Source organism: Helianthus annuus, chromosome 4, assembly GCF_002127325.2.
Source record: "Helianthus annuus cultivar XRQ/B chromosome 4, HanXRQr2.0-SUNRISE, whole genome shotgun sequence".
In the NCBI taxonomy this organism is placed as follows: domain Eukaryota; kingdom Viridiplantae; phylum Streptophyta; class Magnoliopsida; order Asterales; family Asteraceae; genus Helianthus; species Helianthus annuus.
Window position 1 is genome coordinate 34,881,351 of NC_035436.2, and position 72,089 is coordinate 34,953,439.

At 39.1% G+C, this 72,089-nt stretch overlaps 3 protein-coding genes across 4 annotated transcripts; 2 read left to right on the forward strand and 1 right to left on the reverse strand.

Moving 5' to 3' along the window:
- The first annotated feature begins 7,744 nt into the window (after positions 1–7,744).
- On the forward strand, positions 7,745–10,949 carry LOC110936125 (probable inactive receptor kinase At5g67200). Its single transcript, XM_022178457.2, has 2 exons — positions 7,745–9,290; positions 10,133–10,949. Exons 1-2 carry the CDS (start codon positions 7,910–7,912, stop codon positions 10,687–10,689), a joined length of 1,938 nt encoding a protein of 645 aa, XP_022034149.1. The 5' UTR covers positions 7,745–7,909; the 3' UTR covers positions 10,690–10,949.
- Positions 10,950–33,231: 22,282 nt separating this feature from the next.
- Positions 33,232–35,127, forward strand: LOC110936128. Its single transcript, XM_022178460.2, has 2 exons — positions 33,232–33,513; positions 34,469–35,127. Exons 1-2 carry the CDS (start codon positions 33,352–33,354, stop codon positions 34,844–34,846), a joined length of 540 nt encoding a protein of 179 aa, XP_022034152.1. The 5' UTR covers positions 33,232–33,351; the 3' UTR covers positions 34,847–35,127.
- Positions 35,128–35,187: 60 nt separating this feature from the next.
- LOC110936127 (kinesin-like protein KIN-4A) lies at positions 35,188–44,126 on the reverse strand. Of its 2 annotated transcripts, none has more exons than XM_022178459.2 (25): positions 43,563–44,126; positions 42,735–42,881; positions 42,488–42,637; positions 42,156–42,397; positions 41,900–42,063; positions 41,535–41,659; positions 41,414–41,450; positions 41,182–41,273; positions 40,725–40,832; positions 40,509–40,625; positions 40,328–40,415; positions 39,502–39,596; positions 39,301–39,399; positions 39,100–39,213; positions 38,873–38,989; positions 38,678–38,758; positions 38,522–38,593; positions 38,319–38,409; positions 38,172–38,203; positions 37,995–38,092; positions 37,710–37,808; positions 36,743–36,964; positions 36,490–36,643; positions 35,797–35,952; positions 35,188–35,690 (listed from the first exon to the last, which is right to left on the reverse strand). In XM_022178459.2, the coding sequence occupies exons 1-25, from the start codon at positions 43,722–43,724 to the stop codon at positions 35,457–35,459; spliced, it is 3,096 nt and encodes a 1,031-aa protein (XP_022034151.1). In that variant the 5' UTR covers positions 43,725–44,126; the 3' UTR covers positions 35,188–35,456. The 2 variants fall into 2 exon arrangements, with proteins under 2 accessions (XP_022034151.1, XP_022034150.1); XM_022178458.2 differs by having other exon boundaries at positions 35,207–35,690; positions 39,502–39,614.
- Positions 44,127–72,089: the final 27,963 nt, after the last annotated feature.

Below are 72,089 nucleotides of genomic sequence, written 5' to 3' on the forward strand. Positions count from 1 at the left end.
TTTCAGCCGGAGCTACAGAAGGCCGACCACTCCGACGCCGTTCATACACTATCGAACAACCGCCTCTCCAGCCAACCGGAAAGCGTTGGGCCAAAACAGTCGCCAATAATCGGGTAACCCCTTCATCATTATCACCTCTAATATGAAGAGAGGAAAAATTTTCCCTTATAGATGAATAGGGAGCAGTGTCAAGATATCCCCACCTATCAGCAGTCCTCTCCGGTGGAAAGCTGGCAACAAGAAGCAAACCTTCAGCAGCATCAAAGGTCCTCAGAATTTCAGAAATCCTCCAAGAACGGAATTTTCGCCTGGTTCTCATACTTGCCAGATCAGGTAAAATTTCAATAATCCCCATTTGAATATATAACTAAAACAAGTTGACGTCAGCATCGTTAAGAGGAATGCCAGAAGTTATGATGATTAATGTCACATCAACACCTTATGAAACGGCGGCGTCGCAGTAATCATCTATTCTATTAAATGATCTCTGACAAGCACCTACACGCATTCCCAGAAGCTACAGTTCAATAAGAAGCTGCTAAGTCAAAACACCTGTTCACTTTCCTGATCTGTGGCACATAAAAGCCACGTCACTTCAGACAGTTCATTATTAATAAACAATTCATTTTAATAAGATGAACAATATCAATCAAGACAATCTTCTCCGAGAAGATTCCCAACATTTTTCGCGCCAAGCACTCCACAGCAAAAATCACCCATCTCTTATAGTCCAGTGCTCCACTTATTTGCATAAGAGCAACACTAGACTGGTGGGACTTGAAGGGTTAAGGTCCCAAAAACCTTGCACAGGTGCTTGAGACCATACCATAACCTCATGAATAAGCTCTCTTTAGAACGAACCTTGCGCGGCCGCGCACTGGTTCTAAAAGAGAACTTAGAAATAAAAAACAGTATTCAACATCCACGCGCCAAAAAGAACCAATAAATCCTTGCATACAACAGATAAGATAAAATCCTAACAACATCTCCGCGCAGAAGTCACCCAGACTTGGATACCTTTCTGTCATAACAGAATTACCATGAGGGAGAGCCACATAGGATTATAGCTGTAATCCTTCTAGAAGGCATTATCATGCATCACCATTCGGTTATAACCGAATAGCCACGTGGCATCATCCTAGACATTCCCCAAAGTCACGGTGATGGCACCAAAATGGAAGGAAGATCCACACTTGCCCACTTTCCACGTGACATTTTCCCAGCCGTCGAACATAATCGCGATCCGTGTGTATACACATCCGTTAGTGATTAACGGTGGAAGAAATAACCGCTTACGGAAATTACTTTCCGTCATCTTTTCGATCAACAAATTTTCCCGCCCAAACTTCGGCTATAAATAAAGGATAATTCAGGTATAATCTCTCAGGTTACTCTCACTTCACTTTACTTTCACTTCTTCTTCTTCATCAAACCTATACTTATTCTCACGCCGGAGGGTGGTCACGGAGAGAACCTCCATTCTCCTCGTGGCGAGTCTAACGGCTGTTGGTTTTGCAGTTGTTATTCGAGGAAGAAGATCATTCACCCCTGAATCAAACAAGAAGACCTAACCCTTTTATGCATATTCAAACCCCGTGGTTCAATTGATTCCGGTCGATTAAACAAGTGTTTCTTCAAACATACTCTATCCCTGTTAAACATGAAAACATGATACTTATGAATCTTATTTGTTACGTGAACGTTGAATCTTAGGTTTAGCCACCTTGACAATTATAGCGTTATAGGGTTAACGCACCGCTCTTGAGACTTGGGGTATTGTTAAGTTTGATTCTTTTACCTCCTCTTCATGGCAACGATGTAGGAAAGGCACAGTTAACGCGTTGGAAACTTAGGTTAACATATTGATCATGTGAGCTTAGCATGTTGAAACTTGTAATATGTTATTCATGTTGGATATGAGAAAGTTACATTTTAAACTATATGTATGCTATGTATTAAACTTGTATACTCGCCAACATTTTTGTTGATTTTATTTTAATACATGTTGCAGGTTGATAGTCGCAGTGAATCATCAATCAAGCTAGGGTGACTTTAGATACACACCTTGGAAAAACAATATTTTGGTTATGTTTGAACCTTTGGAATGTTTTTGATACAATTTCGATCGTGTTTGGTTTGTATGACAAATTAGTTATCATTATGAAATTTTGATTAATCTATATTGAAACAAGTAGCGTTATGATGCTTTGACCAATTTGTTCGTCCCACCCCGATGTTTCCGCCATCGGTTGGGGTGTGACAGTGGTGTTGATGGTGTGTGTGTGTGTGTGTGAGAGAGAGAGAGAGAGAGAGAGAGAGAGGGTGGTGAATGGTGGTTGCAGGGGATGGTGGTTGGGGCGATGGTGTTGAAGGTGGTAGAGAGAGAGAGAGTTGGAGAGAGAGAGAGGTAGAGAAAGAGATATAATACTAATATATTTTTAAAATATTTGGTTTTATTTTTTAAATGAGGATAAAAAAAGGAACAGAGGTTAAAAACTTATTTTAAGTCATTCCTGCCTAATTTCATATTTGTACGTCATTAGGGTGTAAGGAGTGCTTCCCTCGTGGGAAGTGGTAAACTTTTCATCTCAGCCTATCATATTTGTCCATGTCAACTCATCTCTCCAACTCCCCTCTTGTACTCAAATATCCCTCTTGTACTCAAACATAAGGGCAAACAATTTTCTTAAAAAAATAAATGTATGATTGGTTGGTTGGAAGAGATTGGGGATAACCTTTAACCCCATCTCTCTCCTCTTCCTTGCACGGTGACTACTCACCAAAATCACAAGATCACCGCTCACCGATGGTTGATGGCGGTGTTTGCCACTGCACCCCTTCCCCGCTTCCACCCCGCACATCCTTATTATTGTTTTGATATGAGAGTTTTGAAGTTTAGCTTGTGATTATTTCTATAAGTTAACGTAATTTTTTAGTTAAAACAATGTGTGAGTATTGTTGATATGTTGTTTGAAGAGTTATACAGGTCATGTGAGTATGTTTTAAAAGTTTGCATGATTTTATCACAGTGATTATTGATTTATACACATCAACAGAAATTAGGCAAAGTTACTATTATCATCAGTCATCACATGGAACATCATGTGCCATCATTCCAAAAGTCACACAACATTATCAGGTAACATAAAAAAGAACATGTATAATTGTTAGAGCATTAATTACACAACATTATTATAAATAATAAGCATGATATATTTGGATTAACACAATCAAGATATAAAATCACGGAATATATAGCTTCCACAGTTTTTACCTGATTTTAACTTGGATCATAAACGAACTTAAAATCACTCCATGGCTTTCTTTCCTACGCATAGTAGGAAAAACGCACATTAGCCAAAAACGTCTATAATACCTGTCCGTCCCATTAAAGAAAAAAGACACGTTAATACTCTAGCTAATCAACAGAGTCGGTTAAAACACAACTTACATTAGGCAAAAGACCTTCAGCAAGATAAAAAAAAAACAATAGAAGTTAAATTCAGCAATATAAAAATAACAAAAAAAAAACAATAGAAGCTAAATTCAGCAATATAAAAATAACAAAAAACAATAGAAGCTAAATTAGCACTTTAGCGTGTATTAAAGGTGCATAATAATAAGTAATCGGCATCAGGGATGGGATTGGTACAGTACTCATATCGAAAATAACGGTACTGAATTTGAACAAAACTGGGTTATCAAATACCGTACCGAATATATTGGTTTGGTACCAGTTTTGATACCACTTGTTTTTATTTTAGTTTTTTGAGCACTCTGATACCAAATAGGTAAAATCAACACGAGTACCAATATAGTACAAGTACGAAATAGGTAAAAACCGGTACGAGCAGTGGCGGATCTAGGATTCACGCCAAGCCGTAACGTTTTATAAATAAGCCGTAACGAAATCGGAAAAACATCAAATTTTTCCAAAATTTACACTAAAAACGTCAAATTTTTCCGAGCCAAGCCGTAGCGGAGGTTACCCCCCGGTTAAGGCTAGGTCCGCCCCTGGGTACGAGTATCAATACAATACGGGTACCAAATAGGTAAAATCAATACGAGTACCAGAAATACCATAATATGAAATAATACGTATTATAAAAAAAATAAGGACCATAAAAAAATTAGTACCAGTACCCATTTTTACATGTACCCGTACCGATACCGAATACTGAAATTAATAAAATGGGTACTGATCACATCGGTATGAATACGGTATGGATATTTGGGGAAAATCCCTAATCGGCATGGTTGAGTACATGCTCACAATGATGCTACCTGGTGTTATGCTACTAGAGTACTACACTACTACCCATATGTAGCAGCCCACTAGCTCAAATTTACTCGAACAGGTTTATAAAACTATCAGCCCAATAAAATTAGCCCAACTAGTCAGCTCAATTAATCTAGCAAAGCCCAACGGAACCAAACGAATTAAACTCGCCCAACTAATAGGGTTTAGTATATTCGGTGTGGAGGGATGGGAGCCTCAACCACGCCGGGCACACCACTCCGTATAGGGACGTGGGAGTGCTGTGGGGTGGGGGGCGTGGAATTCTTCAATGGCGTGAGGGCTCTTTTGGGAGGTGATGTGGCGCGTAATGAATTGTGGGTTATGTTTGGAGGTTGTTTTTTGGTGGATTGTTTATTTTCTATATTTTTTAAATAAAAGAAAAGGTGGGGCCCTTCCACGCCCCCTCCCATCCCACACTTTTTGGGGCTTGAAGTGGAAATCTCTCTCTGCGATGTGGTTGTCAAGTGTCGCTACCACGTCCTCCCTTCAAGCCCCACCATACCTTATGGTCTTATGAACCTCTGATTTCTTGAGTATTTTTTTCTTCATTCATAATTATAACCAAACCAAAATCCGACGACCAAACACATAATTTGAAGAATCAAGTCAAACTCAGAAGAACTAAATCTGAAAACCAAACTAAACCGGAAAATTTTATAAGTGAGTCGTGAGTTTACATAATTAGAATTCTTGAGTACGCCATTGATAATATATGATCATTCTCTTTTGTTTCTTGACCTAAACAAAAAAATCATGAAGTTCATGATTCTCTTATGATTTTTTTTTCTGTTATATGACCAGTGTAACCAAACAGTTGAACATTAATGAAAGGGTTCATTTATTTTTGAAATAAATACATGTGTGAGATGTGTGTGTAGTTATGGTGGAACCACCTTTGAAACCGAAGTACGTCTTTACTCGATCTATCCACACATGAATATGGATTCATGCTAGGATCCAAATTTAACTAGAAGAAGGTTATGAGTCACAAATAAAATAAAGATTAAATTGTATTTTACGTCCTGTATGTTTAAACGTTCTTTTAGGTAGTGTTCTTTAACTGTTAAAGTTACACTGGTTGTCCTTTAAGTTAACACATATCACCATAGATGGGAAGTCTATATAAAGGATGATAATCACTAGTAAATCAGACAAGGATAAATCCTATCATGATCCCACATTGTTAAAAATACTTAAGATTTAAATGAAAAAAAGAAACTTTTACATTTATAGGAAAAACATATTATTTGCTTCAAGTCTTGATTTACAAGCCATTCAAAAATGCTTTTAATAGTTGGTAGAGTTATAGCCCACCTTCAAAAGAGGCTTAAATATTAGTACTTTAATTAGCAAAGATGTTTGAGTGTGATTCTATAAAATATACAATGAATTGAGCAAGAATGATCAAAGATGAACCACGGATCAACTATGAGCCCACTTTCTAATGTTTCCTTACATTATTTAGAATAACCCTTACACCTACTTGAAGCAACCTCTTCCAAGTTGATCTTTAAACCTTACAAAACTATTAATACTAACTATATTATATGTGTGATCATATATCAATAAATGAGAATATCTTGTGAGCTAAACCGTAATATTCATTCGAACACTTGTTTGTATTTATAAGTGGTAATCCTGCCTAGATCAGGAATAAGATATTTCTAGGCATTTTATTGGTTCATATAGAAAGCTCGAAACAATAAGATCTTTTCAACTTATTGATAGTCATTGACAAGGTGATGATGAGATTAAGGCAAACATCAGTGGCGGATCTAGCCAAAAAGTTCTGGGGTATCCCAGTTCTTCTTTTTTTTTTTTGGAAGGGAGAGGGGATCAGGGGGATCATTTGTATAAAACCGAAAAAATAAAAATTTAACATTACATAGACAGTGTTGAGGGGTATTTTACACTATGGAGACGAAGTTGAGGGTCGCCCATGCTAACCCTACTTCTACACTGCCTCCGCCCCTGGGCATACACATATTGATGTGAGGGTACAACATCGATCACATATATGCGGGCGAAGAATAAGATGAAGAAACAAACTCTTAAGTGATCTTCATGGTGTACTTTTTCGTTCAAACACTTCCCTATGTAGATATGTATTTTCATACTCAGATGTTTCTTAGCTGCTTGCTTGAATCCTCATTCTTAAGGCTGATCGGGGCGCATGCGGTGACCAAGAGCGGGGACCTCCTCCACCGAAGAGTGGAGGTGCCGCCAATCAAGCGGTGAGGTAGAGAGAGGGAGGAAAGCGGTGGGAAGCTACCGAAGAGAGGGGGAGGAGAGAGGGATGAGTGGACCAATCAAAAGTTTTCTTTTCTTTTTTTTTTTTTTAATAAAAACCAAGTCACCTAAGAGGGGAGTGCCGCCATCAATTTAGGGTGTTAGGGGAGTTTAAGAGGGGAGTTGACGTGGCACACGAGGATTGGTTATGCGTAAGAGAGGGGACTCCCCTCTTAGAGAGTGCCCCTTACACCCTAATAAACTTTGTTGGCCCTTGAAAAAGGTTTCTTAACTAGGTTTGATATTTGTATACCACTTCAACCTCCGTTTGACACAATTAGATAAACATGTTATACGAGTCTTATTTACGTTATATGATTTTAAGTGATCCTATAACTGTCTACTCACCATTTTAATAGCTCAACCTCGTTTGATACAACTAGATATGTAGGATATACATATTGTATTTCAATTATACCATTTTAAGACTAAGTATCCCAACTAGGATTGATGTTTGTTCACCGTTCCAACTAATGTTTTAAGAACCGGTTTTTAAGTCATATCGGGTTGGACTCTAAAATGGTTCAACCGGTTGAATCGGGTTACTACTTAATCCTATATATTTCATAAAATACAAATTTATCTAAAAATCAATCCAATCTCAACTACGATTTATATAACTTATCATAGTTTTATCTAAGAACAACTATTTTTATTGTAAACCATTAAACACTTTAAGAATATTTTTATTAGTTATAAACAATATTGCATTGTACGAATGGAGTAACAATTTCAACAACAATGAAATATTAGAATAGAAGTCACTAGGTTAATTACCAGAAATATGGAAAATCAATATTACCTTAATATTGTATTTTATTAAAATTAAGAAATCAAATCTTATGATAATGCAAACGGGTATAACGGTTTGGACCGGTAAAACCGGATTTACCGCTGGTACATAAGATATACCGTATTCGGGTTTTAACGGCTTTTATCGTACAAGACTCGTGTCCGATATCCGGTATAACCAGCCGATTCATACCGGTATTTAAAACATTGGTTCCAACTCAAAACTTATGGACTCGACACGATAAACATTCTCTCCTACTTTACAACTACCAAAAAATTATATTATTCAATAAAAACAAAAAAATAAAAATTATTAAAGTTATATAGTTTTTGGAGCCAAAAAAGGGTTGGGGTTTCCACCCCCACCTCTTCTCCTTTTGAAAACCTTCCACGTGATATTCTGACTATATCTCTTTTGCAGTCTAGTAACCATTACGACACCACACACACTCACACATATCCCCTCCCCATTTTATCATCCTTAATTCTACATCTCAATTTCTTTTCATCGAATACATTGATTTCGCCATGAAATCAACCTCACTCAACAACTTCATCCTCATCATCCTCACCTTCTACACTCCAAACACATCATCATCACCTCTCAATTCCACTTCCACACCTCAAAACGACGCCGTATCATTATTATCCTTCAAATCCACAGCAGATCTCAACAACAACCTCCCCTACTCCATCAACAAAACCTCCAACGTCTGCAACTGGACCGGAGTACAATGCGGGAGCAACCGCAAGGTGAGTCGACTCGTTCTCGAAAACTTAAACCTCTCCGGTACGTTCGCTTCAAACACATTGACTCAGTTGGATCAGTTACGAGTCCTGAGTTTACGAAACAACTCGCTCACAGGTCCGATTCCAAATCTAGCTGGTCTCGTTAACTTAAAAGTATTATATCTGGATCATAACTATTTCACTGGTCAGATTCCGGTATCTATATCCTACATTCACCGGCTCCGGACGCTAGATCTTTCGTATAACAAGTTAACCGGTGAAATTCCGGTTCAGTTGAGTGATCTAGACCGGTTAAACTACCTTCGACTCGATTCGAACCGTTTCAACGGCTCTATTCCGCCTTTTAATCAATCATCACTCGAAGTTTTCAACGTTTCGGTTAATTTTCTAACCGGAAGTGTCCCGACAACACCTACTCTGTTGAAATTTGGTCCGGATTTGTTTTCGATTAACCCTCACCTTTGTGGTGAGGTTGTCCGTACGAAATGTAGTACGCAGAAGGCGTATTTTAGCGGAAACACTACGAAGCAACAACAGTCTTCTTCGTCGTCTCCTGAGAGTTTTGCAGCATCCAAATCTAGTAAACACAAACGCATTGCATTGATAATTGGCGTATCGGCCAGTTTTCTAGTATTTATTACAACTATTTTATGCGTAACGTTGTTGATCAAGACGTCGGAAGAGAGGAGACGAAAGGAGGTTGTGACGGCGCGTGAGATGATGGAGCTGGCTGAAGCGGCGGATGCTGCGGCGGAAGTGATGAGGATGCAGGAGGCGAATGAGTTAGAAAAGAAGGTGAAGAAGTTGCATCAAGGAATGGAGATGAGAAAGAGTGGGAATCTGGTGTTTTACGCTGGTGAATCGGAGGTTTATACGGTGGAGCAGTTGATGAGGGCATCGGCGGAGTTGTTGGGTGGTGGAACGGTGGGGACGACGTATAAAGCGCTGGTGGATAACCGTGTGGTGGTTTGTGTGAAGAGGCTTGACAGCTCGAGGTTAAGCGGAATGACGAGTGAGGTGTTTGCGCGACGTATGGAGGTTTTGGGCGGCGTTCGCCACCCGAATGTGGTGGTGCTCCGAGCTTATTTTCAGACGGAAGAGGAGAAGCTGCTTGTTTACGATTACCAGCCGAACGGCAGTTTGTTCTCCCTAGTTCACGGTATTCTGTATTATTGATCAACTACGGGTTTACTACTCACGAATCTAATCTAGCATACCTTATATAATATATATATTACCTACTTTATTATTAATAGCTCGAGCTCAATTTAACTTACATGAGCTCGAGCTCAGCTCGGTTGAAGTTGTAATTCCAAAGCTTGAGCCCGACTAAGTTGGATCTTTATTTCTAAAGCTCTAGTCAATACTCGAGTTTGACTAGGTTAGAACTCTATTTCTAAAGTTGGGCTCGCTCTCTAGTAGTATTTATTTATATATCATATAATAAATAACTTGTATTAATACATTGATAATTATATTTTAAATGTATTTTAATTAAACAGGGTTAATTTATCGTACAAATGAGTTTTAACATACAAATTGACTTAACGTGAGAAGTGAACAAGTGATTTTTTATATTTATTTTTTTCCAGTCTTATTAATTGCTTATTTTAGTCCCAGAATCTAAAAGAAATATGCGATTTCACACTGGTAGAGTCATTGTGATTACTCTACAAAAATTGCCTAATTATTCTACTAGTGTAAAGTTACGATTTTTTTTTACATTTTGCAATTAAACATCATACTCGATTATACTTTTAGTAAAGTTACGATTTTTTTTTACATTTTGCAATTAAACATCATACTCGATTATACTTCTAGTAAAGTTACGATTTTTTTTACATTGTGATTACCATCTACTAGTGTAAAGTTAAGTAGATGGTAAAAAAAAAATCAAAAAAAAGCTTCCTTCCCTCGATTTATACTTTTAGTAAACTGATCTCGAGTAGCTTACTAGTGGCTTCACTTGTTGACCCCTAACTTTATATAATCTATATGCAGGTTCCAAATCGACGACGGCGAAGCCACTACACTGGACATCATGCCTAAAAATCGCCGAAGACGTAGCGCAGGGACTCTGGTACCTCCACGAAACGTGCAACCTCGTTCACGGCAACCTTAAATCATCCAACATCCTCCTAGGGTCCGATTTTGAAGCACGCCTCTCCGACTACTGCCTCTCCGCCTTATTCCACCACGTCCCAGACTCCAACAACCACGGCTCCACCGCTTATAACCCACCAGAAACTGAAAAACTCGACGAACCAACCGCAAAGTCTGATGTTTACTCATTTGGGATTGTAATGCTTGAACTGCTAACCGGGAAGAGTGCATCGGAGCATCCGGAATTGACTGCAGGCGACGTGGTGAGGTGGGTGAAGTCGAGTAGAGGCGAAGGGGTGAAAATGGAGGAGAAGCGGCTGGAAATGATGGCGGAGGTGGCTGTGGCGTGTCGGGTGAGGTCGCCGGAGATGAGACCCACCATGTGGCAGGTGATCAAGATGTTGCAAGAGATCAAGGAAGCTGCTGTAATGGAGGATTGTGGGTTGGAGTTGTGAGTTAAATTGGGACCTCTCAGAAGAGTGATGAGTGGCAATGTGGCATGAATCTCTTGGGTTTTCTGTGTTGGTTTTGTAAACTTGTTGTAACTTGAATTATAGTTGCATTTGTTAATTACTTGGGTCGTATAATACATAGTAACATAATTAAAAAAATGTTGATTTTGTTGTAAGCTAGGTTTGTAAACTTTTTATTTCTCATAAAAGTTACATAAGGGAATCATTTGTAATGGCCAAATATTCGAAGGTCGTTTTGTTAAGAACCATAAAAGATAACTCCGTGACATATTACTAATTTAATTTTGAGTTAAATGTCATTTTAGTCCTGAAGGGGTATGGTCCCAGATCTCGCGTCAGCATCGACCGCGAGTGACCATTACCCTTATCAAAACCCCCACTAGCTAACAACCTACTTGTGTCCGTGCGGGAACGCATCGACACAATGGTTGAATCCAATCTGTCCAATGATGGAGGAGAACTTACCTAGAATATGAGAACGGTATAGCGATGCGGCTGGCACCGCATCTGGTGTATGAAAACGGGAGTATTCACAGCGATGCGGCCTCGCACCGCATCCAGTGAACACTTCTATCAATACAGAGAAGCTGGATAACAGCAACAGTCACCACAGACGACGATGCGGCCTGGCACCGCATCTCGCGTATTTCTTGATCAAAGAGTGAGACGCGGGAACATCTACAGTTACCGCAAACAGCGATGCGGCTTGCACCGCACCCTGTCTACTCATCAAGTGGGACTGACACCACAGAGCAAGTAGCACTAATGGCAGCTGCCTGTCAGGACTACGTAAACAACAGACTGACGTGGTGTCGCCTCCCCGACCAACATGTCTGACACACCTGCAAAGGTGAAGCATGCCGTCAGTCTATCCATCCACCTCCTCCTTCACTCCTCGGCTATAAATACCAACCCCAAACCAGGTTTGAGGTATCTCTTCACAACTCTCTCACTACTACTACTATCATACTTTGCTTCCCCAAGCAGACTACTGATTCTCACGCCGGAGAGTGGTAACAAGGAGCACCCCCCACCCCATCCTCCTTGTTACGAGTCACGGTTTGTTTCCTTGTGAAGGAGATCAACCCACCAGTGATCCAGCCAGCGATCCTCGAGAGGAAGGGATTAACCCTTCTTGGCGAGACCAGTGAGTTAACCTTGCCCGGTTAACCATTGTTTCATCATTGGCGCCCACCGCTACTCTTAGCACTTTTTCAACCATCCTTCTCCCTCTCAAAAGATCATGACTGATCACCAAAACAACACTGGGAATAATCTACTCCCCACCAACCCAGGGAATGCGGGGACAGCCCCCACAGACCTAAATCCGGGCCACATTGGCACATCAACGCAAAGGGGTCCATCCCTAACGTTCGGACACGACCTATCATAGTACGCATCTGTGATTCCTCCGGACATGGACCCTCACACCTGGTACGACCAGCAGGCCGCCCTGCTGGCTGCAACATATAACCGAGCTTGCGCTGAAGCGTAAATACAAGTCGGGCCTACTCCGGCACCACACACACCTGCGGGTCGTATTTTACAATATGACGGCAGGGCACCCTCACGTCCAGCCTCCAGAAGCAGGCGTGAGGATCGCGGATCCTCTTACTGTGAGGACCGCACAATAAATGAGGACGATTCCTCATATGGGTCCCGCACCAGAGGCCCAATACAAAGCCGCCTAGGCCCCCAAGGCGATAACAGGTGGCAATCCACAGTCCACCGCAGTTCCGGCATCCAAAGCCGGCTGGGACCGCTGCCCTAGTATGAAGGTTATGGCCGTACCGACTCGGACGACCATACATATTGCGGGGATTCGCATGACACCAGCAGCAGACCGGGAGGACGCAACTATATTCCTCCCACTCATCCCCGCAACACATACCTCATGGCTGCAAAGCGCCCTGAGAACCAACCCCACAGGCCGAAAGCTGCGGCCGAAAACTCCAAATTCGCCCCGCGAATTGCCCACGCCCATGTCACCACAACAAAATTCCCATTTAATGTTGGGAAATACAACGGTTCGTCCGACCCGGACGACCACATGAACGTTTTTATGGGTGCGGGATGCAACGGCCAGTGGGATGAACAAACTTGGTGCAATTTTTCCCACAGACCCTCACAGGTCTGGCCAGGGCTTGGTTCGATTCTTTGCCAGTGGCATCACTGGCCTCATTCGAGAACTTGCATACAAAGTTCCTCGCTCATTTCAGCCAGCAACGACGTCACGAACGTGATTCGTTGGACGTCATGAATATCTGGCGCAGGGACGACGAATCTCTAGAAGCATTCGTCGTCCGATACAATAAAGAGTGCCTGGAGATAGGTGACATGGCAGGCCAAATGGCATGGAACCATTTCATCAAGGCCGTCAGGGACAAGCAGATGGTTATGACCATCTCTGGCAAGAAGGGCTTGCCTAAAAAATGGGAAGATGACATGGCCGCAGTCAAGACATACGCCCAGACGCAACGGTCCCTTGAACCGCATATGGCAAAGGCACAGCCCCAAGCCGAAACCTCCCACCAGGGGTCCAAGCGTAACAATAAACACAACCGGGACGTTCGAAATCGCGACAGCATTTCCAAACCATACTTCCCGCGGACCAACCCGTTTGACCCAAGGAACCACAATCCCCAACGGGACAACCGGGCGTCAAAGAAAGATTCTCGTGACCGCAACTGGACCGAGATCACTGTGTCGCCAAGCAAAGTCCTTCTTACGGACGCACAGCTCTTGCGACCGGCCCAACCAATGAAGTCCAAGAAAAATCAAGATCTCACTCTCTATTGTGAATATCACAAGGACTCGGGCCACACCACAAACAACTGCATCAGTCTCCGGCTGGAGATTGAGCGAGCCTTAAAAGAGGGAAAACTGCAACATCTTTTGCCAGGTGGGCAGAAACCCACCAAGCGCATCACCTCTCATGGCGAAGGCACCTCCTCAGGGAAGTGGACCATGTATGTGGCCTCAACCCACATGATCAACGGAGGTAAAGGTAGGTCGCGCAAGGCGGCGAGAAGACCGGACAATGACTGGAAAGACGAGCAAGTCATCTTTCCAAAAGTCCGAGGAGGCCCGCGCGACAGACGCGCCGTCGTTATTACAGGCCAACTGGCTCATTACTGCACCGAGCGTCTATTCATCGACCCGGGCAGTACTTCCGATATCATCTATGAGCAATGCTTCAACCAGTTCGATCAGGAGGACAAAGATCGGTTGCAAGCAGTGGACTACCCGTTGGCCGGGTTCGCGGGGGAAATTGTCTTTCCCCTAGGCCAAATTACGTTTCCTGTGCGCCTTACCAGCGGAAGGCACACACGAACAGAAGAGGTAAACTTCATGGTTTTACCTCATACTTCCAAATATGACGTACTCCTTGGGAGAGAATCCCAAGGGGATTTCAACATGATTACATCCGTACCCTACTCCGCTGTCGGTTTCCCAACCGAAACAGAGGTCGCGATAATCTACGCACGCAGAGACGTCATGATGTCGGACGAAATACGTCCGACCAAGATAGCAAGGCCTACCCCCAACAACCAACCAGAAAAATGGGTTCTCAACGCGAGATACCCAGAACAAAAGGTTACGTTGGGCCACGCCTTGTCCCCTAACACCAAAGCGCACCTGAAGCAGCTTCTCTTCAGGAACCAAGACATTTTCGCGTGGACACCCGCAGACATGAATGGGGTCACGCGCGAAATCGCGCAACATTGCTTAAATACCATGCCAGGTATTAAGCCGGTCATCCAAGGACAACGCCACCTTGGATCCGCTAAAAACCAGGCGATGCGTGAGCAGGTGGAAGAACTGCTCTCCGCAGGCATCCTGCGGGAAGTTAAATACCAGACTTGGTTATCCAACTCAGTCATGGTAGAGAAACCATCCGGGGGCTGGCGCATGTGCGTCGATTACAAAGACCTCAACAAAGCCTGTCCCAAGGATTGTTACGCACTTCCGGAAATTGACGAAAAAGTCGATAACCTCGCACCTTTCAGATGGAAGTGTTTCCTCGATTGTTATAAAGGCTACCACCAAGTACAGATGGCAATCGAGGATGAAGACAAAACGGCATTCCGCACTCCCACCGGGAATTACTGTTATACAAAAATGCCGTTTGAGTTGTTTAACGCGGGCGCAACCTATCAAAAACTGATGAACGACACTTTCCGCGGGCAAATAAGCAAAAGTGTCGAAATCTACATGGACGATCTAGTCGTCATGAGCATGGAGGAAGATACCATGCTCACTGATATAGAACGAACATTCCAAACTCTGCGAAGCGTTAACATAAAGCTCAATCCAGGGAAATGCTCGTTTGGAATGGAAGAAGGCAAATTCCTTGGATTCATCGTAACCAAAGATGGATTCAAGGTAAACCCGGAAAAGGTTCAGGTGATCGAGCGCATACCATCGCCTTCAACGATGAAAGAAATGCAACGGCTGGCCGGCAGGGCAATCGAAGGTTGCCCTCGGTGAAAAATGGAGATGATAGTATTCTAACACCTCAGCAACGAACACCGTCACCGGCAATCGAAGGTTGCCCTCGGTGAAAAAATCAACCCACAGGGTGATATAGCCGGCCGGAGCATCGGCACCAGTATCACCCTCTTGTGGGTAGGTGGCATCCCAATCATCCGCCATCTGAATAGTGGTCATCAGGGTTTTAAAACCACCTTTCGACCACTTCAATACCGGTAGGCCACCACCGACGGCACCACCATCATCATCTTTGTCACACCCCGAAATATCAGAGCTGGCGTGACTGGACCGGTATCTTCATTGCACAGCGGAAGCAAATAAGCTAAGACTTCTAGATAATGAACGCCGCTAAGTACTCGAATTCCCATGGGTTCTCCTATTCCAACCGTTCCATAGCTTTGAAAATGCAACCTGAGAAAGAACATGCGAAAAAAAAATCAACATAAAGTTGAGCGAGTTCATAGTTTGTTTTGAAAAGATTCAAAAGAAATCTTTTTGATAACCGGTTTTAAAGTTTTTGAGAAAATATAGTAAAAGCATTTTCTTGGCATGATATATGAGAACTGTGAGTCTAGCCCACGAGAGTGTTTGTGCATTGCACGGGAGAGAATGGGCCAAGCCCAAACGAACCTTTGTAAGCAGGATCAGCGCGTCCTCTTACTTAGGCATAATTTGAAAAACGTTACCAAAGTTTATAAATCCATGTATTTCTGAGTTTCCATCAAATGAATCTTATGAACATATGAAAGTTTTAGTGTTGTAAATGGGTATGTAAAGCGTCAATGAACAGGTTGATCGTTAATGTTTCAAGAGGACATTAACGTATGTAGCGACATAGGAAGTACTCAACCCGTGTAGACGGTTTTTTAGTGTCGATTCACCTCGACTGTGTCGAATCACCTCGACTGTGTGAATCACCTCGACTGTGTCGAATCACCTCGACTGTGTGAATCACATCGACTGTGTCGAATAACCTCGACTGTGTCGAATAACCTCGACTGTGTCGAATCCCCTCGACTATGTCGAATCACCTCGACTGTGTCAAATCACCTTGACTGTGTCGCCCGTACCCATTAGAAAATCATGCACGTTCGTAAATATGCGCGCGTTTTGTAAAACCGGTATGTTTGATCGAAATCATTCGTAAACCATTTAAGTTCCTTGAAATTCATTCGCAACACGGTTTAGAAATATGAGTTTTCGTTATCGAAAAGTTGTTTATTTTTGCAAAACTTGCATGTCTTTCCACCCCCGAAAACATTTGTAAAAATGTAAAACTAGAAAAGGTGGGGGTTATGAACTCACCTTGACATTCCTGTGCAAAGCTAGCCTAGCGTGATTCCGTAGTGCCGTTCCAAGCATCGTGAATTAGCTAGCGTGCAACTACAGCATTCCTAGTAGGGAATAACTTATCAGTTTCTAATTAAACAACGTAGTTAAACTACGTGTCCGAGCTCTACCGAGTCATTAAATAAACGACCCTAAGGTAGTGTTATGATCTTGACTTAGAATAACCAATCTATGGTTATTTGATCCCGTTTGCAAGCGGGATAAAACTAAGTCTCGAAAATGACTTAGTTTCCGAGTAATTTAGGATATATATTTATATATTTAAATATAAATATACTTACGAAGTCGTGTTAGTGGCGTGATTAGAATACGTAGGTGGATAGCGGTTCGTGTCGTCGTTATCGAATCGAGTCGGTTAATAGCATCGTTTGTTAAAATCCTACGACAATGGGTCGTACTTTGGGTAAACGTTCAAAATAAATATAAATAATTATATTTATTTTATAAAAGTATACGGACACGACGTTTGAAAGAAATATAGTCATTATATTTATTTGTAAATGTGTTCGAAAGTATCGATGTTTAAAAGACACATAACCATTTACGTTTATGTTATTAAAATATTCGGATTCTATCGTTTTGAAATTAATATAATTCAATGCGAGTGTTTGATGTAAATGTAAATATTATTTATTTAGTAAGGTTTGTCGCCAAAATAAATATACATACATATTTATTTTATAAGGAACTTCAACTTCAACAAGTGTCGTTTTTAGAATATAATCGCGTGTCGTGTTTCGGATTTTTATGAAAATCGGACAGAGTTTCCCCTGTTTTTAGGATACCCCGACAATCAAAGTCGTCGTTATTTGTAAAAAAAAAAATCCAACAATAATCCAATCACAGTTATGTATATCTTCCGCAAAATATAACGAACACTAAAATAATTAAACTAGAAAAAGGTGGGTCAAGCTCGGTTCGCGTAGAAAAAAATATCTAAACTAACGTAAGTTAATTTGCTACGCTTATAACTTTACCGGAGGGAAACTGAAACCGAACCGCTAGACTATTGACCGCGATTGACCTGATGTTGATGTTGTTTTGACTTGTTGAACCAAACTCAAGACCAATCTGAACCGAGAGTGATGGTTGTCCGGCATTGACCCGCACCCAGAGCCCAAACCTTTGTCGCTGGAGTCGGCCACCATCGCCTTCATCGTTTGTTGTGGCCGATGTGGCTCCGGCCATTGTCAATATTATCATCATCGGAAAGAAAAACAAACATAAAACGTGGATTTTTAGTGCACAAGATCTAACGGACCTGAGTAAGAAACAAAAATAACATACTCGATTCACTAACCGGAGCTCGTCGGAGACACTCCACCACCGTCGGTTCTCCACTGCCGCCGCCGTGAGCGGCTTCATCGCCCGTTCTCTCTCTCTCTCTCCCTCTCTCTATCTGGATCTCGTTTTCGGCTGTGGGGGTGTGTGTAGCCAGAGAACGGCAGTCGCCGTTCACAAGTCACGGTGACCTTTTTCTTGTCGGAATCGCGTAGATCGAAGGGGGGCTGCGAGTGTGGTTGTCGGTTGCTGGAAACAACCTCCGCTGCACCGCCGGTGGTCCTACGAGACCGGCTGCCGGCCTCCATCGCACAGAGAGGAGGGTCGTGTGAGTGGGGGTGGGATGAAGAGGGTTCTACAGGTGTATATGAGGTTTGTTTGGAGATGATGAAGTTCATCTCTTTGTGAATGTATAGAAGTGCAGACAAAAAAAAGAAAGAAATGAGAGGGATAAGGGTGAGCGGCTGTAACAAATGAGGGGAGACTAGGGTTTCAACTCTTATATAACTAGGTTAGACTTGTTGTAAGTGGGCTTGGGCCCAAGGCCCGTTAGCGTGTTTTGAGCGGCCCGATAATTCTCCGAAGCCCGTTTTCGCATCTCGAACTTTGTAAAACTTCGTAAAATAAAGTTTTTGGAACCGAAGCGCTAAAAATTGTGTAGTATATCGTATTTAGACGCGTATGATAGTCGTCGCGTTAAAACGCGTAAAATGTTCTATCTGTCGTTTCTAACTCGTTTTTCGATCCGTATTCAACTACGGGTAATAAAATTTAAAAACGAAGCTAAATATATCATAATATATTAATATCAAGACGGAAATTCGAGTCTGGTGCTTCCGTTTCGTCGTTGATTGTCGGCGCGTTACTGTTTCCGCATTTTTCGTTCACGTTTGCGCTTTGTGTCGTTCGAAAGGATAATATTTTGCAAAACCACATTCATAATCATAAGTTATACGTATAAACTTCGTATTTGTCGGCGTTGTCAGTAGTTTGTACGGTGTCAGTTCGTTATCGCTTAATATTCAGTAGATTTCACGAAAATCCTCATACGCGCACTGTAACGTTCGATCAGCGTTCCTAGGCATTCCAATAGCCTAATTAAGTTAATTCGTTTTTTTTAAACACTATTTGTTATCGCCTTAAATGTTTGTTAATCGCGTAATTAGAAGCCGTTAAGTACCGGTTGTCACATTCTCCCCCTGTTGCAGAAATTTCGTCCTCGAAATTTAGTCTATGTTATCCCCTTAGAGTTGTGTTGTTCGCAGGTAAGTCCGAATAATACCAAAGTGAATGACCGCTTAATTGAATCAAGACTTATTCAGATTACGTGAGTGTAAGGACATTTTGCATCAATAAGAGCCCAACGGTTCAACTAAGTTTGTTCCAGAAATCGATGTCGAGCGAACGAAATGTTATGATACTATCGCCAATGTGACTAGGTTTACGAGGTTCAACAAAAGAGGAAATTCAACCAATGGAATTCCAAATGAACGTTCACAAACTGCAAATCAATTTTTTTTTTTTGAAACAATAGAATTTACTACCAACGGAAACTTGGGTTGGTTGTTGTATGATTGAAACTTGAATCAACAAGCTCAAATGGATAGTATCATGAAATGATTTGTCAACTATTGAACCAATAAATGAATAAGATGAAATCAACGGGTTGACATTGTTGAGTTGCAAGGATACACCGAAATGAAATACAACCGAACCTGGTGTATCATCGTCTTAATACATAGTTGCATTAAGACTACTTAAATGATATGTCAAACGAAGCATATATGGTTTCGCATGAGACGGCTGATCGTGATTAACACAAGCTACAAGTTTATGCCGACACCACAAGGTGTCGTAGTGATCGAAATAATTCATTAATAGTGGTGACTGAACAAACATCACCTTGTTTTGAAATCAAGTGAGAGATTCAACGAAGTAAATCTGAATGTCTGTTTCAAACAATTCTCATAGGATTTTCAATTGAAAACGAAACAAATAAATAATGTTTTTCGATCGAAAATGAAAGAGCAATAAATATCACAAAATGTTCGCTCGATGGTGAAAGAACCGTTAAGAGGTACACCGGAATATAATATGAATTTGTGTACCATTGTCTTAACACACGATTGTGTTAAGATTGCTTTAAAATGATAAATCAACTAAGCGGATTTAATATCAATAAACAAATAAATAAATAATTAAATCCGTACATGATGTGAGCAACGAGATTAGCGCAAGCTTCAGACTTGTGAAAAAAACGCCACCACAAGGTGATCGTTATCAAAGAAACAATTTAACGAAGTTGAAAACTAGACAAGCATGTTATGGTTCAAAACAAATGAAGTGCTTGTTGGGATTATTTCGAATATGATGGCCTCAATCCATCATATGGGGTCTTGAATCGAATATATATTAAGAGCAAGTTCAAGCAATTGAACTTGGTTTAAACACAATCCAACAATGAGTTCCTGTATCAATAAGGAAGTTCCAACACGGTCACAACGAAAACCATGTATGCCACTCAAAAGAAAAAGAGTTTTCCAATAAATCTGTTGACTCGATACCAAGGAGTCAACATTTTGCAATAATACGGGTCGTATAGAATACAATGCAAAGATTTAGTATAGCGAAATAATATATGAGATGTTGACAAAACAACCATTCGAAGTGAAACCACATGCGTAGAAAACAATGCATGTGTAGCGTACGAATTTGTCAAGAAATAAGCAAATGAGTGTTCGCTATCATGAAATAAAATCTTCGTGATGCAATGACCATTAGGGGGAAGTAGAAATATATTAAAAAAAACAAATACACTCACTAGATGCAAAAGTCAGAATTTCAACAAAAGAAATTTAAGGACTTTACCTGGAATTTCGCGTGATAACCGTTTGTTCGTTGACATTACCATGGAATGTCAAACATAGCGTAATCGCCATAAATGAAATACGGGGAATGCGAAGACGTGTGACTTCTTTTGCAGCGCCAACAATTGTGAGTCTCTTCAGACTAAGTATCGACTATTGTGAAATCTTGTGAAATCTTCTCCCGCTGACGAGATTAGCATCGTTGTTGTCATGTCTATTTGTGTTTTCCCCGAGGCCTTGCCTCGAAAGGTGTGTGTGATATACTTCGACGTCCGCTGACGTATAATTTAGGTTTCATGTATACTTGCGCACTAGCGTTTCGTTCCGCGTAGAATGTGATGTGCTCCGACATCCGTTGACGTATAATATGAGTTTCATGTATTCTTGTGCACTAATGTTTCGGTCCGCGTAGGTTACCTGCTCGGGTAAGTAACATAGCATAGACGACATAATATAATGGCTTTTGCCCGACTTAATAGTCGTGGTTACTACGTGAGGACCTTTAATGAATTTCGACATAAGTTTTCCAAAGGTCCTAAATAAATGTTATCAAAAGTCTCAAAATTTAGCATTCTGTGTGTAATTGTTTCGTGTACCGTGTATCGAACATAACACTAACGTATGTTTAGACCAAAATATTTTCTCATTGTTTTCGGCAACGGATGGAACCCATATTCGAGTCTTAGGCGTTCTGTGTGTATTCGAATCTTAATAATCTAAGTCCCCATAGGAAAGTGAGGTTAGAGCCTAGGCATCTCTACAGAAACCTAATTCGCTGAAACCTATAGCTCTGATACCAATCTGTCACACCCCGAAATATCAGAGCTGGCGTGACTGGACCGGTATCTTCATTGCACAGCGGAAGCAAATAAGCTAAGACTTCTAGATAATGAACGCCGCTAAGTACTCGAATTCCCATGGGTTCTCCTATTCCAACCGTTCCATAGCTTTGAAAATGCAACCTGAGAAAGAACATGCGAAAAAAAAATCAACATAAAGTTGAGCGAGTTCATAGTTTGTTTTGAAAAGATTCAAAAGAAATCTTTTTGATAACCGGTTTTAAAGTTTTTGAGAAAATATAGTAAAAGCATTTTCTTGGCATGATATATGAGAACTGTGAGTCTAGCCCACGAGAGTGTTTGTGCATTGCACGGGAGAGAATGGGCCAAGCCCAAACGAACCTTTGTAAGCAGGATCAGCGCGTCCTCTTACTTAGGCATAATTTGAAAAACGTTACCAAAGTTTATAAATCCATGTATTTCTGAGTTTCCATCAAATGAATCTTATGAACATATGAAAGTTTTAGTGTTGTAAATGGGTATGTAAAGCGTCAATGAACAGGTTGATCGTTAATGTTTCAAGAGGACATTAACGTATGTAGCGACATAGGAAGTACTCAACCTGTGTAGACGGTTTTTTAGTGTCGATTCACCTCGACTGTGTCGAATCACCTCGACTGTGTGAATCACCTTGACTGTGTCGAATCACCTCGACTGTGTGAATCACATCGACTGTGTCGAATAACCTCGACTGTGTCGAATAACCTCGACTATGTCGAATCACCTCGACTGTGTCAAATCACCTTGACTGTGTCGCCCGTACCCATTAGAAAATCATGCACGTTTCGTAAATATGCGCGCGTTTTGTAAAACCGGTATGTTTGATCGAAATCATTCGTAAACCATTTAAGTTCCTTGAAATTCATTCGCAACACGGTTTAGAAATATGAGTTTTCGTTCATCGAAAAGTTGTTTATTTTTGCAAAACTTGCATGTCTTTCCACCCCCGAAAACATTTGTAAAAATGTAAAACTAGAAAAGGTGGGGGTTATGAACTCACCTTGACATTCCTGTGCAAAGCTAGCCTAGCGTGATTCCGTAGTGCCGTTCCAAGCATCGTGAATTAGCTAGCGTGCAACTACAGCATTCCTAGTAGGGAATAACTTATCAGTTTCTAATTAAACAACGTAGTTAAACTACGTGTCCGAGCTCTACCGAGTCATTAAATAAACGACCCTAAGGTAGTGTTATGATCTTGACTTAGAATAACCAATCTATGGTTATTTGATCCCGTTTGCAAGCGGGATAAAACTAAGTCTCGAAAATGACTTAGTTTCCGAGTAATTTAGGATATATATTTATATATTTAAATATAAATATACTTACGAAGTCGTGTTAGTGGCGTGATTAGAATACGTAGGTGGATAGCGGTTCGTGTCGTCGTTATCGAATCGAGTCGGTTAATAGCATCGTTTGTTAAAATCCTACGACAATGGGTCGTACTTTGGGTAAACGTTCAAAATAAATATAAATAATTATATTTATTTTATAAAAGTATACGGACACGACGTTTGAAAGAAATATAGTCATTATATTTATTTGTAAATGTGTTCGAAAGTATCGATGTTTAAAAGACACATAACCATTTACGTTTATGTTATTAAAATATTCGGATTCTATCGTTTTGAAATTAATATAATTCAGTACGAGTGTTTGATGTAAATGTAAATATTATTTATTTAGTAAGGTTTGTCGCCAAAATAAATATACATATATATTTATTTTATAAGGAACTTCAACTTCAACAAGTGTCGTTTTTAGAATATAATCGCGTGTCGTGTTTCGGATTTTTATGAAAATCGGACAGAGTTTCCCCTGTTTTTAGGATACCCCGACAATCAAAGTCGTCGTTATTTGTAAAAAAAAAAAAAAAATCCAACAATAATCCAATCACAGTTATGTATATCTTCCGCAAAATATAACGAACACTAAAATAATTAAACTAGAAAAAGGTGGGTCAAGCTCGGTTCGCGTAGAAAAAAATATCTAAACTAACGTAAGTTAATTTGCTACGCTTATAACTTTACCAGGTCCTTTGTGTTGACCGGGCGTTGATTGCTGTTGACCCGAGTTGACTCGGGTTTGACCGAGTCAACTGGGTTAGACTGAGTTGACCGAGAGTACTAAGGCTGACCCGAGCCGTCCTGTTGACTGCCTTTGACCACGTTTGACTGGCTTTGACTGACAAAACGAAACCCAAATCTGACCGGAGGGAAACTGAAACCGAACCGCTAGACTATTGACCGCGATTGACCTGATGTTGATGTTGTTTTGACTTGTTGAACCAAACTCAAGACCAATCTGAACCGAGAGTGATGGTTGTCCGGCATTGACCCGCACCCAGAGCCCGAACCTTTGTCGCTGGAGTCGGCCACCATCGCCTTCATCGTTTGCTGTGGCCGATGTGGCTCCGGCCATTGTCAATATTATCATCATCGGAAAGAAAAACAAACATAAAACGTGGATTTTAAGTGCACAAGATCTAACGGATCTGAGTAAGAAACAAAAATAACATACTCGATTCACTAACCGGAGCTCGTCGGAGACACTCCACCACCGTCGGTTCTCCACTGCCGCCGCCGTGAGCGGCTTCATCGCCCGTTCTCTCTCTCTCTCTCCCTCTCTCTCTCTGGATCTCGTTTTCGGCTGTGGGGGTGTGTGTAGCCAGAGAACGGCAGTCGTCGTTCACAAGTCACGGTGACCTTTTTCTTGTCGGAATCGCGTAGATCGAAGGGGGGCTGCGAGTGTGGTTGTCGGTTGCTGGAAACAACCTCCGCTGCACCGCCGGTGGTCCTACGAGACCGGCTGCCGGCCTCCATCTCACAGAGAGGAGGGTCGTGTGAGTGGGGGTGGGATGAAGAGGGTTCTACAGGTGTATATGAGGTTTGTTTGGAGATGATGAAGTTCATCTCTTTGTGAATGTATAGAAGTGCAGACAAAAAAAAGAAAGAAATGAGAGGGATAAGGGTGAGCGGCTGTAACAAATGAGGGGAGACTAGGGTTTCAACTCTTATATAACTAGGTTAGACTTGTTGTAAGTGGGCTTGGGCCCAAGGCCCGTTAGCGTGTTTTGAGCGGCCCGATAATTCTCCGAAGCCCGTTTTCGCATCTCGAACTTTGTAAAACTTCGTAAAATAAAGTTTTTGGAACCGAAGCGCTAAAAATTGTGTAGTATATCGTATTTAGACGCGTATGATAGTCGTCGCGTTAAAACGCGTAAAATGTTCTATCTGTCGTTTCTAACTCGTTTTTCGATCCGTATTCAACTACGGGTAATAAAATTTAAAAACGAAGCTAAATATATCATAATATATTAATATCAAGACGGAAATTCGAGTCTGGTGCTTCCGTTTCGTAGTTGATTGTCGGCGCGTTACTGTTTCCGCATTTTTCGTTCACGTTTGCGCTTTGTGTCGTTCGAAAGGATAATATTTTGCAAAACCACATTCATAATCATAAGTTATACGTATAAACTTCGTATTTGTCGGCGCTGTCAGTAGTTTGTACGGTGTCAGTTCGTTATCGCTTAATATTCAGTAGATTTCATGAAAATCCTCATACGCGCACTGTAACGTTCGATCAGCGTTCCTAGGCATTCCAATAGCCTAATTAAGTTAATTCGTTTTTTTTAAACACTATTTGTTATCGCCTTAAATGTTTGTTAATCGCGTAATTAGAAGCCGTTAAGTACCGGTTGTCACAATCTTCATCTTCTTCAGCCCCTGCCAGTGGCTGCGCGGGGTTTTCACCCACCAAATTGTGTACATTTGATGGTTCAGCCATCAGAAATATGGACGAAGGGAAGAACGTGAGTGGAAAAACTCAAAATAACCTCATCGGAAGTTCAGAAAATCTTTTCGGAGAAGACAAAGGAATTGTTTCTCTCAACGGAAAAATTTTGAAATTTCGAACAAAAAGGGGAAACCACGAACGGTTTCCCCTTATATACTCATCGCAATAAATGCAGCATGGAAACTGAATCATCACGTCCAAAAAGAGCGAATTATGCGGCACCACGTGTCAAGCGACGTTTCCGCTGACGGTTATCACGCGCGCGTGGCCGCCCACGCGCCTGACAAAAGAGACGTTTACACTCCTGCTACAGTGCATTTAATGACCTCGGGCAGTGCAAATGTCCTTTCATTTCAGCATATGCCAGAAAATCTCACCAACTTCCACCAACTCACACGTGCGCTCAGCCACATATACAACAAAAAGCGACAACATTATCCAAACACAAGTGGCATGCGGTTTCTCTGGTATACCGCACCATAACCCATACCGCATGTCGTTTTTTTTACATACCCCATAAAATAGCCAAAAAATTATATCTTTCCATGGTTAAGGGGGTATAAACATGTCCGCACATACCCACGAGCACACGTGGAATATGCGGAGATGACACACACACGAGCCCGTACAGGTGTGTCAGATGCTCAGAACCAGCGTTGTTCTTTGGACTGAACCGCATCTCAGAAACAGGTAAACCACATTGCATTCATTCTCTTCAAGCTTCAAATCCCTCATGTCCGGTTCACAACCACAGAGGGTGCATAAACAACTTCTTCAACAAGAAGAAGGAAGCGAATGTACGCGCACGCACATCAGCAACCCTGACTCCTGATCCTTCAAGAGCCACATCAGAGCAACACACCCGTTTCAAGCGAGTAGGGGGTGACAAAACCGCAGACACTCATGAGTCGCTGCGGACACACCCATAGCTCCGCAAATGGTTGCTACGGAAGAGCCACAACTAAGTCATCACATAGATGAACGAAGCTACTTCAAGGAAAACTCCTCGGTATTGGAGCGTGAAGGAAAGTGGCTAAGGTAGAGATGCGGACGAGATCCCCAATGCTCATAAGAGATCTCGTCGAACAACAAGCGGCAAAACAGCGGTAACAAGTCTGCTTATGACTTTGTTACCCTACTTGTAATACGGATATAATAAACAACGGTGGGCATTACCATGCCTATGACCATGTTTATTTGACCATTATCCAGATTCACATTGTTCGACCAAACATGGCCAATAATGACGCAAGTATCCAACATTGTTCACCCAACCGTGGCCAACAATGTCAAGCAACGAGGTAACCGCAAAGGACGTGCGGTTACTAGAGAGCTAATTGGAAGAACATGAACACCCCACAAAAGGGATCATCATTAGATGTCCAATTATTGCAGAAGAACACCCTCTTCTTCATTCACCACCTCAAAGGTTGGTTCGAAGTTTGTGCACATCTTCAACCACCATCTCAGAGATTGGTTCGAAGTTTGTGCACACCCCCAGCAAGGTCTCAAGGTTGGTTCGACACACCAACAGGTGGCACCCAACCCGAGGCTGAGAATTTCGCATCAGACGAAACATTCTCACCGGTACGGAAGAGGCATCAAATGACCCTTCTAGATCTCCAGCTTGATTTACAAAGAGCAAAGACCATCTACATGGCCTAGGATCTTCTCCAGACTCCAAACTACCTTCTAAAACACCATAGTCCAGTACTCCTCCCACATGCAGCTTGCATATGGCAGCAATACTAGACTGGGGGGACTTGAAGGGGTATGGTCCCAGATCTCGCGTTAGCATCGATCGCGAGTGACCATTACCCTTATCAAAACCCCCACTATCTAACAACCTACTTGTGTCCGTGCGGGAACGCATCGACACAGTGGTTGAATCCAACCTGTCCAATGATGGAGGAGGACATACCTGGAATATGAGAACGGTATAGCGATGCGGCTGGCACCGCATCTGGTGTATGAAAACGGGAGTATTCACAGCGATGCGGCCTCGCACCGCATCCAGTGAACACTTCTATCAATACAGAGAAGCTGGATAACAGCAACAGTCACCACAGACGACGATGCGGCCTGGCACCGCATCTCGCGTATTTCTTGATCAAAGAGTGAGACGCGGGAACATCTACAGTTACCGCAAACAGCGATGCGGCTTGCACCGCACCCTGTCTACTCATCAAGTGGGACTGACACCACAGAGCAAGTAGCACCAATGGCAGCCGCCTGTCAGGACTACGTAAGCAACAGACTGACGTGGCGTCGCCTCCCCGGCCAACATGTCTGAGACACCTGCAAAGGTGCAGCATGCCGTCAGTCTATCCATCCACCTCCTCCTTCACTCCTCGGCTATAAATACCAACCCCAAACCAGGTTTGAGGTATCTCTTCACAACTCTCTCACTACTACTACTATCATACTTTGCTTCCCCAAGCAGACTGCTGATTCTCACGCCGGAGAGTGGTAACAAGGAGCACCCCCACCCCATCCTCCTTGTTACGAGTCACGGTTTGTTTCCTTGTGCAGGAGATCAACCCACCGGTGATCCAGCCAGCGATCCTCGAGAGGAAGGGATTAACCCTTCTTGGCGAGACCAGTGAGTTAACCCTGCCCGGTTAACCATTGTTTCATCAAGTCCCTGTGGTATGTGTCATTTTACCAGTTTAGTCCAAAGGTTTCATTTTTCTTCTATGGGTCTAAAAAGGTTTCACCGTTGCCATTTTAGTCCATTAGGTTAACTTCATACATTTTTTCTGTTAACGAGAAGGGGAATTCGGTCATTTTATATGGTCGAATTACCCTTCCTAGTTAACAGAATTACATATAAAATGACCGAATTGTCATTCTCATTAATAGAAAAAATGGATGAATTCAACCTAGTGGACTAAAATGGCAACACTGAAACCTTTTTGGACCCACAGGCGAAAAATGAAACCTTTAGACTAAATTGGCAAAATGACCCAAACCATAGGGACTAAAATGGCATTTAACTCTTTTGATTTTGCTTAACGTACCTATCTCCGTGACGAATTTATGCTTAATGCTTCCATGGCTACAATAAGCATTGGTGAGTTGCTGGACTTTGATTGTTATGCTAATCCTGCTCTATGTACAAGCAATTTTTAACCACAGTTGGTTAAAGGCTGGTTGTGTATGTTTTCAATATTCATAACACACTCAACGTTGGTTCAGAACCTTGCAACACTTGTAGAATAAGTGTTGATTACTAATTGGCAAATTGTTTGCAAAAACATAGTGATTAGAAATTGATAGAGGATCAAAGATCATTGTTTGAGTTATTGATACTGTTGTTTGAAGTTGAGTGGTTGTTGCAGTTCTATGGTTGGATGAGCAATTGTAGTTGAATTAGGGTTGTTCCAACGTCTTCGGAGACTCTAAGCGAAATACAAAGTGGAGGCCCTTTGAATTTGTATAAATTCACAAAAAAAAGGTATGCAAACAATAAATAAAAATATGAACTAAAAACGCTCCTCCTTTACACGGGCTTAGATCGACAAAATTATAAACTAGAAACTATATCCTACTTCCAATTTGTGATTCTTACGCTATCCCTAATTTTGGATTTTAGCCATAAATTCTCACAACTCACTCATCCCCAATGATGCCATTGATTAATAACGACAACCACAAACTTGAAGATCTAAAGAAACGATGTTGGTGGCCCTGATTTAGGGGTTTTAGGATGAACGATTGGGTTTGGGTTTTGGAATGGCACATTTTCTAAAAAATCGATGGACCGTAATGATGCCTACTGCTATGTCGCTAAGTGCTGTAGTGCTAACCTAATATCAATAATATCAATAATCATTTGCATTAACTAGCATTAACCAGAAGAATTGGAACCAATGAGATGGTGATCTATTAGCAAAAGCAAAACCTTTAAACATATGGGTTTAGGAGGAGAGGTATTGGGTTCAAATTCCACAGACGACATAGAGTAAAAGAAATTCGTTGTTCAAAAAAATTGGAAGAATTGAGCTTTGGGCCTTTCTTATATATAATTGGGGCCTTTATTTAAAAGTAGGTTTTGTCTTTTCATTATTTGAGCTAATCCATATAACTACATTTCTAAAAACTTAAGGGTCCTTATTTTTTGGAGATCCCAGACCCATGTCTAGAATTAGAAACCCATTGGGCTGACCCTAATGAAAGAGTAGCATTAGAGAAATCATGTAAGCTCTTTCCAATATATTGTTTAGGGTAAATTACTTTTTGAGTCCCTGTGTTTTATGGGTTTTAACTAGTTGAGTTCAAAAGCAAAAAGTTTAACGACCTGAGTCCCTATAAGCATTTTCCTTAACCATTTGAGTCCAAATTTCTAACACCATCCATATTTTCTGTTAGTTTTCTATTAAAATACTAAAATGCCCCTTATCTTCTTCTTTACCCTTATACCTTATAAAACCCTAAATGTTTACATCTCTTCCAAACTTACACCGCACACAACCCCAAGTCTCTGTTTTCTCTCGAGTACACACCGGAGATCGGAGCTCCGGCTATCTTCTCCGACAAGTGCCACCCTTACAACCCGTTCACCTAAACCCCCTCTTTCTCTGTTGCAACTCAGGCGACCGGAGTCGCACCTATGGTGATCTCCGGCGTCTTCTCGTTCACCGGCGACAACCACCCACACACCCCAGCTGCCCTTCTTCTTCTCCGGTGAGCCACACTCCACATGCACCCCTGTAAACCCCGACACCTCCCTGTTACCCTCGGTTAGACGGCCAACCACCACCAACCGGTGGTGGCGTGCGCAGGAGAGAGAGATAGGGTTAGAGTGAGAAAGATCGGAGGAGGAAGGAGAGGGACCGATGTTTACAGAAAGCTTGTGGGAAACAGTTTTGGTTTGTTGATTTTGTTTATGTTGTTTAAATTGGAACTTGTTTTGAGTGAGATTGATGTGAAATTAGTGATGAGATTTCACTATGTAGTTGCTTCTAGTGAGATTTCATCCAGCTCAGTACTAAGTGATGAATTCAATCTTGTTTTCAATCATATGGAATTGCTTTTTGGATTGTGACATGTCATTTTCTGAACCCTGGAGAATCATACCTGATTGAACTTGATTTTGATATCCAGTATATAAAGGTTGACTAGAACTCTCCATTGAAAGAACCTGTCCTGATGCTTTACTTTCAGATTTGATCTGAGTCATCATCTCTCTCGGGATTGAACTAGAGTTCCGGTGGCCGGAGAATGGTTACGGTGGTGTGGCCGAAGAATGGTTACGGTGGTGGTTGTTTGGAGAGAGAGACTGAGTGTTAAAGAGAGAGTAAGTTCTGTTGTTTATTTTTATTTTTCTATTTTTTAATATAGGGGCATTTATTTTTTTATTTTATAACTATAAGGGTATTTTAGTCATTTAACAATATTTAACCAAAAAATTCTAACAATGTTAGAAATTTGGACTCAAATGGTTAAAGAAAATGCTTATAGGGACTCAGGTCGTTAAATTTTTTGATTTTGGACTCAAGTGGTTAAAACCCATAAAATACAGGAACTCAAAAAGTAATTTACTCTATTGTTTAATCAAAATCCAAACATGGTGAAGATACATTTTTGTTTATGGATTAAAATAACCACGTAGATTTCAAAACTTTAACAATTTAAAGCTTCTTATTTAGATATTTATCACGATCAAGCTCTACAGATATGGAACTTGTTGAAAGAATTGAAACGAAGAATAAAATGATATTCGTTAATAATATTTATAGTTTGTTGAATACCGAAAATCAGATCTCTTTATATGAGGATTATGATGAAAATGGTAATGATAAAACTAACAAAGTAATGATAAAGCTAATCAACCAATGATAATTGATCAAACATAACAAATCATCATAACATTCAAACTACCGATAAAATAGTGACTAACAAACAAAGTTAAAGATAATAAGATAATAAAATAACTAAAATAGATGATAATCTCGGTTAAAGATTCGTAAACCTTCTTACTTGTGTCACCCCATTTTAATTATAGAAGAAAAATAGTGAATCAATAGTTATTATTAAATCCTAATAACAAAATATCAAAAGAGAAGTAAAAGGAAACTACCATGGTATTGGTGAATAATGAGTCCATCTTTGAGCGTTTTCCGTCATGTGGCAGTACAGTTAGTAAGGAGCATTATTGGGTGTTTTTCTAAAATGGATGTAATGGAATGTGGACATTATGTTAAAAAGGGTGTAGAGAATTAAATAAAAATAAAAAAACCAACCAAAAAAGTTATTGGCCAAAGAAGCTTCAATGTGATTGGTCAAACTTTTGCCCCAACAGCGTGATTTTAAACACGCCAAACCAAAAAAAAATTGGTCAAACACGCCCACGGGGCGGTGTATAGGCGTGATCGGGCGTTTTTTTGGGCAAATTTTGGAAAAACAACGCGCACTACGGGTGGTCTTATACAAATCAAGGAAGCATCAAACAAAATAGAGTAAATTGTCATTTTAGTCCCTAACGTTTGACCAAAATTACCACTTTAGTCCAAATAACTTTTTTCTTGACATTTTGGTTCAAATAGTTTTGTTTTTCTGCCATTTTAGATTTTGACTTTTGTCATTTTCATCCAATCTACTAACTTCATTCAAAAAATTTAGTTAACTTAGGTGAATTTTGGTTAAACCACATTTTTTCTTTATTTTTTTGCAGATGTGATGGTATGGGGATGGTGTTGTGCCGATTTACAGTGAAGATGATGACGGTGGTTGTTGGTTTTACGATGATGGCGGTGGTGTTGGTTGATGACGTGGGTGGCGGAAAAGTGGCCGGTGGTGGTGAAAATGGTTGGTGGGTGGGTGGTGACGGTGCAGGCAGGTGGTGACGATGATAGAAGATTGTGATGGGGTAGGTGGTGGGAGGTGGTAGTGGTAGTCGATGAAAATGACAAAAAATAATAAAAGTTAGAGAACTATTATTATATTATATTATATTATATTATATTATATTATATTATATTATATTATATTATATTATATTATATTATATTTATATTATATTATATTATATTTATATTTATATTTATATTTATATTTATATTTATATTTATATTTATATTTATATTTATATTTATATTTATATTTATATTTATATTTATATTTATATTTATATTTATATTTATATTATATATTATATATTATATATTATATATTATATATTATATATTATATATTATATATTATATATTATATATTATATATTATATTATATATATTATATTATATTATATATTTTATATAGTTTTCGAAGCATAATGAATAGTAACTTTATTTTTAAAATAATATATAGCTTTTTATTATTTTATTATATAATATATTATAATATTTTATTATTATATTTACTTTTAATAACATATTTTTCTTTTTTTTTTCCTTTTTTTAAAACCAAATCTTTCCTTTACCACTTTTTAATAATTCCTTTTCCTTTTTTAGAATATATATATTATTTTATCAAATAATTTAATACTTCTTTAGTAATTTACGTTTATAATTTTTTCTAAAAACTTAAGTACGTAGTTGTGCTTAATTTTTTCCCTCGACATTCCGTTATAGATTTTGTTAATAACTAAGTTCTACTCAAAATAAAGTATTTATTTGGTATCATAAAACGATACAATGATAAACTAAACCGTTCTAATGATTTGGTTTTTCTAAACAACATGCTTTATTTTCAAATCATGTTTGTTTTACATTATCAATTGCTCGTTCACCACAACGTGTGACATCTAAAAAACCTAGTTTAGATTAAAGTGAAAATTTACAATTTACTCAACAAAATACAATACAATAAAATGGTTCAATATGCTTTATGAAACCAAAAAGAAAAATAAAATTACAAATACTAGAAACTCTAGAAAGTAATATTATATTAATCACATAATATGATATACACAACACACAAGAACCCAAAGACAAAACCTAGACACACACAGAAGAACAGAAGCCAGGTGGGTGTATAGAATCAGAATCATATCATATCAAACCCAAACAATAATGCAATGGATGCTCAAAACGACGTCGATATGATGGATACCGACGCTCCTCCTCCTCCTCCTCCGTCGAGTTTGCCGGAATCTTCTTCACTTGAAGTCGTTAGAGGATTACTCACAGTAGCTCGCCAACTCATTGATCAAGGCAAACCTTCCGAAGCTCTTCAAGCGGTAATTCTCCTTATTTGTTGTTGATGTTTAGTTTATGTTGTTCGTTTTTCTCTGATTTGAATGCTGTTTGATGTGGAAAATTCGTAGTTTATATTTTTATCAATCTAGGTTTTTTTATTTAAAAAAATCTAGGTTTTTCTCTGATTTGAATGTTATATGAAGTATATGTGATAGAAAACCTATAGTTTGAGTGTTTGAGGTGATCGAAAAGCAATTTTGAATTGATTTTGATGCTAATTCATGAGCAATATGATCCGGTGCATTTGTTTTGTTTTTTGCAGAAATCGTTGATTCGATGCAAAATGAAGTTTGAATTATTTTATCAATCTAGGTTTTTCAATGATTCAAATAGATAGAGAAACCGATAATTCTGACTGTTTGATGTGACCGAATAGGAATTTCGTATTGATAGTATATGCTATAGAGATAGTTGATTCATTAGAAAAATAAAGTTCGATTTTTTTATCGGTTTAGGTTTTTCTTTGATATGAATGTATATGAAGTGTATGTTATAGGAAAACCTATAGTCTGAGTGTTTGATGTGATCGAAAAGGAATTTCAAATTGATTTTGACGCCAATCGTTGAGCAATATGATCCGGTGCATTTGTTTTGTTTGTTGCAGTAATCATTGATTCACTGCAAAATGAAGTTCATAATATGTTATCAATCTAGGTTTTTTTTTTCGGATTCGAAATTTCTAATGCTATGTTAAGTATATGTTATAGAAAAACCTACGTTTTTGACTGTTTGATGTGATCGAAAAGGAATTTTGAATTGATATGATCCGGTGCATTTGTTTTGTTTGTTGCCGAAATCGTTGATTCGAATGCTATACGAACGTTATAGAAAAACTTACAATTTTGGCTGTTTGATGTGATCAAAAAGGAATTTGATATTGATTGTGATGCTAATTAAACATGCATTAAAATGAGACGATATCACTGTTTTTAACAGGTACTGACGGCAATGAAAGCCAAAGGAGGTGAAGCGGCTGCGCTACAAGCACTAAACCGCGCTAAAGAACTCTACAGAAACAAAATACACGAAACAACCGCTGCTGATGAGCTGGCATCATTATTTGCCGAGTTCGCGATTGCCGAATCTTTACAAGCGATTCCTGAGCCACCATCTACATCTAATAACGCCCCGGGCCCACCATCTCTTGAACCAGATGCTACCGGAACTTCAATACTTGCAGAGACCGGAAGAAAACAAGTCGTGCTTGATGCGTTCTCTGATGGCAGTAGCTTCATTTGTCAACAATGTGGCGGTCTTGTTAGCAATGACCGCAAAGATGAGCACTATGCTTTTTGGTGTGGTACTCGTTCATGAGATTTTACATGTGACGTTTTACGCGTGAGATTTTACGCGTGGGTTTCATGGTGTAACAGAATATTTGTAAGACGAGATTCGATTCTGCAACAATAAACTGAGATAAGAAAAGGGTGTACAACTTTCATTAGGTTAGCTCTTCTATTCATTTTTTTTCCAAATATATGATCTAAAACGCCTATATTGCATAGATTTTGCGTGTGTGCTTATGGAAATTTGCGGCCAAGTTCGAATCTTGTATTTGGGTTTATACTTAACGGCTTAACCTATGTGAAGGTTAATATGATTGTTCATTGAGATACTTCATGTGATGCAATGTATAGAGAATAGAGCGCCTCTGATGAGCCGAACCGTAACATATTCTAGCGGAAGAGGATATTAAAAACACTCTTGACGAGAATTACATGTTATGTTTGTATATTTTGTTGTCATAAACGAATGAACCCTTTTAATACACGTAGTGATACATGACCTACTTCTAAATAATCGATACAACTAGCCAAAAATAAAAAAGAAAAACCAAAACCGGAAAACACATCTACACGTTCTCTAGACCCCAAGAAAGACATTAACAAGTGCCACAGAATATACACCACCAAATTCGTTAAACTCAATGTCTTCTATGATGATACATGGCTTCCGGTACAGCTGGTGAACGCGGTTTTGATCTCATCATTGTTTCATCGCTGTGTCGTATGAGTTCCGAAAGTCTCCATGGTTTTTGCCACTTCCATTTGAATTGGAGTAGCCATTGATGATGACTCCGCTTCCACCTCCACAATTTTCCAGGTGGATTCGCAAGCATTGGTGACTTCTTTAGCGACATGTGACCCACCGGAACCATCTGTTATTTTCAAGATTATTATTTCAGTAAGCTAGAGCTATTTAGAAATGTTAAATGTGTACTAAGGTCACTACGAATAATGGTCTACAAAGAATATGAAACAAACCTTTCGTTTATGGTCTAAAAAGGCTGCTGATTCCCGGACCGAACCATTGGCTATGCCTGCAGTGTATTTGAGCTGTTTGGGTGCTGGAATAGAGCTCGGGGATAAAGGATCGCTCATCTCGTCCGCCACATGTTTCAATGAATTATGGGAGTTTCCCTGTTTTTAACGAAAATCATAAAAAACACCGTCTTTCAAAGATAGCATACTAATACGGGTGTTTGAATGTGTGTTTTGAACGCGATTTTGTATAAATAACTAATAATTATATTTATAATAAGAATAAAAGTGCCATTTTCGTCCCTGAGGTTGGGCAGTTTTGCGAATTTCGTCCAAAGGTTTGTTTTTTCCGCATTTGGATCCAACTAGTTTGAAATCTTGCCATTTTCATCCGACTCGTTAACTCCATCCGTTTTTCTTCGTTAAGTAAACACTAAACACTATAAGAAATAAAGATCCACCTCTGTTGACTTTATTTCTTGTAGTGTTTTTGGTTTAATAAAAAAAAATGTCTAAAAAGATGGTAATACCCCTGACTTAACGAAGAAAAATGGATGGAGTTAACGAGTCGGACGAAAAAGGCAAGGTTCCAAACCTTTTGGATCCAGAAGCGAAAAACAAACCTTTGGACGAAAGTCACAAAACTGGCCAAACCTCAGGGACGAAAATGGCATTAATAATGATATGAGATCTTACGGAAGGTGATGAAGCCAATGCAACTGCAATCGTTTGCTCCCTTACTTTAAGCTCCTTCTCAGCTTCCTTTCGTTTCAATTCACTTTGTCTTAGTAACCCCACAAATTCTTCTTCCATTTCCTTCATTTCAAGATCCTTTTCCAATGACTGACACCTATTCGCGATAATAATAATAATAATAAAAATCAATAAACCTGTAAAGTGAAATTTCTGCAAAAGATGAAATGAAGTGTTTTTTTTTTGTTTAACTTACCTTGCATGTGCAAGAGAATTGAACATATATTGAAGCAAATTCTTTGCATCTGCCATTGACCGCAAGTGGTTCCAACGACCACGGCTCGCAAAAGCGCGTTCCCGTTCTTCTGCCTCCGATAATTGCGAAGCCATTGATACAAGTGAATTTGATGCAATGCTTAGCATGCTCTCCAATGATGATATTCTTGACATTCTTGCATTTGGTGACAAAGAACATGCCCTTAAAGACATAAATTACGCCACCCAACATTAGTTCCTCTGGTCAAAGTAGGTTGAGTAAAATGCCATTTTCGTCCTTGAGGTTTGGCCAATTTTGCGACTGTCGTCCAAAGGTTTGATCCGCATCCGGTTTGAAATCCTGCCATTTTCATCCGGCTCGTTAACTCCATAGTCCATCCATTTTCTCCGTTAAGTCAAGGGGTATTTTCATATTTTTTGTTAACTCAAAGGGCAATTCGGTCTTCATTTTATGTAAAGAGACCGAATACCCCTGAAAAAGACTGAATTGCCCTTTAAGTTAACAAAAAAGACAAAAATACCCCTGACTTAACGATAAAAAATGGATGGAGTTAAGGAGCCGGATGAAAATGGCAAGATTTCAAACCTTTTGGATCCAGATGCGGAAAAACAAACCTTTGGACGTAAGTCACAAAACTGGCCAAACCTTAAGGACGAAAATAGCATTTTACTCAGGTAGGTTGCTCCGGTCAAATTTTCCATTTTTAAAATTTGTAAATATTTGGTGTATTACATATTATTACAATACTATATCACTAAAAGAAAATGTAATTTCTTTAGCTCAGAATGATGTAGGACATTGTAATTTTGACAATTTTCCATATCTTCTAAATTTATCTGTTTGACTTGTTATATACTAAAACCCGAAATTAACCCGTTTTCATACAAACAGGTTGACTTTGCCACAAGATATAACTCAACTATTGTCCAAGAAAGGGAAGAAGTACCTAGAGAAACCGTTCTTTCCTCTTGGAGGGCTAACCCCTTTTGAAGCAAATTCATCAACTTGTCTGAGAACCGCTAGCTCTTCCGCAAGTGCAGCGCGCCTGCAGAAAAACATACAATTTTTATTCCACTAAGATTAAAAAGAACACACATTTTTTCACGATTTATTTTATAAAATAGGGATAATGCATGTATCTTGCACCTTTTATACCAGGTTCAACTAAAGACATGCCACATAACAAAACTTCCCGTAATTTCTTTTAAAAAGAAAAACAATTATAACATACACTTGGCTTTGTTTCTTGTATTCGTGTCGAACTTCATGTACGTTCACCATCACTTCAAGCTCGTGATCAAGCCAACGCTGCAACGCCTTCTCATTGTTCTGAGAAAAAAAAATGTTACTTCAATTTGGAATTATATAAATCATGGATATCAAAACGACATAATAACTAGATATTTACCTGTCCATTTGCTCCATTCCCGTTGCTCGTCACTGTAACACACAATAGCTCAGTTAGAAAATAATTAAAAAGATTGGTGAGGGACGATTTCTGTACTTTTGACCAAACCACACGGACCAAAAATGTAATTTTTTAGCAAGAATATACCTGAGTTTTCACGGGTAGACTTTCGGGCTTCTAGCAATTCTTTTAACCTCTTAGTCGCCATTGCAGCCTCTTCTGTCTTCCTTTGAAGAACCTGCAAGTTTTTCAAAAAGTAATAATTATTAATAAGTTAAAAACAGGAAATTTTAATTTTGACGAGTGTGAATAACAATAAAGTGAATACAAAAGGTACTAAAAATTCTCACCATTTTTTGACGTTGATTGAGAGCCTGCAATTTGTGTCTTTCGTATTCATTCCTCCTCCCTTCCTTCTTTAGCTGCAGTTAAATAAAAAATTATTTTGTTTTTAATCATACGGATAATATACAATAAAACCAGAAAAAAAAACTATAATTATGTACCTGCAGTAGTTCTTTCTCGCGTGATGCTTTCCACTGTCGAAATTGTTCAGCTTCTTGTTTTATCTTGTTTTGTAGTTGAACCTATAACCACATCGAATTAGCTAGAAAATAAACTTGTATAAAATATATGTTAACATATGAGTGACCCCTTTTTACCCGTTCTGATATTCATGGAATTGTTTTAGATTTTCTCACCTTTTGTGCCTTGATAAATTGTATTTCATCTTGTAATCTTTTTGCAGCTTCATCGCTCTTTTGTTTTTGCCTCGAAAGCTGAACTTGACTCTCTTGTTTCTTCTTAAGTTCCTGAATCTGAGATTTGCATAAATTTTAAAATCATTTCACCTATATGGCTATATCAAAGTTTACTGATCGATTGCATTTACAATACAAATTGGCATGATAATTAAACGACTTCTAACCTGTGATTCAAGGGATTTCAATTTGTGGGAGTGTAAGTCTTGCATTTTTTGTGTTTGACCGTCCGTAGAAGCAGAAAGGTTTTCAACTTCAGCAAGTAATCGATCCCTCTCCATCTGCATTAAAAAGAAAATAAAATATTTTGAAATGATACAACATTCGATATCGTTAGTTCATGTTTACGTTCATATTCATATTTATACCTGCACTGCCTGTTTTTCCTCTTCAAGTTCCATTAATTTCTTTCCGAAATGTTGCTTAAGAGTCATGGTATCAGATCCTTCAAAAAGTCTCATCTCCGACTACAAAAAGTCAAGTACGTATATATGATTAATATGGTTTATTATTAATATACATAAATTCATACAGAAAATGAAATAACATAGAATAATAAATTGGCATACCTCTTTTTGTTCTAAACGCGTATTTAACTCGTGTAACTCCTTGTCCATAGAGTCTTGGCGAAGGGTATGCTCCAATTCTTTAGCTGCTTCTTCCTCTATGACACCCGAATCACCTTTATATATATTTTCAATAAATCAATAAAGATATTTTTTTTCTAAAATGTGTTGATTCTCAACACTAATTTGTCCTTTGAGTAAAATGCCATTTTCGTCCCTGAGGTTTCGCCAGTTTTGCGACTTTCATCCAAAGGTTTATTTTTCCGCATTTGGATCCAAAAGGTTTGAAATCTTTGCCATTTTCATCCGGCTCGTTAACTCCATCCATTTTTCTCCGTTTAGATCAGGGGTATTTCCGTCTTTTTTGTTAACTTAAAGGGCAATTTGGTCATTTTCACTTTAGTAAGGGTATTCTGAATACTTGTACATTATGCTAAACGATTGTACATAAAGTGGAAAAGACCGACTTGCCCTTTAAGTTAACAAAAAAAACAAAAATACCCCTGACTTAACGGAGAAAAAAGAATGGAGTTAACGAGCCGGATGAAAATGGCAAGATTTCAAATCTTTTGGATCCAGATGCGAAAAAACAAACCTTTGGACGAAAGTCGCAAAAATGGCCAAACCTCAGGGACGAAAATGGCATTTTACTATTGTCCTTTTATTCAAAAACAATACTTTTACATATAGGTTTTTTATTTGACACACTAATTATTTATATAAAAAAATCAATACTTTTGGACATAAACTGTTTTGGGTCAGCCACATTGACCTGAATTGAAAATTTCCCGTTCAATGAAACTAAATTTAGACGAGGAAGAAAACCAACCACTTTCACTCATCGGGTAATCAGATGAATCCACACTTTGCAAACCCCTTTTAAGCCCTTCATTTTTCATGCAAAAGGAATCAGCAACCTGCCATTGGCATCAAATCAAATGAGAATAAGCTTCTTGAAGCATAATTTATAATGTTATGAACGGTGCCAAAAGTTATTATTGGTTACATACTTTGGCAGAAACCTTTTCAGATTGATCAATACCATCACATCTCATACGGTACTCATGAAGTTCTCTGCGTAGATCTTGATTAGTAGCTTCAAGCCAAGTGATTCGCTTCCGAAGAACCTGATAAAAGTTTGTCAAATTTTTTTTAAAAAAATGTAAAAAATAAAGTTTCATCATGTAATACAGCTAAAACGAGTTGGTGGTTTTTAATTATTTAACCTGTAATTCAACAGAAGAATCTCCACCACGAGCACAAAGTTCCGCTTGCAAGAATTCTAATTGTTGACGCATCTTTAACATTTCATTGGACACTGGATCCCTATTCACCTGTTCGGGTTATATAAACAATCAAAGTGTTACTTATTATTAAAGAAAATTAAAATACTGTTCTACAGATGATCTAATAAAAACGGTCTAGGAGGTTCATGCATATTGACTACACTTTGGTTGACTTTCAACTTGTCTTTAATGTAGTATGCATTTTAGCTGATTTTTTACAACTTACCTATTTGACCCATTGGAGACTAGTGTTTACCCATAAACGGGTCAAACACCTCTAAAGAATGTAAAAAGAAACAATATATATATACACACCAGATTCTTACCACTAGCTTATTTTGGATATTCCTAGCACGAATGTAAAAAGAAACAATATATACGCACACTATATTCTTACCACTGGCTTATTTTGGATATTCCTAGCACGGTTTGCGTACTTTAGCGTGTTGAGAGTTTCCTCAGCATTTATATCAGCAGGACTAACACATGCTGAAAATGGAAAAAAATAACATTTAATAAGCTTTAATACATGGGACAAAGATAGAAACAAGACTTGCAAGGTGTTCGATTTTGTATTTGACGAGCTGATAATCCAAACATTTCCATAAAACTAAAATGAGAGATGCTACCTATCATAACGGTTCTGCTGTTCCCACCAAGTGAGTCCTGCAAGTTTGGAAACACGTCGGTTAAACCGGAAGCAAGAGTCTAGTTGTAGTCTATATAAATTCAGATGATAGCATGTTGAACCTGTAAGAGCCGAGTAAGTTTACTATCTCTGTATGGAACATGAGCACCTTCTTTCCGTTTTTTCTCATCACCAAGGGCACTAATGACATTTCCAAGTGCAAGAAGACCCTTGTTAATATGAACTCCTATTCAATAAAGGTAGATTATCAGACACGTTTGCTCTAAGCATTAGCAATATTAAAAAAACGATATCGTGTTTTTAGTAATGGGCCAAAATGAACTCGGGCTGAAACATATCATTTTCTAGTACGAGAAAATAGACTCCGGGCAACATTTAACATGTTTGACTTGTGACTTGTTAGTTATTTTTATTTGACCCGTTTGAGATAAAGCACGACTCATTAATTAGTACCATCTGTACCCACCTTCTTTGAAGCGCATGCCATCAGAACCCGTTCTTTTAGCACGTTCTGATCCAGCAAGATCAACTAAATGCAACTTGGCACAAAGATATTCGTCACACATAGAATCATTTGAATTTGGCTTGCTCATTTGTTCTAATGTGATTGTAAATATTGCGTGTGAACGGCTGCATAAAGAGTTCAAAACGAAATAATAAAAAAGACAATTCTTTGCCAACAAAAAATTTCAAGAAGGTATAAGATATATGTGGGCATTAACCTTGATTGATTATTCATATTCGTGCTCCCGGTTGCCCGGCTTAACGATCCATGCTCGAGGCAATCACTCATTTCCTTTAGCGTTTTAACGCTACATTCTGTAGTACCCGCAAGCGTTATGACACCATTGGACGTTTCACGAATTTGTATAGGTGGTTTCCCGGGACTATTCGTTTTCCCGTTCTGCCCATTTGTTAGCTCCGATTTGTTATCCAACAAGTCCCGTACTTCCTCTTTTAGAATCTTCACATAAAAGTCCATTAGTTAGACTTTTGACTAAAAATAATATTAAAAGTTTTACATATACCAAAAGAAAAGTTTACTTCAACACACCTCAATGAAGGAAACATGCAATTGAAACTCTATTTGATGCTGTAAAGATTCAATCTTGTTGAACAATGCATCCATGGCTTGAGGAATAAGCCCTGTTTGGCAACCGTCTTTGAATCCAGTGCCCATGGTGTATGTCTTGCCCGAACCCGTCTGCAACATTAAAAATGTCAATTTCTAGCGTTTGGATAATGGTGGTTCCGATTCAGATTATCTAACCATTTATGGAACCATTATCAGATTCACGTACCTGGCCATAAGCTAGAACGGTAGCGTTATATCCTTGGAACAGACCATCAACAAGAGGAGAAACGCACTCTTCGAACATGGCTGATGGTGGGGAGCCGGTGCTACCATACACATGATCGAAAGTGAAAGAATGTGTCCCAAGTTGCACCTGCAACACATCCAAAGATTAAGGTACATAAATATAAGAGCGCATTCGATACAAAATCAACTTTAAGCAAAGAACCGCGAGAACCACAGATATATTGCAAGAGGCGTTTATGCGGTTCACACCAGATGCATCAGGAGAGATAAACAGAGAAAAGAAACAACTGTTTATAAATCATGATTTATGACTCTAAAACACACAGTATGTATGTCTTTATACAATTCTCAAAATTATCAGCTTAAATTTGGTATGTATTGAAAATCCTCTGTAAATATGTTATGTCTTTAGGTAAAATCGCCATCCAAGCACGAAAATAAATCATAATTATACAATAAATTTCCCAATTTTTGAGTTATCATGACCAATAATATTAGATTAATCTCATAACCATCAGAATTACTTGCCTATTGTAGAAAACATGCATTAATTTCTAAATAATTCCTCAAAAAATAAAAAAAAAATATCAAAAATTTAATATTCAATCCTACTAGATTAACCGAACCAGAACCGAAACCAGCACCAAACCAAACCCTAAGCAATCACATGAATGCATCAGTTCACACGAAGATCTACCAGATCTCCAATCAAACAAAAACTCAATTCACCGTGCATAATCAACGAACAAATTCATCATATCCAAAGCAACATTGCACAAATGCATGAACAACAACAACAACAATCAACCTGAGGTTTTCCAGGTACAACGGTGACACAATCCTTACACGCTTGAAGCTTTTCATCTCCGATAAGCGGCCGTATATGTACAGCTACCTTCACACAACAATCATCCGGGGTAGTCGCCGGAGACGTCGCCGGAACCATCGCCGGAACCGGAACCGCTTCCATTAGTGAAACAGAAGCAATAATAATAAATTGTCACAAAATGAATGAATGAAAATATATTTTCAAAGAGTAATTTTATGGAGCCCTAGAAAGTGAGTCAGTAACCTCAAGCAACCAAATCATCTAACAAATACCAGTGTGTATGTGTATGTGTATGTGTGTGTGACTGTGTGAGAGAGAAATATTAGGTGAGAGAGAAAGGGTAGTTTGGGGAAGAAGATGTCGGAGTGTGTGAGGGTGTGTGAACTGGACAGTGGATTTATAAACTTATTAGACACTCTTTCCGAAAATGCCCTTCAACGGCTTTTGTTGCCCGCGTTTTCACATGTGAGTTTACCGTTTTGTCCCTGTGTTTTCCCGGGAATAATTAATAATGAGTGATTGTTAAAAAGAAAAAAGAAAAAAGAAAAAAGAAAAAGGAAATAAAGAAAGAAAGAAAGTAAAAGTAGGTGGATAACAATAAAACAGCGCAGTGCCACGTGATTTGTGAATAGGATTCCCACGCGATGGAGAGGTCAGGCACGTGCCTTCCATGTATGCATATGTACGTATGTAATACGTATAAATGTGTAATGTTAGAAAAAAACGGTTTGTAACTCAAACTGTACTGGTTTGTAACCGATTGACACCCGAATCGGTTCCAACCTCATTGGACATGTAGATTTGGAACCGGTTTGGAGTCCTCTTCTGTAAAACCGGTTTGAACGAATGAACGAACGGTAAAAAAATCATCGAAACTAATTTGAAACTTGTAAGAGGCCTGACTGAACCCAAACAAGTTTTAACCTGAAATAAGTTTTGATTTATTGTTGACCAACCCAAACCGGTTCCAACCCAATTGAACACGTAGGCAATGTTTTAAATACTGGTTTATACCGGCCGGTTGAACCGGTTATACCGGATGTCGGAATCTTGCTGGCAATGATCATACCAGTAATTTGAGGGAACGGCAAATAAGTTGTACCGCCGGTAAATTGGGTTATACCGGTTTAAACTAGTATACTGGTACCGGGCCAAAGTTGATATTTGGACTTTTATTGGCCAAAAAAGTGACGATTTATCTTCTTAATTTAACCTAGTGCCCACATTGATCAAAGTTCAACCTCAAAAATAGAAAATCATCAATTCAGCCATCTTAGTTCATAAATCCTGCAATCAATCAAAGTTCATCCAACCGATCATCCAAGCTTCTTCAATCATCAAGTTGTTTTAGTGTTTGTTAATTGTTATATAATTGCAATATTTTTTATTATCTTTGAGGGAACAGCAAAGAACAAGTTCTTGGATCATTTTTTTATTATGGAATAAGGTACTTTTAGATTATTTTTTTGAGTTGAAATTGTATTTTTTGGATTTATATGGTTAACTAATCAACCCGGTTGAACTGCCAGGTGCAACCCGGTTCAACCAGTTGAATCATTTCTATGCTCAATCTAGTATGATATAAAAAGTGGATTTTCAAAACATTGCACGTAGGTTTAAGACTGGTTTTCGATGTTAGCATAATAAAATAAGTTTAGTTGATTAATTTATTGTGGGCACTGGCCCGTTAGCTAGTAAACTCGTAGCTCGACTATATAATGTTTATTTTCTTTTCATTTGGTTTCAATATTTTTCTATTGGATAAACCCTAGTTGTTTTCTCCTTTGTACATGTTTGTATTTCAACATGGTATCAAAGCATTAGTCGATCCATATTTTCTTTTAGTTTGATGATCAAACTTTAAAATACATCGCGGTGTTTGTCGGTGAATATTGTTTGGCTAGAAGATTTGTCACACGTCCCATCTTGCTCAACGCACCTTGTCACTTTTCCTTGTTTGGATTTGTTTTCAAAGATAGCCGCTAGAGTAAAATAAATTATGGGTAAAGAATTCTTAATTCTTTTCTTTGGAGTATGTGACAACAACAACAGAGGTTCTACATTTTCTGTTTTCGAAATTGATGAAAAATCTATATATGATAAAAAAGAAAACAGAATGAACAGTGATGCAGGGTATATTAGGGATTTTCACACGTGTATGCGTATATCGATCTCCACCGCTTCTTCTGTGGAGGTTCAAAGCCCAGCTTAGACAGACAGATAGAGAGAAAGAGAGAGCGCAACGATAGAAGGGGAGTGATACAGGGAGGAGCGGCAGTGATGGAGGAACCGGCCGTCGTCTCCCGCCGGCCACCCTCTTCGTCATCGGTCAGACCGATGGTGAGTTGTGGTGGTTTAGACGACTGAAACGATGGTAGAACGCGGTGGTCCATGTTGCCGGTCGGTAGGTGGTGGATGGTGGCGCCGCCGCCTCTGCCAGACGGTGGTTGTCCAGTTGCGAAGTTTCTGACGGCGGCTAGGGTTCAATTCCGACCAAGGTAAGCCTCCAGTTCCGATTGGGTGTGAGACTTGCCCATCGGTGACGTGTTGAACTGTGGGGTTGAATCATGCAAGTCTTGAACTCAATTCCTAGGTTTCAATTTCCGACCACTGTAGGTGTTCATTTCAACTAAATAAGCAGAATATGATTAGATAGTACCGATATTATTTAAATTGTTACACTTTCTGCACCATAGGAATGCTAAAATGGCTGGTTGCACTACAGAGCACAACTGTCAAGGTGTGTCAGGTGCGTCGTAGACCAGGCAGGTTATATCTTTGATGTTGTTTTAGATGAGTGTAATGAATGTTTCGTGAATGAAAACCTTGCTCAAGATAGCAAAACGGCAGAACAAACCATTTCAGTATTCTCACTGGTGCAGGAAAGTGCTTAACAATTTTAATATGAATCATTGTTGTACCTGTGAAGTTTGCATAGTGTTGGTTGCTTCAAGTGTCATCTGTTAATATTAGTTGTCAAATGCATGACATTGTCTAATTTTGATGGAAGCCGCTGGGTACTTCTTTTGTCTTGAAGACAGGGCTTTACTATGCAGAAAATGTGATGTTGCCATAGACATAGTTGTCAACTCTGTATGTATGGATTCTTACTTATATTGATTATAAAGGATGTTTGCTATTAGTGATTTCTATCAGCATGGAGTAGTGTGTTTGTGTGTCGTGTAGGTGTGTCAATGCATAAACAACACAAGCGATTACTATGAAAACTGTTATTTGGATTTTTTATGTTGCCTTACTTTTCCCTTTGTTAATGATTGAATGCTGTATTTGTTGCTTTGTGTACGGTGCATATTAATTTGTTGGTTTCTGTTTTACTTCTTGAGACATTCATAAAAGAGAGAAGAAAAAAGAAGCAGTGTCACTTCTCTCTCATCTTCATTTCCAAAATACTGCACACATAGTAAAGGTGAGAGAGAGAGGCAAGATGGTAGTGGTCGTTTCAGTGAGTTTCAGGTCTGGTGAAGCATGAAGGCGGTGGTCGTTTCGGGGTGCTTCAGGTCCGCCGAGAAGGAGAGGTGCAACAGTGGCTACGGTTTCGAGCAGGGGTTCACTTACCGCCACAGGTTCAGCTCGGCCAGATTTCCGAGGAGGACTTGAATGCTTACAGCAGCAACGATCCTCAAAGGCCTCTTCTTATGGCCATAAAAGGCCAGATCTATGAGACTATGATGTCTCGCAAAACAGGTTATCTATCATCAATTTCGAGGGTTTGATTTTGTGACAACTCGAATTTCCAAGATTTCTATTTCGCATTTATTGCACGTCTTGTAGTGTTTAGTTAATTAATTGCACAATTAACTGCTATAGAATTATATACGTTTTGATGCTATGAATCGTATTGTGTGATTGTGTATAGTTGTTTGTTGATTATGAAAGACTTGGTAAATATAGGAACTTGGTGATGAAACTGTGAAATTGTTGTGTGATGGTGTACTTGTGTAAAATATAACAATAGAGGGTGTAAAGAGTCATTAGTGAAACATAAACAATACTTAATCTTAATTCTTTTTTCCCTAATCATTCTCTAATCATTCACAAAGAATCAAAAACACGTACTTTCACCTTCTCTAATCCTCTCTGCTACACCTTCTCATCATTCTTGGATTCACAAATTCTTTGGCATCAAGTTTGATTATCAATCCATCTAGAATCAAATCAAGGTAAGTGTTTGATCAGTGTTTGTGATTAATTGTTGATTGATTGGTGCATGAAAACCCTAGTTCCTCATATTATACTCTGTGATTTTGGTTTGATGATGGATAATTGTGATTATGATGATGATTAACTGCATAATTGATAGATTGTTCTTGAGATGATTACTGTTGCTTGACATCGATCAGTTGATTTTGATTCTGCCGTCACTGTGTATGATATTAGGGTTTTGATAATACAAAACGTAACCGACTTGATTCTTTTGACGCTGTATTGAAATTCACGTATTATTGACTGTCTGAGTTTACTGATGAATCTATGCCTGAGTTTATTGATGAATGTATGATCCGAGTTTGTTATAGCAACATAAGGCCGAGTTTAATGAATTTGATAAGGCTGAGTTTAATGAATTTGGTTTGGACCGAGTTTAAGAAATAAATATGGACCGAGTTTATAAATCTCCTCTTGTCCGAGTTTAATGAAGGAAACCCTCCCCCGAGTTTAACTTAATGTCCGAGCTTAATGTGTATTGTATGTCCGAATTTAATGTGTATTGTATGGTCCGAGTATAAGGGACTCCTATGGTCCGAGTTTAAAGAGTCCACATATGGTCCGAGTTTATCAAAACCACATAGGGACCGAGTTTATTTAATTGTGAAGGTCCGAGTTTATCATAATGTCATATGGTCCGAAGATAATGAACATCACTAGGTCCGAGTTTAATGTGATCCATCATGTCCGAATTTAATGTGTTTTCATATGGCCCGAGCATAATATCTATATATGGTCCGAGTTTATTGTCATCAAGTCTGAACCGAGTTTAAATATAAGTGTGGCCCGAGTTTAAGCAATCAAGTCAGGTCCAAGTTTATATTATGTTCATTGGTCCGAGTTTATTGTATACAATTGAGGTCCGAGTTTAATGGGCTGACCATTGGACCGAGTTTAACATGATCATACATGTCCGAGTTTCAAACAGGGGAAACCCCCCCCACACTTGTCTGATGTGTAATTGTCCGATGTTTGTGTGATTGTTCTGAGGATCGAATACTGAATGATATATATATACATATAGATATACGAATTCATGATATGCATGCAATAAACGATTGTAATGAACTGCTAATAATCAATAACGAATTTGATGATGATGAACACACGATTAGAATAATGTTGACTGAGCTTTATAAGTGACGTGTAACTTGAGTTTAGAACGAACAGTTAAAGCTTACTGCATGCGCTATATGTGACTATATGCTATTGAATGGTACTACATGATCTTATATGTGCGAACAATTCTTATCATCTCATCCTGTACACAACCCTCACACAGATCACAACAGTTTAAACATAAGTAACATGTAAACCCTACTTGAATGTAACACTTACATTGAATCACGTGCAATGCATCCTAGGTCGTGTGTAGCGGACCTATACATTTAACTAACTCTAGAAGCAATAACATACCGAGCAAACCAAGGTGAGTTCACACAGCCAAGGCATGGGGTTCCCAGGGTGGGAATGGGATTTGATTATTTGCTGGTACTTATCTATACTGGAACGTAGTGATGTGATTTGATGAACTGCTGTACATACTCCACTGTTAGAACTTCTACTAGACTAGTAACACTTATTGAACTGATTTTCGCACACCTGCCAAGGGTTGGCCGCGATATTATGACTGACTTCGCACACCTGCCTTTGGAAGGCCGCGAACTGGAATTTACTAACCTTCGCACACCTGCCTGGTAGGCCGTGATACAGATAAACCTAGTCTAGAATACTCGGGATGAACATCCACTAATATCTTCGCATACCTGCCTGGGAGGCCGCGATGGAAACTAATACGATACATGACATAACGAACGAACTTACTACTACTCACACTGTACTATTACTGAACTGTTAACTGTGAACTCGCTCAACTAGTTGTTGACTCTCTGCTGCATGCCTTGCAGGATATTAGGTACATATGGAGCTTGCACAGGGAGGAGCAGGTCGTTGTGGAGATTGGATCATGAATGTTACGTTATACTTATAACACTTGAACTATTTACATACATTGAATATCTTTATTACGCTTCCGCTACTTAGATTATGCTTTGTTGGAACATCAATCGTATTGAATAATTGGTTTACATTAATTATACTTGACATTACTACATGTTCGATATGATTGGTGGCTTGATCCTGGTCAGTCACGCTCCCAAGCGGTGATACTCCGCAGGTGGATTTTGGGGGTGTGACAGATTTAGTATTACTTCCAGCTCATCGGCGCCATTCTTAGAGCCGATTCTCATACCAGCACAGGTATACTTGTCTGAATTCTTCTTTTAATCTACAAACTGATGGAAACTGATTGAATTGCATTTGAAATTTGGATCTAGGATTGTACGTGGCGAATAGAGCTTCCGACAAGATCACTCAGCTCACTAATGCAGGCGTGCTTTGGTCGTAGTAATTCAATTGTCCCCCCTTGTATATATGGAATCATTTATGTTCAGTTCTTGAGCGGTAAACCATTATCATTATAAAATGCCTTTCTTGCAACCGGACAAAGCATCACCTTTAACATCCTTGAAATAACTTTCAACAAATGTTGAGAATCAATCGAGAAAAAGAAGAAAGGAAATAACTGGTAACAGATGATTTTGGTACGTTTGTGAACTGGTTTAAAGTAGGAAAGATATAAAAAGGGTGCAATGCAATACTAATAAGTAATATGTGCATTTTGTAGCTATGAATTTGCTTTTACTGAAAACTTGCAAAATTAATTGTCATAGCTGCTATAGTGTTGCCAATTGTATGTGATTAATGGACCTGCAAACAAAATTTAGTCACTGGTAGTTTTATGTGCTGTGGAATAAGTAGAAAGTGTTGTACTTATTATAAAACTCTCCATCATTGTGTTGTACTTATTATAAAACTCTATTTCTTATAAAGGTTAATTATGTTCAGTTCTTGAGCAGTAAACCATTATCGTACTAGAAGGCAATTAACCAAAATGCATCGCGCGAGGACTTTCCCGCGCAACGCGCCGGGCCGTGAAACTACTAGTTATAATTGTTTTGCTTGGGAGTATGCGACAATAGTTCTTGTTTTTGTGGTATAAAGAAATAATTGGCCAAGGATTATTTTATTGTACTAGATTGCATCTATTCGTTTGGATTAGGGTTCGTATTTGCTTTCGCCGTTGGTTCATATTTGTGGTTGTTTAGGGTTCTAATTGTTTGGTACTTATTCGTATTTGTGCTTCCGCTGTTGGGTTTGTATTTGATATTGGATTATTTTGCTTTTGCTTGGTATGGATGATATGGCGAAAAGGGCTGAATCTCTTTCATCTACACGTGTTTCAAATCCGAATGCACTTTTTGGTCCATTTCCAATGCCTGCTTCAGATTCTCGGGTTTTTGACCAATTCAGGTTGTTTCTAAATTTAGCAATGTCTTCGTCTAATACTTCAGGTATTCCTTCGTCCATATGGATTTTGGATTCCGGTGCATCTCATCATATGTCACTCTACTTGTCATCTTTTGTATCTTTGATCTCTGGTTCGGCTACCTCTGTTATGTCTGCTAGTGTTACATCTATGCCAATAGAAGGTGTTGGATCAGTTGTTACTCCTCATATTTCTCTCACTAATGTCTATTTTATTCCAAATCTTGCTTTAAACCTTGTTTCGGTTAGTCAGTTGTGCAAATTTGGTAACTTGGTGTTCTTCTCTGATTCTGTTTGTTATGTCTTGGATTCACGTTCTATGAGGGTGATTGGGACCGGCCGTAGGGTAGGTGGACTTTATGTCTTGGATGATCTCAAAGAAATTGATGTTGCTGCTTCTAGTATTGACTTGTCGTCCTTTCGCTTGAGTCATTCATCTCCTGACTTTTATCGGTGGCATTCTCGATTAGGACATGTGTCAGCATCTTGTTTAAGGTTTTTGGTTTCTACAGGTGCTTTGGGTAAGTTGAACACTTGTGATATTTTGATTGTAGTGGTTGCAAACTTGCAAAGTTTTCCGCCCTGCCTTTGGCACAAAGTACTTCTCGTTCTTTGGCTTCTTTTGATATTGTGCATTCTGATGTGTGGGGCCCGTCACCTGTATCCACTAAGGGTGGGTCGATCTATTATGTATCTTTTATAGATGACTATACTCGTTATACCAGGGTGTATCTTATGAAACGTAGATCTGAGTTCTTTTATTTACAAAAACTTTAGAGCCTATGTTAAGACCTAATTTTCGGTTGTGATAAAGTGCTTTCGTTGAGACCAAGGGGGTGAATATACCTCCAATGACTTTACCCAGTTACTTGCATCAAATGGTACAATACACCAGGTATCTTGTACCGACACACCTCAGTAGAATGGTGTAGCTGAAAGGAAACATCGTCATCTTATGGAAACTGCTCGCTCGTTTCTTTTATCCGCCGATGTCCCGAGTATTTTTTTGGGAGAAGCACTCTTAACTGCCCGACATGTAATAAATCGGATCCCTACTTCTTATAACTCTGGGATGTCTCCTTTTGAGAAACTGTATGGCGAACTCCCAGATTATGATGAATTAAGGGTTTTTGGATGTACCTGCTTTGTTCTTCGTCCTCATGTTGAACGAGACAAATTGTCAAATAAGTCATCATTATGTGTGTTTTTGGGTTATGCCGGTGGTCCGAAAGGTTATTGCACTGCACAAAAAGGATATCGTTGTTTTGATCCTGTTAGTAAGAAGTTGTATGTGTCAAGGCATGTTATCTACCTCGAGCATATTCCTTTCTATTCGATTCTATCCGGATCACATAATGTAACAAAGTCAGATCTCCTAAACATTGACCCCTTCAATTGTGACATTGATGCATCAACATCGTCTAATGTTCCCGCTACATCTGCTGATTCTGATAGGCCAGAAGAATTTAATGGGCCGGTAGCATCTGGTGGGTCAGTTCAAGATAACCATACATCGCCAGCCATAACTTCAGGTTCAGCTATGCCCGAGACAACTCCTTCAGCTGCTGAAACAGTTCCACCTCTGAGGAGGTCTTCTCGTGAATGTAAGTCCACCAAATTACCAGATTTTGTCTACTCTACTTACTCGTCTTCGTTTGCTTCATTAATCGCAAATATACATCATCTGTCTGAACCTGAATCATATAGAGAGGTTGTCTCTAATCCTCTTTGGCAGAATGCTATAGCTGAAGAGCTCACTGCTCTTCATCAGACACACACATGGGATTTGGTTCTACTACCACCTGGTAAACGTGCAATTGGTTGTCGTTGAGTATATAAAATTAAAACAAAGTCTGATGGGTCTATTGAGCGATATAAGGCCAGACTTGTGGCAAAAGGATACTCACAAAAGTATGGCTCGATGTGGCTCGAGCTTGAAAGTGAGCCGAGCCGGCTCGGCTCGGTTAGATAGTGAGTCTAGCTCGGCTCGGCTCGTGATGAGCCAAATTGGCTCGGTTTGGCTCGCTTGGTAGCTCAGCTCGGCTTAGCTCGAATTATTTTACTTATAATATACTTTATTTTTATATACATATAATGTATTACAAAAAAGTGATTATTATTTACATGTATTTAAGCTTATACTTTGATATCTATGACATATTTAAAGGTTGATTGCCGTGCTAATGAACAAATATTGTATTTACTTGAAATATAAAACTTATTTTGCATTGTTGAACGTGATTTTGGCTTGTAATGTATTAGGTTGAACTTATTTTGAATATGTTCTTTTGAAGTATTGAATAATATTTTAGAATACTGAATCTGAGAGCTTTGTATTAATTTTTATTTTTAAAATCGAGTCAAACCAAGCAGAGCCGAGCCAGCTCGGTTTATAACCAAACCGAGCCCAAACTTAAATTTTCAACTTGGTTTATAATCGAGCCGAGCCCGAGCTTGCCCTAGCTCGGCTCGACTTGCCCCATTAACAGCCCTAGTAATGACAGGCATTCATACATGTCATGATGTTGTTGATGTATCCTAGTCATAAATAGAACATGGTAACCACAAAAGTTGAATTTAATAAGCATCTTCGGTGTTTAATGTTTTTCTTAATTATCTTTTTTTATACAGTTATATAAAAAAGGTTATCTATTATGAGTAAATATTTATTAAAGATTTGTATTTTTTTTCAACAATTGAGAACTAATTTATTAAGAATTAAATAATAGATTGTAAACAAAGTCAAGGAAATATTAGGACTATAAAATCTATATAACATAAAGACTTTAAAATTTATGTAACATTCATATCCTTTTGTTTTCTTATCATAATATAAGTTCATATTTGGATTCCTATAATCAAATTCCGAATGGCTAAAGATTTAGGTTAAGAGAGTTTAATGTGTTGTATGTTTATTAAGGAGGAGAATGGCATAATGATATTAATATAAACGAGAAAATACGAAATATTATGTATTTTTAATGGTTATGTTTGATAATATGATATGATTGAGCAAATAGGGTATCATGTAAGTTTTTTTTGGAGAATGTATAAAATCATATCTTATAACAAAGTAGAAATCCCCCCTAAACTAATTTTTGACATCGGGCATAAATTCAAAAACAGTACAAACTGACTAAATAAAGTTTTGGATTGGTTGGTCTAATCCATTTGATAAGTAGGTTGTATACGGATTGACACAGGGCCGGCTCCATAAGCTTGCTAACTTAGGCATGGGCCTAGGGCCACCAAAAAATAAGGGCCTCCAAGTTTTTAGAAAGTTTTTATATATATTATATGCATTAGGCCCAAATCAATACGTTTATTTCAAAACTAAACTAGTTTTTCATTGAAGGGGCCCAAAGTAAATATTGTTTAGCAAAAGAAAAAGGCTCAATTTCAAAGCTCATTTCGCATTAATTCAAGCTATTACAACACAACAACCATCAACCTAATCATCATTATTCAGCGGCTTAAAGCCCCTAAAATACAACCGCAATCGTCGTTCCCACTTCCTATCATAACCTGCTTTCAATTTCTAGGCTATCCGCTATTACCATACGAAAAAAGTAACCGTAATCACACATGTCGACGGGTCCATCAGGATTGGAGGAGAGTTTATAGGTGAAATTAAGGCCCCCACTTCGTAGTTCGCTTAGGGTCTCCAAAAACGTTGGAACGGCCCTGGATTGACATGTTTAACTAAATTAAAACAAATTGTTTCCTGGTTATGTAAATACATTACATGCCGTTTAGCAATGATTTGTATCCAATTATAAAATTTAAGGTGTGTACGATATGAAATACCTTTTGTTTTGTCTTTATGTTCTAAATAATTGAATAATAAATATTTTTATTCTTAATTGTGTATAGAATCATGCTTTTTAATTATACTTTGTGTAATCATAAGTTCTGGCTTAATTTAATTATTGTGTTCTTTTATTTATTTTTCTTAGATATGATTATAATTTTATGGTGGAGAGTCGTAGTTTCTATGAAAGGAGGACCCACGTGCCGCCTCTTCTTTGTGACGTGGATAAAATAAAAGCAGAAGGATAAACATAGTTGTAGAATTTATGCATGATTTTTTAAGACATAAATATAGGTAGAGGATCCTGTAAAAAGTGGGACTTTTGTGAGAAGTGTGAGAAATAATTTGGGAGTGACAAGTGTCCTTTATCCTAATTAATTCAAAAGGGTATATTAGTAATTTGACATTTTTATCATTTAATTGATTTCCAAGAATAACTGCCAAAAAAAAAAAAAAAAAACTGCCGATGAGTTTTTTAAGGTTTGAATTGAATTTTGAATTAGGAGAAATTTTAGGAAACATTATACATCTGATTATTTTATATTCTTCATCATCTTTTAATCGCAACATCTTTTAATCATACATTGTTCATGGCGTGGTGTTTTAAAAAAACTGGAGACATTGACTATGATTCAAGTCATGGTGTTTTATCTGGAGACATTGTTCATGGCGTGGTGTTTTATCTATGACTTGAATCATACATTTTTCATGGCGTGGTGTTTTAAAAAACTGGAGACATTGACTATGATTCAAGTCATGGTGTTTTATCTGGAGACATTGTTCATGGCGTGGTGTTTTATCTATGACTTGAATCATAGATGTTTAAAACACCACGCCATGAACAATGTCTCCAGATAAAACATCATGACTTGAATCATAGTCATGGTGTTTTAAAATCTGGGAATGTTTTGTTTTGATAAAACACCACGCCATGAACAATGTCTCCAGATAAAACACCATGACTTGAATCATAGATGTTTAAAACACCACACCATGAACAATGTCTCCAGATAAAACACCATGACTTGAATCATAGATGTTTAAAACACCACGCCATGAACAATGTCTCCAGATAAAACACTATGACTTGAATCATAGTCAATTTTATCCAATTGTTTTAAAACACCACGCCATGAATCTGATTACAGTTCTCTTTATGATAATGTATGACGAATATGTAACCAAAGACCTCCTACAATTAAGGTGAATCATTAATTCCTATATTTAAGGAAAAATGAGTGAATGTAGGAGGTTTTGGTCGTGTATGATATGGTTACCATATTTCAAACATTGAAAAAGACACTCTTGCCCTTCAATTTTATATAAGGTCCCTCTAATTAAAACACAATTTATATTTTTATACCCTATTGATCTCAACCATTAGATCAAATATCCAATGGTTTAAAACACTTCTTACCCTTCTTACATTTTAGACACTTTTTATCATATCCCTACCCCATAAATATATTATATATTATTAATAAAATTTGCAAAACAATATTTGATATTTTTGTAGAAAATTTTTGCATCGTTTGTTCTTTTAAGACATAAATATATTGAACATAATATTTTATAAACAGTCTTTTTTTTTTTTTCAGAGTGAGGTTGAGTCTAATTGATAAAGTCATTAGAGTTAAGGTGTGGCTTTCCTTGAGGTTAAGAGTTCTAGACCCGTCAAAGATGGATTTTGTGTAATTTAAGTTAAAAAAAATAGTCTTTTTGCAAGAAGAAAAAAAAGCTAGGAGTTTAGAACAACCACCAAAGTGTTTCTAGCCAAGTGATACTATAATGTATTGAATTGTATCTCTTCTTGAAGTTGACGGTATGCTGAGATTTTGAAATAGGATTATAGTGTGTTAGTCGTTAAAGATAAATCTAAACACAAAACATTTATTTTCCCATCAAACTCAAATAAAAAACGCTTAAGCGATCAAACATCTAGACAAACAAGAAGTCTTTCGTAAAATCACGATACATAAAGCGAACACGAATATCAATACAATAAGTTAAATAACACATTTTATAAAATTTTATTACCATTTTACCATGTAGTTTAACAAGTGTGTGTATATACACGTGTATCAACACATTCTTTTTGACAAATATAAGTCTATTTATAAAATTTGTTTTACTTGAATTTAGGTCCATCCTAACCTTTTATATGGTGAGCTATTAACTTTTACAAGAAAGGTTAACGGTTGTTACTTTTAATGTATATGATCCAGCAAAATGACACACTTCAAAAAAAGAAGTTTAGCTGTGATGTTTTAACATGCCTATATGACACATAGAGTAGGGTTTGCTTTAAAGATGACACTATGAATCTATGATGTTTTGTTACTTCCATTATTGGCAAACCAGAAGAGTTTTGAAAGGGTAGGAGTTACTAAAAAGTTATGATTTTGTTCCATGTTATTATTATGGGTGTAAACGAGACAAGTCTAAACCATTCTCAACTAAGCATGAGTTTTACTCACTAAACTAAAGAGAGTTTGCGCTTAAACCTGCTCGTTTAAAGCTAAACTCAAGTTTGGACTCGCCTCATATATTACCCATTATTTAAATTAATTTTTTTTTAGTTATTTTATCATGTTAGGATTGTGATTATATATACGGTAATATAACTTAGTTTTGAATCACGATCATATATAATAATACTTGTTATGGAAGTGTGTATTATATTTATATAGATATAAGCCCCGTTTATACTTGTAAGACTCATAAAACTTGATGTATTAGGCTGAACTTATTGAAGCGCGATTCAATATTCAATATCGATTCACGGGCAAACCGTCTCTATCATAAAATATACCAAACTAGTCTGTATTTTGTATTGTTATGTCAGTTACAATGCACAACAAAGATTCATGTATGTATATATGGTAAACCATAAGTCAAGCAAAAGTGCCCCCACATTCACCAAATGTACGTCACACACCCTCCCTTGATTCATGACCAAGAAACCTAGCTAGCTAAGGATCCCAACCGCAAACCTAACTTCCAAACAGTTTCACACACTCCTACCGTTATAAACCTTTTTGTAGGTTGCTTGCAAACCAAGAAACCACAGCCATGTGAAAGCTATCACTAGGGCCCACACTTGGTAGACATTGATTATATATCCTAGTTTGTCCCTAGTGTCGGTAGATTTTGCTTTATGAAGATGTGTGTTAGAGATACCACACCAAACCCATGAAAGTGATGGATCTATGATTGTGATTAGGCTCGTTAATTACCGATAATGAGGGTTATTATACGATAACTAAACAACTATGCCAAAGTTTGGTTAGGGTGTCGTTATCATTTTTAAAACGTAACGGATCATTTTCTTAGAAGAAGGAAAGTATCTCTAAGTCACGTATTAACCATGATTAAGTAGTAAAATCGCAATGTTGGTGTATATGTTATTTTCGTGATCTGTTATAGTTTTTATCATTCACAATATATTTATTATAAGTTGTTGACCTCTATTAAAATTCTAAACGTATATACGTATAAGTTGTTATTATAAGTTGTTTACGTCTAATAAAATTCTAAATGTATAAATTGAGATAAACGACGTAGTACAAGCATATAACAAGAGAAATTACTCAATTAGACTATGTGTAATGGGCTCACGTATTTAACCATCACATCATAAAATGCATGTCACATTATTGTCACATAGTCATGAAGTCTCACTCATTTTCTTTCACCTTTAGTGTGTGTAATGGTTTAACAAGTTTTCACTGCTCACACCCCACTAAAATAATATACAAATATAACAAATTTTAAAAACAAAAAATGTGATTGGTCATAAAGGCATGGGCCCACCTAGTACCCCCTTTAACGATGTTTGTTGCAAGTTTAAGGGGCTAACCCCATAAGTTTTAACGCCCTTTGACGGACGACCGAAAAGGTGTTTAACGCCGGATCACTGCCATTGCGGTAGGTCGTGATCCGCTTACAAACCGTCTTAAGGGTGGGGATAATATGCATCCCTACATGATAGTACAACCAAGCCAAGCCTTCTTAAACAAATGGGTGGGATGACAAATCATGTCGGGTCCTGATTAGAATGGACCAATTTAAAAAAAAAATATTTTTTTTTTGGGTGAAAATGAGTTCTGATCAAAATAAGTTTAGAACAAAATATATCGTTTTAGAAAAAAAAAATATTAGATGACTAAAATCATCAAAACTAAAATTGTGACCCGTACGTTGCGGTAACCGTAGCCAACATAGTTGTCACACCACCATCAGCGACCACCACACTGAAATTGCGTTATGTTAATGCGAACATATTAGACCGGAATGTAAAACATAGAAAATGCTTGTGGGAAGGGTATAAATGGGAAGGGTATAAATCGGAGGATTCTGGGTAATGTGGGGAACGGGGTTGATATCCGTTTTTGGATAGGCACCTGGATGGGTGATCTTCCTTTCATGGAAAGATGACCATATCTGTTTGCTTTGGGTTCGTGTAAAACATGCAGGGTCTCGGACAGGATTGATACGGATCAAGGAAATTATAGCTATTCTTGGAGTTGGGCTAGACAACCCGAGTCTGATATTGAGTTGGCCCCTGCTCCCAGGGGCGCTGCCCCCGGACCCTCCGTCAAGATCGTAAAACGCAATGACTAATTTCAAAAACCCAGATCGTAAAAATGCAATTCAAAAATTTCTTACATAGATCGAAGCCGATTTCTTCATATTTTTTTCACATTTCTTCACCAATTGACGAAATTTGAAAGTTAGAAACACTTGTCAGCGATCGAGTCGAAAGAATCAAGTGATTCGCTTCAAAATCACAGGAAAAAAAATGAGATATTGTATGAAATTAAACTGGGTTTCTTCAAAAAAAAAAGTTGAAGAACACGTTGATTGGATGTTTGAATCATTGATTGGTGATGAAAATCGCACTATAATGTAGTGATTATTGAGATAGAAAGTGAAGAAAAGGTTGAAGATGGTGGGTTTTGAAAATGGTGGGTTTTGAAGTTACATAAAGAAGAAGAAGGGAGAAGATTGAGTAAAATTGACTAAAATACTCTTCCTCGTTATTTTAAATTTTGGCATATGTCATAATACTATTACTTCCTATCATTCCTAACCAAAATAAACTTCCTATTTGATTCTCACCCTTCGTTTAAGTTCGCATTTTGGTTTCGACCAAAACAATCTTCAAATTGAGGAAACCGAACGAGAAACTGAGGAAAGCAAAACCTCAACCCATGTTATAAGAGCATTCACATCCAAGCCATCTTATTCTCAGTGTGGTGTTTTTAAAATATAAAAAGTATAAAAAGTGGTTGTGAGTGGAGGAGAGAGAAAATATTACTGTTCATCTGTATATTTGGGGGAACACTGTTCACCCACTATAATTTTTTAATATATATTGAAAGTGGTTGTGAGTGAAGAAGAGAGAGAAATGTAATGATAAAGGTATAAAAATATTATTTAATTGAAAAGGAGAGAGAAAAAGTATTTATTTTTAGTGGAAATATATTGATATAGAAGTTATTTTTTAGTGAAATGTATGTATAATTTTAGGAGTTGGATGTGAATGCTCTAATAATTTAACACCTCCAACCATAAATTGCTCACCAAAGGCACCACTACTCTACCCGTGTTATAATAATTTTCTAATAAAGCTCTATAAATGAATTCATTAAAACAAAAGCAAAAACCCTAGTAATAATCCTAAACTTAGCATATCATTGACTGTATATAAACAAATTTGATTTACATAATCAACAAACTGATTCAATATTGAAGAATATAGACACACAAAAAGCTTAAAATCATTTTACCACCTAAAAAAATACATATTAGACACACAAAAAGTTTTAAATCATATTACCACCTATAAAAAATACATATTAATTAAAGCTCGTTTAACTTTGAGCCCGAGTCCAAATTGTCTTGGTTTGTTTGTAGCCCTAACCGATAAAACAAGAGAAGAGAAACAGGGGGGGGGGGTGGTTAGTTGAGTAGTCAATGGTTGAATATCTAAAAGATAGTGACCAATTGTAGTCATTAAACACCCTAATTGTGCCAAAGACGAGATATGCAATATTGGTTGGTCGTCTGGTGAAGAGTGTGAGTCGAGAATGCGTGCTCTCTCTATTGCTCACACATATTCTCATCTTTTTGGTATATTCTGACTCGTTTTTAATCTTTCCTAATTTTATTTTATCAAGTTAGAAGCATTAAAATTTATACTTAACCTGAAACTAACCATAACTTTAAATTAAAATTAAAAGTCCACACATATCCTTTATTAAAATTTTGGCTCACAACTAAACACACACTACATGTACATGTAAGAAAACTAACTTGTAAATTACACTTATCACATATGTACTAGCATTAATTTAGAGGCAAAACTATGATGTAAACTTACACTTTGAATTAATATTAGTTCACATATGGGCCGGTGCCAATAACGTAGATCAATGTGAAATCAAATATAAATTTATAGTGAAGGGTGATCAAAATAATATGAACCATATAATTGTAAAACCAAACTAGTAAGTTATCATATATATTTTTTTAATAGTAATTTTCGTTCATATTTGCCAAGCTAAATTAAAACAGAAGGTAGACGGGCAAAAAGTTGCGCAGCCACCCCCTTCTGAATTACAAACCCTAATCAATAAAGACAAAACTCTGCTCCCTAAGGCTGAACAATTACTGTGGATGACCCGTTGGACCCTAGTTAGAAATTGGATAGCTTCTGAATACTAGGGAGCCAAATGTGTCAAAGACAAAAGAGACAAAAACATGTTGGTTCTCTGCACAAGTTTTAGATTGCTTATCAACTTTATTCGATTCTGCCTTTCTTACTGCTTGTCCAGCTACAAACTCGTTTTCTCTTAAACCAACCAGAGGAGAAACCCCCGTGAGGTCCACACAAGCATGTTTCCCCTAGCTCAACCAAAGACGAGTAGATCTGCTGGTCGCAGAGTAGATCTCCCTTCCATATGGTTTGTAAGGAAATTCACAGGAGCCTCTTTCTTAGCCGAAATCTCAGCTCTTCTCAGAATGTCCCACAAAACATCCCGCACCCAGTCAAGCCGATATTTGAACCCTGTGAGCTCTTTACAATGCACTGCATGCTTTCCGTATTTATCCATACAAGCTTTACGACATATCGGGCAGGTTTCATCTTCTGTGTACATAGGGATCATCAGCCGGTATTTAAGGATGGCTCTGTATTCTACTGCAGATATACATTGTCACAACCCCTCAATCGGGATAACGGTCAAAAAATCCTGAGCATGAGGACCCTTTAGGCACTCCAATACCGCCTTCTGGCGAGATGACAAATCAAAAATTTCTCCCAGACTTTGAGCGATTTTGCTAAACAAAGCATTTGTCAAAGTTTTTTGTGGCTTCGAGGGGGCGGTTACAAACTACTAAGATAAGCAATTATAAACCCAAATATAAAGTTTTATTAAATGTGATAATAGTATTCGTCAACTAAACTACATATGAATTTAGCTAAGCTTTTATATTATACATAGCTAAGCTTTTATATTATACACCCGAGTGTAAAATAACCATAGGTATATGTAAAAGTATTATTGTAATATTGTATATACATATTTTTTTTTTCTGAGAGTCTACTCACAAGTATTTATATCCTCACGTTAGTTAACAATAAATCGACCACACAAATGACACATTATGATAATGAATTTTTCTTTCTGGTTGCTCTTTATTTGTGTCCATCAGTCCATGTGCGATACACAACAATTGAAATCGTGGTTTGTACGATTACCCCTCGATCACTAGTTGCTGTAAAAAGATGTACCATTATTATTTTATAATAAAGACAAAATAATAAACTAATTACTATATATTATAGTGTTTCTAATTTATATTGTGTGATCAATTCAGAGATTTATTATATGTATTTCTATAGCTTCTTAGATAGATATATTTACACTGACAAATTTAAATAAAAAGGCATTAAAAATTGAAAATTCATTATAAAATTTTTTAATTCACTTATACTAGCATAAGTAACTATTATAGTTTTTTTACTCACTGCCAGAATTTGAACAATTCATTGAAAAAACAATTTGAATAAAGAGCCTTAAATTTACTTAAAGCACGAGAATCATAATAACTAGTATTTTGCTTGTTGTGATGGCAGTTGGCAGGTGGAAACGTGTAGTAAGAGACAATATACTTTCATGTGGATTAATAACAGGGTGAGGGGCGTATCTTTGAACTGGAACCATCGGATAGATTTTGATATTTCTATGGTTGTTTGAACTTTTTTCTGTTTCTTCCTTTTTTGTTTCCCAGCTTCTTGCTGGTTTTCTGCTATATATAAATATAGTCGCTGTTGTTCAAAAAAAAAAGTAAGAGACAATATACGATTCATAAACGCAATGTGTAAACGACAATTACAAAAAAAAAAAAGTGTAAAACACGAAGTGTAAAACACAATGTCTAACATTTCGTAAAACACAATGCATTGGCATTTGCAAAAGTAGAAGTAGTAGTCTAGGGGTTACAAATGCAATTTTTTTTAAGTTGTGTGGATGTAAAAATAGAGTCATAGTGCAAGGGGTAAAACGCAAAGTCTAAAACTTGAGGGAAATTAAAATTAGTAGGATTTAAAAACGGAAAGTACAAAAGTAGATGGGTGGTGGCGAAATTGAGTTAAGTATTCAATATTTATGGTCTTCTTATTGCGATGATAAGATTACGCTAGTGGACACTTTGCTTTGATTTATAGTTCATGCAAACTAGTATGAATCATATAACTTACGATACAATTGACATGTGGATTTGAGACATTTTCTATACTTATGCTATGTAAACAAACTTGTATTTTCACCGACCATTTTGTGTTGACATATACTTTAATACATGTTGCAGGAAATTGATGCCGATACGACAAGAAATTTATTTAGGGTGGACTAGAAACTTACACAAAACTTTATTTATGAATTTTGTACTTGTTATGTTTCAATTTTCAATGTGTTGTACTTTCATTTTCAAGACAATCTAACCTTTAGCAATGGAATGAAAATTGTTATTTAAATTATTGATATTTTTAGTTTGTTATGATGTTTTGAGCAATCTCGTTCGTCTCACTCCAATGTTTCTGCCATCGGTTGGGGTGTGACATAAGGGGGGGTTAACTGATGTGATTAAGTAAAGTGGATGGAATTACCATTTTACCATTTGACCGTTAGTGAGTTACGATTGATTTTGATAGCGTTAAGGGACAACGTCCAAGATTGATGCAATCAGGAACCGCCGGGGTATAAAGCAACAAGATTTTGAAAATATGAGGTAAACCTGATTTTGTTCCCAAACCTCATGGAGTAAAACTGCAGTTTACTTTAAAAATAAATAAATATTTTTTTTTTGAACGGCCAACAAACGTTTTATTCCATTATGCTAGCAAGAAGCTAGACAACACCAAAAAAATATGCAGTACATAACATCATAACTTTTATCCACCTAACTTCTACCAGCCAATTTTATACAAGCTAAATGCACCTCACACAACCCAATCCAAATGCTGCTGTCTTGCTCTAGCCTTAACCCATAACAAGCTCAATGTTTTAATTTCTCCAATAACCTTTCTGTAGAGACCAAAGAGTGTTGTTAAAGACAGCCTCATTTCTGCACTTCCACACGCACCAGAGTGATGTAAGACAGATCGCATATATAAATATTCATAAATAATTACAAAATAACTCTATTATTCATAATGCTTTATATCAAAGTGGGGTATTATATTTAAGGATGTCATTTATCGTCATTAATTAACCATTCCAGTACTAATCTTTAATATTGAAAAGGTATTATATATAATGGTTATTTCATCAGAGTTTGCAACCACTTAAAAAATCACCATAGTTCATTAAAAATTCTCATGGGCTATGCCCTAAAGGCATCAATTTACCGTATTGTATATTATACAACTATTAGGGCTGGTAATTCTGACATGAACACAATAACACGATACGAACCTGATGAAACAATGGTTAACCGGGCAGGGTTAACTCACTGGTCTCGTCAAGAAGGGTTAATCCCTTCCTCTCGAGGATTGCTGGCTGGATCACCGGTGGGTTGATCTTCTACACAAGGAAACAAACCGTGACTCGTAACAAGGAGGATGGGGTGGGGGGTCCTCCTTGTTACCACTCTCCGGCGTGAGAATCAGTAATTTGCTTGGGAAGCAAAGTAAGATAGTAGTAGTAGTGAGAGAGTTGTGAAGAGATACCTCAAACCTGGTTTGGGGTTGGTATTTATAGCCGAGGAGTGAAGGAGGAGGTGGATGGATAGACTGACGGCATGTTGCACCTTTGCAGGTGTGTCAGACATGTCGGCCGGGGAGACGACGCCACGTCAGTCTGTCGCTTACGTAGACCTGACAGGTGACTGCCATTGGTGCCACTTGCACTGTGGTGTCAGTCCCACTTGTTGAGCGTATAGGATGCGGTGCGAGCCGCATCGCTGCCTGCGGTAACATCTGATGTTATCGCGTCTCTTGCTTGTGATCAAGAAATACGCGAGATGCGGTGCTGGCCGCATCGTCGCCTGTGGTGACTGTTGCTGTTATCCAGCTTCCTTGTATTGATAGAAGTGTTCACTGGACGCGATGCGAGGCCGCATCGCTGTGAATACTTCCGTTTTCATACACCAGATGTGATGCTATGTCGCATCACTCTACCGTTCTCATGTTCCAGGTAAGTCCTCCTCCATCACTAGACAGATTGGATTCAACCCTTGTGTCGATGCGTTCTCGCATGGGCACAAGTAGGTTGTTGGCTAGTGGGGGTTTTGATGAGAGTAATGGTCACTCGCGGTCGATGCTGACGCGAGATCTGGGACCATACCCCTTCAAGTCCCCCCAGTCTAGTGTTGCTGCCATGTGCAAGTTGCATGTGGGAGGAGTACTGGACTATGGTGTTTAGAAGGTAGTTTGGAGTCTTGAGAAGATCCTAGACCACGTGGATGGTCTTTTCTGTTTGTAAATCAAGCTGGAGGTCTGGAAGGGTCATTTGACGCCTCTTCCGTACCGGTGAAAATGTTTCGTCTGATGCGAAATTCTCAGCCTTTGGCTGGTTGCCACCTGTTGGTGTGCCGAACCAATTGTGGGAATTAGTTGGAGGAAGTGTACAAACTTCGAACCAATCTCTGAGATGGTGGTTGAAGGTGTGCACAAACTTCGAACCAACCTTTGAGGTGGTGAACGAAGAAGAGAGCGTGCTGCTCCCATGATTGGATATCTAATGATGATTCCTTTCGTGGGGTGTTCATGTTCTTCCCATTAGCTCTCAAGTAACCGCACGTCCTTTGCGGTTACCTCGTTGCTTGACATTGTTGGCCACGGTTGTGGGAACAACGTTGGGTACTTGCGTCATTGTTGGCCATGTTTGGTCGAACAATGTGATTCTAGATAACGGTCAAATAAACATGATCATAGGCATGGTAATGCCTACCATTGTTTATTCTATCCAACTTACAAGTAGGGTAACAAAGTCATAAGCAGACTTGTTACCGTTTGTTCGATCGCTTGTTGTTCGACAAGGGCTCGTATGATCATTGGGGATCTCGTCCTCATCTCTTCCTTAGGCGCATTCCTTCACGCTCCAATACCGAGGAGTTTTTCCTTGAAGTAGTTTCGTTCCTCGATGTAGAGTTAGTTATGGCTCTTCCGTAACAACCATTTGCGGAAGCTATGGTTATGTCCGCAGCGACTCATGAGTGTCTGCGGTTTTGCATTCCCATATTCGCCCGAAACGGGTGTGTTGCTCCGATGTGGCTCTTGAAGGTTCAGGAGTCAGGGTTGCTGATGTGCGCATGCGTATATTCCCTTCCTTCTTCTTGTTAAAGAAGGGGTGCATGCACCCTCTGTGGTTATGAACCGGACAGGAGGGATTTGAAGCTTGAAGAGAATGAAGGCAATGCGGTTTACCTGTTTCTGAGATGCGGTTCAGTCCAAAGAACAACGCTGGTTCTGAGTATCTGACACACCTGAACGGGCTCGTGTGTGTCATTTCCGCATATTCCACGTGTGCTCGTGGGTAGTGCGGACAGGTATTATACCCCCTTATAGTGTGGAGATATATACTTTTGCCTATTTTTAGGGGTATGTAAAAAAAACGACATGCGGTATGGGTTATGGTGCGGTACCAGAGAAACCGCATGCCGCTTGTAATTGGATAAGGTAGTCGCTTTTTGTTGCATACGTGGCTGATCTCACGTGTGAGTTGGTGGAAGTTGGTGAGATCATTCTGGCATGTGCTGAAATGAAAGGACATTTGCACTGCCCGAGGCATTAAATGCACTGTAGCAAGGAGTGTAAAGGTCTCTCTTGTCAGGCGCGTGGGCGGCCACGTGCGCGTGATAACCGTCAGCGGAAACGGCGCTTGACACGTGGTGTCGCGTAATTCGTTCTTTTTGAACGTGATGATTCGTTTTCTCCCTCCACATTAATTGCGATGGGTATATAAGGGGAAACCGTTCGTGGTTTCCCCTCACTTGTTCGAAATTTCAAAAATTTGCCGGTGAGAGAACATTTCTTTGTCTTCTCCGATGATATTTCTTGAACTTCCGGTGAGGTTGAGTTGAGTTTTTCCACTCACTTTCTTCCGTTTCTTCGATATTTCTGATGGCTGAACCATCAAGTCCACATAACGTGGAAGGTGAAAACCCTGAACAGCCGGTAGTAGCGGCTGATGAAGACGAAGATGATGACGTTGATGTTCCCGGTGGTGGGTTACCGGTGTTGAAGTGGTCAAAGGGTAGTTTTAAAAACCTGATGACCACCGTTCATATGGCCGAGGAGTGGGAGGCTACTTACCCACAAGAGGGGGATACCGGTGCCGATGCTCCGGCCGGTTATATTACTTTGTGGGCAGATTTTTTCACCGAAGGCAACCTTCGGTTGCCGGTGACGGTGTTCGTTGCGGAGGTGTTGGAGTACTACCATCTCCATATCTCCCAACTTAGTCCCTTTGGGATGTTCCGAATCAGGAACTTTGAGTATACCTTCCGTGCCCATGGCTTGCCCATTACTGTTGAGAATTTCCGGCGGTTTTACCAGTTGACGGTGAACACCAGATTTTTCTCTTTCAATCAACGTCATGGGAGTTTGAAGTTGATGACACCTCCGAAGGGTGTGACCCATTGGAAGATGAAGTTCTTCTATGTTAAAGCCTGTGCGGTATATGTCAATATTGGTGTTACTGATGAGGATATCCCTGTTGCCACCGCGAAGACTGTGGATTGGTTCTCTAGGCTGCGGCCTATTGAACTCAAGAAGTTAGACAACAACCAGCTGTGGGTGTTGCGTATGATGCTTACGAGGCCGGACAGGAAGGCAAGACCCGTTCTGCGGGAAAAGAGTGGTGGTAAGCCTGTTGCTCTTTATTGTTTTTCTTGCTTCGTTATCCTTGTAGTAATATGCATGCATGTGTTGTATCAGTGGATGCGGTTGGATTGTGGAGGATGTTTGAGCCCGATTTCCAGGGCCAAGTTGATTTGATTCCGGTTGAGTTACGGGAAGGTTTCAATCTAGAAATTGTTGGTAACTTCCGTGTACCCAAACGTGATGTGTTGAGGGCACCCGTGCCAGAAGGCGAAAAAGGTATTTTCCAAGTTGTACTTGTTTTCCAAGTTTACCCTCGTAATTTATTTGCTTGGTTTCTCCCATGCAGCTGTCCTTGCGGACTTGGGGAAGTTTGAAAAGCGCATCCCTAAGAAGCACGTAGAGAAGAAGCAGGTGAAGAAAACCACGCGGGGTCGTGGTAAGGGGAGGGCTGAAGGCTCAGTTGTCCCTTCTTCAGTGTCTCAGGCCGCAGGTACCTATCGATCCTGTTATCGCAGATATACCGATTATGTGGTAGTATCTGATACCCTTGAGGGTTTGGGTGTTCTAGGTAGTGGTGCGGCTGCAAGTAGAACTGCTGCGGGTCCCCCCGTTGCTGGTGAGAAGAGAGAACCAGAGCAAAAGGATGTTGGTGGTAGTGAACCGAAACGTCGGAAGCTGCAGTCTAAAAGGGCTGCTCCGGCGCAAAAGAAACCTGCGGTTGCTGCTGGTGAGTATAACTTTTTTCATTGTTTTGCATGCACAACGTATTGGATTAACAGTTATTGCTTTTTGTATTGCAGAATCCCAAGAGGCAGGTCTTTCATTTTTTGATTTCCCTTCGTCTCCCGTGCATACCGCTGCTGCGGACGCGGAGGTGCCGACGGAGCCTGCGGTGCCCAAGGAACCTGTGGCACCCTTTGTTCGTGATCCCACCGTGCAGGTGGAGAAGACGGTGGAGAAGACTGCTTCCCAGATTTTTGATACTGTGGATTCCTCTGACAATCTAATCTCTCCCAATGAGGGTGATGGATTGAACTTGAGGTTTTCAGATGCTGGGAAACAAAAATCTGACGCTGAGGTGCGGCAGCATGGTATTGAGCCGCAGAAATCTTCTGCTGGTGAGAAGGTTACCGGTTCTTCTTCCGGTGGTGCGGGTTACGAAGGACCTTCGATTCAGCCTGGAGAGTCTGAATTGGAGTACTATTACCGCACCTACACACAGGATCGAAGTACAGCTTATCATCGACCCCCCTGGTCTGTTATGCAGGGGGATGATATTTCGAACGATCCTTCCGCGTGCAGGGAGATTTTGGGTGGTCTAGGCACCCCCTTTGAAGTTGAACGTGCCCGTGCCGCACCCCGTGAGCTGCGCATCAACCAACTTTCTACCATGCTAGTAGGAAGTTCCATAGTGGCGAACGCCATTTTGGAAGACTACAAGGTGTTAGGCCGCAGGGAGGAAGAAGCTGCTCGCTTGCGGGCCGAAGCGGAAGAGTTGGTTAAGGCTGCTCGTGCGGGTGCGGAGCAGCTTGAGAGGGATAGAGTTGCTTTTGAGAAGCAGAAATAGACCTCGGAGTGGGCTGCCACTGCTCAGCTGAAACAGGTTCGTACTCTTGCCAAACTCCTTTCTGATGAACGCAAGAGTTGGAACGAAAAGTTTTCCAATGAGCGCAAGAAGTGGAATGAATCTTGGGCTAAGCAGAATGACAATCTGTTTCGTGCTCGTCAGGAGTTGACGAATGCCAAGGCAGCGAACGTTGCCTTGGGCAAAGAGAAAGCTGCAGCTGAGGTGATTGCGGTTAAAGCGCAGCAGGCGGAGGCCGGGGCCGTAAAGGCGCTTGAAGAGGCCAAGGAAGCGGGGGCGCGTGCTGCGAAGGCCCTTGAGGAGGCCAAAGAGGGGGAAAGCCGCTCTTCTAAGGCTCTTGAAGAGGCGAATGCTGAGCGCACCCGTTTGGATAAAGTTGTTGCCAGCCTCCAGGTATGATTCGTTACCTCTGTTTGTATATTTCTCTGCCTTTTGAGAATGTTTATTGAGTAAACTGTTTTCTGCTATTTGAAAGGCTGAAGTTCAGGCCCGGGAGGTCGCGGTTACAGACCTCACAGCCCGCGTGACTGCAGCGGAAGAACGAGCTAATGCTGCTGTTGAGGCTAGAGATGCTCTGACCTCTTCGTTTAACCAACTGGAGGCTGACCGTGAATGATGCGGAGTCACGGTATCGCGCGTGTAAGTATCCCTTGCCTTTATATTTGCTTGGATTAGTATCCGAGTCTTATCATCCTGTTATTGCAGATTGTTCAGGCTATCATGGATGCACCTGAGACCGCAACTGGTTTGGACTTGGTGAAGAACGTGCCCGCGATGCCGGTTTTAAAGCTGGTTATAGCCACTGTGTCAGTCATATGAACGTCATGTCTGAAGGCGGTTTTACCGCTGAGCGATCCGGGTTTCGTGATGTGGACACCGAAGGTCGCCTTAACGCGGCTGTAGCCTCCTTTTATGATACGTCCCTCTCGTGTGTGGAGACGTTGGACGAATGTTTAGAGACTGTGGATTACGTTGACCGGTTGCGGATGCTGTATGCCGATGCGGAAGAGGAAAATCCCGCTGGCGGCGGCCAAGATGACGCGGGTACCAGTGGTACAAAATAGGGTTTAGGCTGGCTAGTGTGCCCCCTTTTTTGCTTTCCTTTTGTAAATGTGGGAAACTCTATGTAAATCCATTAAGCATCGCGTGGGTGCTTGAATTTTTTGAATATAAAGTTTGTTGTTCAATTTGTACAAGTGTTTTTAATTTGTTGCATGTTTGAACGTATATATGCGGAATTTTACCCATTTGTGAATGGGGTCAAGTATACTCCATACCTTTGTCGTATGAGTACGCGTTAATTCCCTTATTTACCTTTTTAGGGTTTAGGAATTGTGTAAGTTTTGTAAAAACTTGTCTAATCAGCCGGATAGACACTTGATATTCTGCCTTTTGCTGGCCTATTACAATATTTGTGTGTGGTTGACACTTTGTGTGGGTATCGCGAATGAAGATTTTGCCAATCTGTTTTTGCGGATACCGCAAAGTGGAACACACATTTGTAATAGTAGTAACAAACAATATTGCATTGAATCGTTCGTTTATTTAATTGCAAATGGCCTGCGGCCCGATAGGTTACATGAAAATGTAAAAACATGGCTTACATGTAACAGCGTCTGAGCTGTTGTGCGTTCCATGTACGTGCGATATGTTCGCCTTCTAACGTTTGCAATTTGTACGCGCCTTTTCCCAAGACCTCATTGATGAGGTAGGGTCCTTCCCACTTGGGGGCAAGTTTTCATGGGCGTTTAGCATTAGATGCTTCATTGTCACGGAGGACGTAGTCTCCCGGGTTAAAAGTACAAACGCGGACACGCGAGTTGTAGTACTTTTCCAGTTTGGATTTGTACTTAGCCTCATTGATGGCAGCGTTTTCGCGCCTTTCTTCCAAAAGGTCTAAGTCGATCCTGCGTTCCAAACTGTTGTCTATTTTTTCAATAGCCAACATTCTGGGTGAAGGGAGGCCTACTTCCGCGGGAATCACCGCTTCTGAGCCATAGACTAGGCTGAAGGGTGTTTCCCCATTGCTTGTTTTTGGGCTTGTGCGGTGAGCCCATAGGATACTTGGGAGTTCATCGACCCATCCGCGCCTGGCTGTTCCCAACCTTGCTTTGATGCCCTCGACTATACTTTTGTTGATACTCTCAACTTGGCCGTTTCCTTGCG

Coding starts and splice junctions, on each gene's coding strand:
- LOC110936127 (XM_022178458.2), bottom strand. CDS start 43,724: ATGGAAGCGGTTCCGGTTCCGGCGATGGTTCCGGCGACGTCTCCGGCG. Junction 40,833..41,181: donor ATATCCAAAATAAGCCAGTG/GTAAGAATATAG, acceptor TAACCCGAACAG/GTGAATAGGGATCCAGTGTC. Junction 38,594..38,677: donor GCGAGAAAGAACTACTGCAG/GTACATAATTAT, acceptor ATTTAACTGCAG/CTAAAGAAGGAAGGGAGGAG.
- LOC110936128 (XM_022178460.2), top strand. CDS start 33,352: ATGGATGCTCAAAACGACGTCGATATGATGGATACCGACGCTCCTCCT. Junction 33,514..34,468: donor CTTCCGAAGCTCTTCAAGCG/GTAATTCTCCTT, acceptor TGTTTTTAACAG/GTACTGACGGCAATGAAAGC.
- LOC110936125 (XM_022178457.2), top strand. CDS start 7,910: ATGAAATCAACCTCACTCAACAACTTCATCCTCATCATCCTCACCTTC. Junction 9,291..10,132: donor TTTGTTCTCCCTAGTTCACG/GTATTCTGTATT, acceptor ATCTATATGCAG/GTTCCAAATCGACGACGGCG.